Here is a 60,948-nt window from a genome sequence, read left to right on the forward strand (position 1 = left end):
ATTTAACATCTTTGTCAGCGACATGGACAATGGGATTGAGTGCACCCTCAGCGAGTTGGCCAATGAACACCAAGCTGTGTGGTGCAGTTGACATGCTAGAGGGAAGGGATGCCATCCAGAGGGACCTCGACAGGCTTGAGAAGTGGGCCTGTGCAAACCTCATGAAGTTCAACAAGGCCAAATACAGGGTCCTGCACATGGATTGGCACAATCCCAAGCACAAATACAGGCTGAGTGGAGAATGGATTGAGTGGAGCCCTGAGGAGAAGAACATGGGGGTGTTGGTTGATGAGAAGCTCAATATGATGTAGCAAAGCATGCTTGGATCCCTGGAGGCCAACCATATCCTGGGCTGCATCAAAAGCATGGCCAACAGGTCAAGAGAGGTGATTCTGCCCCTCTACTCAGCTCTTGTTAGACCCCACCTGGAATACCGTATTCAGCTCTGGGGCCCCCAACATAAGAAGGGCATGGACCAGTTGGAGCAGGTCCAGAGGAGGGCCACAAAAACGATGAAAGGGCTGGAGCACCTCTCTTATGAAGACAGGCTGAGAGAGTTGGGGTTGTTCAGCCTGGAGAAAAGAAGGTCCAGGGAGACCTTATGGCAGAGTTCCAGTATCCGAAGGGGGCCTACAAAAAAGCTGGAAAGGAACTTTTTACAAGGGCATGTTGCAATAGGACTGAGGGTAATAGCTTTAACCTTGAAGAGGGTAGATTTAGACTACATATAAAGAAGAAACTCTTCACTATGAGGGTGGTAGTGAGGCACTGGAACAGGTTACCCAGGGAAGTTGTGGTTGTCCCACCCTGGAAACGTTCAAGACCAGGCTGGATGGGGCTTTGAGCAACCTGCTCTAGTGGCAGGTCCCTGCCAATGGCAGGGGGTTTGGAACTAGATGATCTTTGAGGTCCCTTCCAACCCAAACCATTCTATGATATTTATGCAAGTTTTTCTACACACATGGAATAATCTTGAAAAATAGTTTTTACTAGTAAAACTGTACCATTGCTTGGCCCATCAAACTAAAGCAGTCTCACAGTTTTACTGATATGATTAAAAAAAAAAAGTCAATTCACATGATATGAGAAAAAAAAAAGAGTTAGCAGAGACTTCAGTCCAGTCGCCCATTTCAGATGGTCAATGATAACATCACATATAAATACAAAGATTTAAGAGGCCTCCAAATATTGTAATACTTTCTTCCATGCCACCCTTGAGTTCAGTTGCATATACTATCATGACCCTAAATAGCATTGCCACATCACTGTTTTAATACATCTCAAGCAGCTTTGCATTAGTATAACTGTGAAGGTAATTGCTTATCAAACTAGTGCTACGGATCCAAAATAGTTCCCAGTGTTGGAAGTCAATGATTCAGTTTTATGATCTCTTGGATGATTGCCATAAGATTTCATGCTTACGTTGCAAGTTTGAAAAGGCAAAAACAAATTTTAAAGCTGGAAAGCAAAGTCTTGATTCTTTCCCTTAAAAAAAAACAAGAGTCAGGGGAGATGCTTGGACACTGCCAGGGAATGTTGCTAGTACTTCCTCAGCAAGAAGACTGAAAATCCAGGATTTGACAACCAAAAGACACTTCTATGAAAGCCCAGCATGAGATCTATACTCTTTCTTACCACTTAAAGTGAGGAGTGGGAGTTATCCTCCTCCTTCTTCCTGGTCTGAGCCTCTCATGAAAGACCAATCACTGGAGCCAGTGGAACTGCATTCAGTGCAATACTAGCTTTTGTAATCTTTGATACAGTTCAATAGGAGTTATAATGCAGCTTGTTTTCATAAAGCAACAACAGAAAAATATTTTAAATGCTCCTAACTTCAGAAGTTCAGCATGTCAATGAATGGATATTTGCACCTAACAGATGGGACACAATATATTTTTCATGTTACGCTACCTCTGACCAATTAGACTTCAAGACACTTAAAACATTGACCATCTAACCTATGAGTCAATTTTTGATACCATTGTGATAATGTTTCATTTCCAAGATTAAAGTAATTTCATTTGAAATACTCAGACAAGTGACAGAAATTATATACTATATATTTCAAATCTAAAACCTCTTCTACAACAGAAGCTGAGTTTATTAGAATATTTATGCTCTAAACCATACTAAAACTGTTCCTACCATAATTACGCAAGTGTGATGCAAGGAAACCCCACATACTAACACAGACGCCAGTCACCACAGCAGCTGTTGCAAGGATAATTCCTGCCCTCTACAAGTAAGACATGGGCTGGTGATCCCATTTCCTTGCACATTAGCATAAAAAATAAAGCAAATATACCTAAAGCAAAAAGACACAATTACCTAATGACAGAAGGGAAAGAGCTCCTTGATTACACACAGAGACATCTGAGAAATAGTGTTTGCTCTTGTAGTTCCCCAAGAGCTACAGAGTTTTCCTAACTGCTTTCTACATGAAGTTCAGAAGTACATCTTTAAAGAAATGTTACTAACTTCTCCTACAAGTCAGCTTGTTAGAAAACAAAAAATATTTAAATAGTGAATTCTTTAATTACAAACACTATCCCCTCCCCCCCATCCCCTCCAGATCTTTCTCTCCTTGTTTTCTCACCTGTGTCTTATCAGATGGCACATAGATTATATGCCATAGGTATGTAACTGTCAAGTCATTTGAGGAAATCTTATGTACTTTTTCTAGGAGGTTGACTGTACTGTCCACTGGTGAGGCTTTTATAGCATCAACATTTGTGACACCCAATCAGCTAGTGAGCAAATGTTGCCACTGGTGTAGATTATTTACAAGTGGGTGAAGCATAGAGTTTACAACATTGATGTAGTTTTAGATTTGTTTTCAAGTTACAAAATTCATTCAGCCATAGTAGAATCAGCCCACAGTTTAAAATCTCAAAATAAAGTTAATCTTCTACAGTGCTCCACCATGTTTAGGGATTTAAATCTTCCATGTAAATAAAGCACAAGATTTGCTACTCTAGATAAAACTCTTCCACGATAAGCAAGTGGGAAGTACCCAATATTAGAGAAATGCAACATAGTGAATACAATGAAGTCATGGGTGGACAGTACAGGCAAACATTCTAATGGGCTAAAAATCTAGACTTAGTTACAACAGTATATAAGAGCTAAAATAAAGGCTGCTATACAATCCATAGCAAGCCAAACATTCTCTCATGTAACTAATCCACATCATATTTATTGTTGAGTATATTAACTGAAAATTGAATAATTCAAACAAGCTGATTTTTGGTGTTTGAATTTTGGAAGTCATATGATTTATTTACTATGCATTTGTTAAAGTATTTTTCATTCTATCCCTCAAAGGTATTAGCATAGAAATATTTCAAGAAAGAATTTAAAAGGCCTTTCTTATAGATGAAATGAAAAAGCTCCATCAACACAAGTATTTGACAAATAGAAATTAATGAACGATTATTTAACTTCATCACAAGTGTCAGAGGTTTAAAACAACAACGCTTAATTAAGATGATGTGTGCCCCAAGTCTTCTCCCAGGAAACTGGTGAATCACAGCAGATTTCCTTCATTGCCAAATATATTCACGGAATTATATGAACACCTGTTAAAAATATATGAATGACATGAAGTCTCCTGCTGTTAATTCAGATTGATTACTTGTTAAACATCATTAAATGAGGTGGGAGGGAGGTTGTTAACTCTTGTTTACATTAGGAGATATAAAATAATGGGTGGAAAGCAGTTATGGCATTTAAAGAGAGGCTGAGGTACTGTTTGAACAGCAAAGTTTATACAAGTGAGATGAAACACATAATATAACTGTAAGAAAACTAGTGTTTAACAGATTTCAGTGCCTGAATAATAATAAACCAGGCTTAGTGGACCCTTTGTTACTTCTGACAGGAGATAAATTATATTCTCCCATCATTGAGCAACGACTGCTTCTAAATCCTATTACTTCACTTCACTGCCTGTTTACAGAAACAAATGCATTACTAGACGAAACACACTCCTGAAAGTACATTGCATCTAATTAGAGAAATGTTTTCTACAAATTTTGCCTCCTGTATACAATGCCCTTCCTTTGAATCTCAGAGCCAGAAGGAATCTAGCCAACTGAAACTGAAAGAGCATAAACTTGAAATAATAGAGTCAGATGAGGTTTTTTGGTTTTGGTTTTTTTTTTTTTTTTTTTTTTTTTGGTAACCTTACCATGATTTTGCCTGTTAAATGAATAATTCTTTCTGGGCTAGACCTCACAAGCCTTCCAGGAAAACCCTAACTTCCTATCTTGGAACTGTTTACGCAGAAAGCTCTGAATCAGGAAATCCATTTTAGGAACACAGCTATTGTTACTGTAACTCCAACCTCTTGAAAGAGTGGCACCTCCACAAGTGAAATTAATATTACCTTTAACTGTTGAATTTTAGGCAGAGTGTTTTCCTGTCTTCTGGCCTAGTATTAGCAAAATTTGTTTGCCTTTCTTGAGAGTTAATCAACTTCTGGATTAGTAAAGCTTGACACTTTAATCTTATCTGCACATCTCTCACTGTTGTTCCTGCATTTTGGAATTAAACAGGTAGAGGGAGTTGGAAGGGAAGATAGCAAGATAGATAGCATCAAGAAATATCAAGAGGCAGATACCACAAGAGAGATTTTCCAGCTAGCAAAAGCACGCAGCTTCATGGATTGCAATAGAACTGTTCTGATTTAAACCAGTTGAGAATGGCCTTATAATTAAAATTGTATCCACTTAGAAAGCCAGTATTATGACTATTTCTCTTCTCTCACCATCTTTGTCCAAAATAAAAATGCTTTACAGTTACAAAAGGGGTTCACTTAAACATAATACCCTCAAACCACGACACATTTAATGTTTTTTGCTAAAAAGTGCTCTTCTCTTTGTCCCATAATTCAGGCAGTAACATCTGTATAATTAAACTAGAATGAAAACTGTCAACTGACTTTTCTGTGAAATACTGGACCAAAACGTTAAAAATCTCAAACCTGGGCAAAAGCTAATTTGTGACCTTATTGCACTTGTTGCTGGGGGAGAACTGACCGGAGAGACTCAATAACTCAGTAACTGAGTCCTCCCTAACAGGAAATTCATTAATCATCTTTCATTCCTCTCCCAACCCACCCCAGGTGAATGAATTAATTTATTCAGAGCTCATAAACCCTATGTTATGAAGTCTCAAAGCCAGTGAAGGGCAAGTTCCACATTGAGGAGCAAGAGCTGGAAGAGAAAATAGATGGTAGGTAAATGAATTTATACCACGTGCTTAGAGGAAATGAACAGTATCAGCTGCATATGCAAGATATACCTACGTCTACAGTGACAGCTTTCAAAAAAAACCTACCACCACAACTGAAGAAGGGAACAGATAAGGCTTAAGGAAGAAATGCAACTTCTAGAAGAGATCCAGAGTTTCAGAAACTACACTGTTTTCCAAAAGTAACTCAAACATCTACTTTTTTTAGTTACTTGGCAAGTTTTACCATTATTGTTTCTTGATTCCTGTTATATTTGGATAACTGTGTTTTCATAATACAGACTGAAACGCTGTAAGAATTTTATGATTAAAAGATTTTAAACTCAAAGAATTAATACTTCTATTTAGAAACCTTCCCACCCACCTCCATTTTTGTTGTGCATTAGTATTAAGCAAATGAAGATAAAAGCAACATAAACTATACAATTTAAAACTGGAACAAATTTTTTTGAAAAATTCCAGTAGTTTTATTACCGGCTTTAATTACTCAAAGTTGACTTTCTGATCACAAAATTATTGAATAAATTCACAAAATGAAAGGTTGATTAAGAATCCACAGCAAGAATTGTTGAACTAATCAGAGACCAATACCAGATCTATATATCATTTAAATACAGTTCAAATTCTCAATTACGAATTAAAAGAAGTTTTGAGTCACAGCTACTCTAAGATGTCAGGATGAGAAAGTGTCTCTTCCAACAGGTACAACATTCACAGACCTGCTAATGAAACCAACTGGATGCTATTTTAATCTCCATAGAAAGACGATTGTTAACAAGATGTGTCTTCAGGCTCAGGGGAAGAAAAACCAAAGACGAATGGTGCATAATTAAGCCCATTAGTTCAGAATTCCACGGCCATGATATTCTTTTGAACACCAATAACAAACTAACTAAACCTATTCACCCAAGTTTTTGATGTTTGTTTCAAAGCAGTATGTCACAACACTAGGTAGTATTTATTAAATCTCAACCTAAAATATCAATTACCGTGAGTTGCCATAGAGAGGGGAAATGCAACACAGGCATATTAAGCATAATAAGCCTGCTGAAATTTTTCCTTTTGTCATTTATTTTCAATCTGTAAGTACATCACCTTGTAAGAGGCTTGGGCGCTTTTTTTCTTCTTTAAAACTTGAAGCATTATTTTTTATTGCTTCATACTTATATCTGTGCAAAAAGTAAAAAACTTTTAATGCATAAACTTAGTATGTCCTTCTGTGGAATATCATTAATGAAAAGCCCATAATGCAGATTCCTGATAGATAGGAGTCTGAGCCATAACTGCCTCACTGCAATAGAAGGAATTTCACTAACTCAATCCACAGTGGAATTTGTCCCTCTGAATAAAGTCATGGTCACTTCAGGAAGCAAACCACTATCCAATTAACAGATGGTATTTGGACCTAGATTCTTCAAAGAGAAGTCTCAAGCTCTATTGTGAATTATTTTAATACTTTAACTTTTTACTCCCTATATTTTCTTCTTACAGTTATTACTGTATCCCGGAAAAACTACTGTTGGCTATAAAGTATTAGCTCTAATTGTTTTCATCTTTTTATTCACTGTACTGGAATCTCTTAAGAAATCACTCATGACTGTGCTCCAATATCATAGGTTTGCTTTATAAAAGAAAAAAAACCTACTTTGAATATCAAGCTAGGAAAAGGATAGTAGAATTTTGTAGTGTACATAAGTCCCCTCAGACACAGCTCCCTTATTCAAGAAGTGGGGAATATGATTTGAGTCTTAGCCCAAAGAGGGTTGAATTCAGGTCTCTCCCCTCCCAAGCTCTACGTAGGCTGGTATAGAGGATGTATGTTCCCAGCAGCAAGTGCTACTTATTTCTCTGGACAGTGAAGGAAAAGGGGGGAAGTCTCTTTCTCCTTCAGTAGATCTATAAATTGTGAGTCTGAAATAGATAATTGTAACCCCTTTCAGTTCAGACAAAGGTGACTAAAACCTGAAAAGATGCTTAGTTTATAGCATATCATGACAGTTTCCACGTCATTCAGTTAAGCAATCCTTGCTCAATGCATGGATTGTGATGTCTTTTTAACTGCCAAACATTTTACCCTATGTATATGAAGTCTAGGCATCAAACAGCTCTCAGTCTCCCTCCAGTCAGCTAAAAGTAAAGCGTCATAGCCCCTACACTTTACATACTCAAGGACAAGTTTTAAGATGCTCTTACAGTTTTACGTGGACACAATATTTTTTCATATTTTGAGAAAGGAATACAAATAAATTTATGGTTTAATATGGATGTTTTGAATGGTTATCAACATTGACAGCTAAAGAAGCTGTTTTCATCAAAATATAGAAGAGGGAATCAAATTTCAAATGCAGGTGAGCAAAACATTATTTACAATGGTTACATAAATATTTTGCAAGAGAAACAGACTAACAGAATCTCCTCTACTATCTAAATTCATAGTATATTTTCTATGGAAAACTTATTTATATGTAAAATGGGATGGAAATTGTTGCACCAAAGATCTAGTTATATTGCAAAGTTGCTAATATAAAATACAGGGAAACATGTCCCAGAGACACTTCATAGGTACTCCTGTTTACTTCACCTAAATATAGTCTTTTGATTGCTGATGCAAATTTTTGCCTTGTTTTTGTCGTGCTTTTCATAGACAGAAAAAAGATGTGGAAGCTAAGTGACTGAGTGAAAATAGTAGCCCTATTCAAAATAATAGAGAGGAAAACAAAGAAGGAAAAAAAAGTATTTTTCAAGTGAACATTTTTGTTCCTAGAATAAGGTTGTTTGCAAGAAGTTCTACATCTCTGGAAAAAGAAAATGGGACAAAGTTATCTACAACAATGGAGACTGAACCTAGATGTTCAATTTAAAATGACAGAGTATTTGAACTTATAGAAATTATTTCCAGAGAAAATAGTTGATCTAATGGTATTTCATGAAATAACAATGATAAAGATGTAATTCTCTTTATTGGAAATCATCTCAAAGTAAACTTCATAGGCTTGAATTCCCCATTATGCTTTGCGTATTATTTCAAATGAAGAATGCAATTGCATTATGAGCTCAGTAGATATAAATTAAACATATTGTTTCTGAGCATACTGCTATCCTCAGACAAGTCAACTATTACATATCACACAGTCAAAATAACATAAGATAGGAGAACTTGCTTGGACATTGTTGAAAAACCATGGCCTGAAAAGTTGTATTTTTTAAAATTGGTATTCAGTAGCATAGATTTTCTGACAGAAGTGCAATATAAAGATGGATTTTTGAGCAGAATTTCATATTTATTGAGTCTAACATGGCAGGATCCTCCTGGAAAGAATTTAAGTGTGAACTTACACATATAACTAATCCTAGTAAAATACTAAAACTTCTTCTGTATATCTCTAAGTTCCACAAAGCCTCCTAGCCATTTACAACATCCCTAATGAAAACAATGCCATCTACACTTCTGAAGGATTTTGGGTTTAGAATATTTATTTTCTAAGTGCTTTATAAATATGAAGGATATGCTCAGATAGTCCTTCTCCTAACCATTTGAGAGGGCAAAATGTCAGGCCTCTTTCTCTATTTCCTCATGTTCTGTATAGTTTTGTAAAATACTGCTGAATCATTATACCCTGTTTTACACTGCTGCTGCAGACTAGAGGTTTTACCACAGTAGGGGAAAAAAATGATGAAATCCATTCTCTCTACAATGAGAAGTGCTATAACACACACAGCTAGGGAAAAGCAAAACAGGAATTGACTGAAATGTATAATCCTCTTGAAGTGATTGCACTTGCTCAGCTTCACATAAGAATAAAACATAAAAATTATAAATTGAATGCAGTATCTAAAATATCACTTGTTTTATCACTCTTAGAAATACAGTAAAGGTTACAAATCTGCAAAGTAAAAAGTGAACCTCTCTTTTATTAATGACGATAAATCATTGTTCCATTTTAACTGTCACTTAATCAAATATTAACAGAAACAAAATCCCCCAAGAATTTCTACATTGAACAAAACCTCCCCTCCCTTTCACCCCCCTGTCCCCCAAGAAAAGGGAACTTCAGATGCACATCTGGGAGAAACAAGGCTGTTGAGAGCTCACAAGCCTGCAACAAGCCAGAGCAGAGGAGATATTTGCAGCTCATTCCACTATATTACCACCAGCTGGTAACACTGTTGCAGCCATCAAAGATCCTAAACTCAAACAGTCCATTTTTTCCCACTGTTGCAACACCACAGTCATCAGAATCCATGTAGCCATGAGGAACAAATTTGGAGATCATCAACATGGACTACTGAAACAGGTTCAGTCAATGAGAATAGTATAGAAATGCACAATTATGCACAGTTAGACCTTTTAAAGAGAAGGAACTATCCCACACAGACATTCAGATTTCTCTGCATAACAAACAATAAGAAAAGAAGTAACAGAAACCAAGCTACCTGGATCCAAAACAGGCCCACCTGAACTCTGTATCACAGCTGTAACATGCTAAAAAGAATCAATCACCACTGCTTTTCATCTCACCCTAGCAAGTATCAAACCACACAGCCTCTGAAATCTGCGATTGCGATCTAACAGACTTGTGGGAAATGGACAGCTCTGAGCACCAGCACAAAGTACCTGGGCTGGCACTCATTAAACCCAGCATGTATTTAAAAGATGCACAACTACCACACCCTCTTTGCCAGAACAATAAGTTGTCCCCTCATAAAATAACAATCAAAGCAATCAGAAAACACTGTGCTCTGATGGTCCTGACAGGTAAGAAATGGTATACCAACACCAATGAAAATTATAATAAAATAGAGGTACAGCACCCAGAAAGCACTAATCATGGTGTCCACTGCAATTTTTAGCCTTTCACAGTGCCCAAAACCAGAGAAATGCCATCACCTTCAGTAACAGAAATCATAATCACAAAGACATTATATTCCAATATGTGAAAAACTATCAGCTTCAATTTCCTGCACTTCTCATAACCATGTCACTGTAATAACATAGTTTGAACAAAAGCTTTGTTTATGACATAGGTTTAGCACTCATTACCAGATGATATGAAGTTTTTTACCCCTTTGAAATTATGCTCCTCCACACCAACATTGCTGCCACTGCACAGTTATAGTTAAATGTCTACTAAGCATTATCCTGTAACTCTCAGTGATTTTCTGAACTCAGAGGATGTAAAATACAGAATTCACGGAGTAGAATGCAAACTCATGCTTGGCCTTAACCACAAAAACTCTCTACTGTAAGTCAGAACTAAAGTTAGTTTGTCTCCCAGCATATAACATGGTCTATGTCAAAAAAAATGATAATGAAATGACAAAGGGCCTAATCTTAGTTTCACTGAAGTCAGTAGCAAAACTCCCATTGATTTCAATAAGAGCAAAAGCCAGTACTAGATCTCCAAAAATGGTTATTATTCTCTTCAGAGCACCATATGCATTTCCTATCAACCCCTTGCAGAAGGATGACGGTCTCTCAGCTTTCCAACAATATAGCCTTATAGAAAAGCATCTCAGACTGCCAGCACTAATCTAATGTCTATGACCACATGAGGAATACATTTTTACTTCAGCATATAATCCAAAGAAGAGAAAAGAATCAAGCCCTATGGAAGGAGAAAGAAGCATACCAGCAGAAAAGACTCAATAATGACCTTGCAGCTAACAAAAAAAAAGTCACTGCCATATTTTAAGGAAATCTTATACAAGCATCTATTCCCCTCTGCACAATGAACATCTAAGATTCACAGAATAATATTTGCTTTTGTATACACAAGCAGTTACTTAGATATTTAGCAGGAAATTGCTATTAGAAGTGACATAAGAAGAATTTCAATCAAATGGAAAACTATATTCTGAAAGTGATACAGGAATCCATTTTGATCCTCTCTGGGTTTAAAAAAAAAAATGTATGAGAGCACTCTGTTACACAGTTATACAGAAAGTTGTTTTAAGTACAAAAATTGCATGTGGCTTTTTTGGAATTGCAGAAGAAACAAATGCCACTGGCTTCTGAATAGAAAAAAGGCATTAAAAAGTAGTTGTGTAGTTTGTAGTTTTTTCATGAGAATTAACAAAGGTAACAAGACAGAACCGGCACTTTTCAAGTACCTTTCCCCTTCAAGTCATTTAGAAGCAGTCAGAATGAGCATAAGTATTTAATTAATAAACATAGTATAAAGGAAAGGCTAAAGATCATCTTCATATGCTAAGGCACTCTAGTCCTGACCACAGTATGCAGTTTGAAACCTATGCTATAGCAAATTCAATAAGAATCTACTAATTATGCCTCCCTCTTAAGTGAGCTGACAGCACACCTGGCAGTCCTTGCCAGAACAAGCTTCACGGAGAAAGCAATAGCACCTGATTCCCAGTGCACAGGCTGGAATTCAGTTAAAGTTGCCTTGCCTCCTACACAGTAAAGATCAACTACACCTCAGTAGTTACAGGTGCTACTTATTGGTCTGGTGATGAAGGCATTCTTCTAGGAAGACACACATGGGACCTAAAACTGGGCTTCCCAATTCAACAGTTGTTTGCGCAGAAATCAACAGAGCACAGAAGGATTACCACTCAAAATGGGAAGCTCTATTCAGATTGCCTGTCATTCCTTTCCTAGTGCAAGCATGTTCAAAATTCACCAATGAAACTGTAAAGAAATGCAACAGACATCCAGTTTTACATGCAACATTTTATACCACCTTTGGATCTGCACTTGGAAATAAGCACAAACAGGCAAGAGTTCAGTATCAAAAAAAAAGGGGAGCTACTGAAAAACAGACTTGAATCCATAGGACAAGAGACCATTGCTACCTGGCCACAGAGAGGCAATACAAACCCTTAACATATCTCCTTTGGAAAGAGAAAACATTAACACTTTAGTTACTGTTCAGCTAATTAATCCATGCTACTGACAGCGTTCATGAAAGTTTCTGCAGCAATATCACATATATGCATTTCCTACTTTTCTGTATCAATAAGAGATCATCACAGCACTTTGCTGAAACATCCTTCTGCACTGAGGTACTCTTAGCCTTGAGCCGTTGTATCTTTTACATGTTTCCTAACTTATATAATTGCAATATAGGTGCCCCTAGTTTTCTCTCTCTTTGCTGAACAAGACTGAAAAGATAAAATAGTTGCCCTTTCTTGAGCAGCTGCTTCACAGAACACCACAGGTAGAAAGATAACTTAATTCCATAAAATTTTTTTACAAGTGAATTACTAAAAAATCAAGTTTCTCCTCCAAATATGAAATATGGATATCAAATAAAGGGAATTCACAAGTAATTTGCAAGTACTGTATCGCCCTCTGCAGTCAATGTCTGAGTTCTGCAAATACATTCGCAAAATAAACATGTACACATTCCTCACGAAGATCAGTAGTAGGTCAATAATAAAACCTCTACAACTTGAAACCCAGCAGAAGTAACATTTTTGTGATATTGTCTTACTTGGAATCATAGGAACAAAATACAGAAACTTTTTAATTCTTCATATAAATGCTGTGCATATTAAAGGATGTGGAAACGTTATGTTTTGCTGCTGTTTCAGAAGGGGGCAGATTCCTCAATGATACTTCTGACATTTACTTTCTTGGAACTTGACAGAAATTTGCAATGCCCCATCTAAGAGTTTTTTCTGGTTACTTCTAATAAATATCCAAAATAAACCACATTTTTTAAAAGTTACATTAGCTGATCCACCAATGACGGAAAAGTATATTTTACAGTTCAGATATTGCACTACTTTAACACAACTTTTAACCTTAATAGGGCATTCTGCTGAGATTAGATATGTGTTTAACTTTACTCAAACCGTAAAAGTTCTTCACTGATTTAATTATGAGCAATTAAGAAGATTATTAATGTGAGCAGATTTTACACACATGATGAGGGCTCTGGATAGTAACATAACTTCAAACACCTGTTCAAGTAGATAGTAATGTAGCTTATAATACCTGATGGGACTACAAAAGCATACAGCACTGGGCTACTAGATTTCTGTAACGCAAATCACAAGCATCTAAATTAATAAAAGGTAGCAGGTTTTTCCTCTGTAATGTAACGTTTGTCCTTCACATTTTAACATTTGAATACTATTGCAAAGAGAAATTACTTACTTTATGGACAGCTGTCTCCTCAACACTGATAGAATCACATGGCAAAACTGTTTTCTATCAGAATCCCTTAATTCCAACTTAATTTAAATCTGCTTTTTTCCTTGGATCTGTGAATACAATTTTTTAAAGCAATAATCAGGTTTTACAAAGTTTTTCTCTCTTAAAAGAAAAAAGCTTTGTACAGCATGATATATCACCACTAAAATGCAGATTAAACTGCATTTACTACCACACGCAATGAAAGCAGTAAAGGTAAATTAGTACTACTTATTCCTTTTTCAGTCAAAATTAAGCTTTTGAAGATCCATTTTTCTGCTCTCAGCACGGGTCTGAAAGATTCTTGTACCACAAGCGCTCAGGCAGAGCACTAACAGCGCTTCATAGTTTGTGGGTCATGATGAAAGGAAACAAGCAGAGCATGAAAACCCCTTTAGAAAAAGGGGTAAGAGCTCGGGCAGCTTGCTGGGGTTTCCCACCCAGCAAACCCACCAGATCAGCTGGGCCGGGGTCAGCGAGGGCGGCAGGACGGCCCCCTCGAGGACGGTTTCCCTCGGGTCCCCCACAGCGACAGCCCCCTCAGCGAGCCGTTGAGGGGGGCTGGCGGGGGCGGCGGCCCCCTCAGCCATCGGGCCGTTCTCCCGGCCAGCCACTGGGGCTCAGCGTGGGGCGACGCGAAGGGGACACCCCGCAGTCAGGGCGGCTTCCCCCGGGGGGCGCGCGCGCGGCGCCGCCGCCAACGGTTTCAACGGCCGGCGTCAGCGCGCGGGACTCCGACAACAATTTACAACGGCCTCCATCAGCCCCACCTGTCCCGACAGAAAGCCCGCCGCCCTCCCACCCCTTCCGGCACCGCCCCGCCGGGCGTCCCCAGCAACGGCGGCTCGTTTACCTTGGCGACGCTCCGCCCCGCCGCGTCCCGCCGGCGGCAGCTGTTGCTGCGCGACGAGCGGAGCCGACGGCGGCTGAAGGGCCGTTTGGTGTCCCCAGCTCGGCCCGCACCCCCCGGCCCAGGCCGTGGGCGAGCCTGAACGATACCCTTACCAGCCTCTGCAGTCGGAACCGGGCCCAGCTTCCTGTGAAGACCAAGGGGTAAGGTAAGGGTCTGATCAGCCACCAGGACTGAGAAAGGGCATCCGTCAGCCACAAGCACCCGACCAAGACCCCTACCAAGCACAAGACCAAAGAGGAGGTGTTGGCCAGACCTGTGCACTAGGACAAGCACAGTATCAATCACAGACCCAAAATCAACACCTCTGTCATCCATGCGGAGCAGAACAAAGTCTTAGAAGCTACAGGTGCCAGAAAAAAACATCAGCCAGAGATACGCACTGGGACAAGACTCTCATCAGGCACAGGAGGCAGGGCACAGCATGTATCCATCATATACGCTAGGAGTGGACCCTTACCAAACACTGGAACCAAAAAGTGCCTACCCGACATACGCAGTAGGACAAGATCCCCATGAAGTCTATGAACGTGGGCATGGCCCCTATCAGCCACATGAACCAGGTTATGGTCTTTATCAGCCAGGACATAGTCCATATGATGATCAGATACCTGATCCCAAATCCCGAACGCTGGCAATTCAGAATGCAAAAGCCTATTTACTGAAGAGCAGCACAACGTCTGGCCTGAACTTGTAAGTCTGAAAAAGGGACACAATTGAAAGGGGTAGGAAGTATAAGTAGAGAGAAAAATAGGGTTGGTAAAAGGGCAAAGGGTTATGTTAAGAAAGGGAGGGATACCAGGGTGGTATATATAGAATGGAAGAATATGTTATAAATGCAATAGTTCATTGCTATATCATGCTTGTGTGTGTCTGACATCTTTCAGAATCAAAATTCCTAAGGGAATTTTGTATAGAGTTCAAAGGGAAACCGATTTGTTTAAGAGCAAGTTTAAATTCAGCTTCAGCTCCTGAGGCAGGTGTGGTATATACCAAAAATGGAAGATGGGACTACTCCTAAGTATATTATAATCAGGCTAGTTTCACGTCTAATTTCCCATGATGCTCTGTGATCCCCTTTCATCTAACTATGATTTCTCCAAAGATCGAGGTGATTAGCTTCTACTTTTGATATTAAAAACATATTATTCTAAGACTTTTGTATAATAGGCCAATAATACTTACATTTATATGACAGATATGACCATCTTGCCAATATGCTAACAAAGATACTGGATGAACAGCCCACAAATGCAGTAGACATAATAGAGAATATCAGCAAGGATGTGAAGTGGGCTCACTTTCAAAAAAAAATGGACACTCTTCGAGATGAACATGAGATTCTTCCAACATTTGAAGCTGCAGAAAAGCGTAAAGCTTTGTTCCTCAAGGCAAATGGAGAAGGAGATGAAGAACTAGAAGAAGAGATAGTGAGTTATTATCAGAGAAAAATAGCTATCATATATAACAGGGAATGGCTGGGAGGATGGCGGGAAGGGAAAGGAGGAAGGGAGTGTCCTCCTTGTGTTCTCCTTTGTACTATTGTCTTTCATGATCATATAAATAATTGCAACTACAGTACCATGTACCCTCGTCATAGTTGTGAAGAAGAAACCCCATCTGGTTACTTAGTTGGGATTTTTTCCTGTAGTTAATCTAATATTCTGAGCCTTTAAAATCACAGATGTTCTAGGGATGATTAAGAGAAAGTAAAGTTTACAATATCTCCCATATGCCAGTTCAGCATGGAATATTGCATCCAACTTTCTTTTCTTTACTTAAAAGTGACATTTCCTTACCTAAAGTAACCATAATTCTGGACACCAGTTTGAGAATATTGTGCACAGCTTTTACTGTAAAATAGAAAATGGAGAATTTCATGATCCTTCCAGCTCCAGCTGTGGTTGCAGTCTGTCCTCCAAAAAAGAAAAAAAATGGTTAAAATGAAGAACTACTAGAATTGAAAATCCACTTCTTAAAATAGGGTATTTTTCAGTATTCAGTTGCTTATATGCAGAAGCATTTGTACCCAATTAAAAAATTAAGAGAATTCTTATAATAACCAAGGGAAACTAATCAATGAGATGTTGATTTTCATATGAAGTTACCAGTATATATTCATATGAGTTGCCATTGCAGAATACAATTATTAACAACAGAAGAGACAGTCTTTCATCTTTTCCACAGCCTATTACTTATTTTACAGTAACAGTATACGATGATAAAAATGGGAAAAAGTAGGGTATTTTAGAAAGGAATTTGTAATTTTTCTATGAAAAAATTCTAGATCCTGTCTATCTTTCTTTGATATAAGAGACCTGGAAGGGCCAAAGAAATTCTATACAAAACTAGCACTACTTCTTCAAAATTCCCTACCCTGCTGTGCACAACTTTCAGTATTTTTGTGAGATATAATCACCTATGCCCATGAAATGAAAGAAGGGTGATAAAGTACATGGAAATACTTAATGAAACCTTCATTATTGGCCTAGTTCTGCTTCCATGGAAGCCAGCTGGAGTCTTACTATGGACTTCAGTAAGAGCAGGGGCCAGTATTTCAAAAAATGCACGGAGTTTTATGCCAAGCTTTTCAAAAGAACCACATTCACTCCAGAGAAATATTGCTGGTCTGGTGTCTAAATATACAGAATATGTATTATATTTTCCCCAAATGCATCTGCCACAAACACAAGGAAATACAGTGACACTGTTTGCAGGTATCAAGGCCTCTTACATAACTGACATGCCCTAGTACTGAAGACCTTTGTAGATCCTGTGTAAGAATTCTGACTTTCCTTATTTCGCAGTAATTAGGAGATTGAATTTTGAAATCCTGTATTCTAAAAGCTGTAGTTCTCTTCTTTACCCTTAAAATGGCATTTTTAATTTTTTAAATGATAGTGGAAGAGGTAGTGAATTAATGTCTGCAAAACACTTTGAGAGAATGAGTGGCACATCAGGAAAGTGAAGTATAACATTCAGTGGATAACATGTTTAATTTTTCAAATAGGTAATTATACTATTCTTCAGCTCTAACTCCGGATCTTCTTTCCCAGGGAGAGACCCCTCTACCTAATGTGATGGAAACAGCCTTCTATTTTGAACAGGCTGGAATTGGCTTGAGCAAAGATGAATCCTATCACATATTCCTTGCCCTTAAAAAACTAATTAGTGTTCAGCCAATCCAGACCTGTCGCTTCTGGGGCAAAATTTTGGGCCTGGAGATGAACTATATTATAGCTGAAGTACAGTACCATGAGGGAGAAGAGGAGGAGGAAACAGAAGAGGAAGCAGTTACTGAGGAAGGAGGGAAATGGGTGGGTGAGGTCGAAGACGAAGAAGAGGAGAAAGAAAAAGAAGATGAACCACCAAAGTCCACCTATAAGCCCCCACCTGTCATCCCAAAAGAAGAAAATGGGACTGGGGCTAATAAATATGTCTACTTTGTCTGTAATGAGCCAGGCAAACCCTGGGTGAAGTTGCCTCCAGTGACGCCAGCCCAGATTGTCTGTGCCAGGAAAATCAAGAAGTTCTTCACTGGGAGGCTGGATGCTCCTGTTGTGAGCTTTCCTCCTTTCCCTGGAAATGAGGCCAATTACCTGCGTGCACAGATAGCTCGGATCTCAGCAGGAACCCAGATCTCTCCCATTGGATTTTACCAGTTTGCAGAGGAAGAAGACGAAGAGGAGGAGGTGGAAGGAGGAAGAGATACATATGAAGAAAACCCCGATTTTCAGCCTCTTTCTGTGGCTGAAATGGTGGATTCTCTCTCCGCGTGGGTACACAACGTACAAAGTATTCTAAAGCAGGTACGTTCTGGCATAGCTTACGCAGACCTCAGGTACCAGTCACACTGTAGTACTTGTAGGGTTTCAGAATGTAAATGACACTCCTCACCTGCACATTTGAACTATTCGCCAGAAATAGCGTTGTACTGAAATATTTTTCTACAAAAAATATATTTGATATAGTATATATGTTGTACATACCTACATATAGGATATATTTTTATACATATATATGTATATATATTTAGGAAACTTCTAGGTTTAGTACTTTTTTCAATGGTGTGTTCTTCAGATCAAAACTTATCTTTAGATAACCGTATGGAGTTAGGCCTTGATAGATAACAATTCTGGTAATCTTTTATATTAGGTTTTCTCTTTTGAAGTCCTTAATTGACAAAAATGTTTCAAATTGTCTTTTCTTGGGTAGGATGCTAAAATACAGATATCTTATGATTGTATGCTAAATGGAACTTATTTGATGTTTTCTTCTGGTTTCTTCTGCAAAACATGCAAATGAAAAAGCTTAAAACCAAAATATTGTACATAAAATTGTAGCATAAAATATTTGTAATATCAGGCTAGTGCTGGAAAGAGGTACTAATAATGTGATGATCATTGCTGGATGACTTGACAGCCAGTCTACCAATTCAAGAACACTACTGTAAAATAACAGCAAATGGTAGGACATAAGGTTTAAAATTATTACCAACAAAACAATAGTTGTAAAAATAAAATCTATAAGCATTAGAATCTTAAGAACATTTTGTTATGTTCCTCTGACTGGTAGCTAAATAACAAGGCAGATTTTAAAAAGAACAGGCAAAGTCCACCAGTGGTAGCTTCTTAGTTCGCAGTAACTGGTAATCTATCAAGGATACAAACTGAACTGGCAAGGAACTGAAAACTACAAAATAACCAAAAGCTGATGACAGAGGTATGAGGTTATTCTGAAATAGTAAGCAGGGATGAGGGAGGAATGAGGGATATAGGGAACCCTCTGCCAAGAGGATACAATATTCTGAAAACAATATAACAATTATGGAATTAATTTTTTTTTCTTTCCTCCCTCTGTCCCTCCCTCCTTTAACTGTGTGTGCACTTGAGCCAATTGTTTTCACTGGCTTGCATTCTTTCAGTGATTGTTACGTGTACTTATTATTTTTCTGTAACAATTATAGGGCCGCTGTGTTTGGCTTAATCCTCTTCAAAAAACAGAGGAAGAAGAAGAAAATGAAGAAGAGGAGAAAGCAGAGGAGCCAGATGAACTACCGCAAGAACTACAGCAAGAAATAGGACCTCCTCTTCTCACTCCACTCTCTGAAGATGAAGGTATTCCCCATGCAATAAGAAGTTTTTCATAGAGAGCCACTAGGAACGCTGGCATTTAGGTAGCAAATATTTGAAGTTATAGGACTCTGGTTTTCCCCTGCAGGGTGAGCTCATTTTTTTACAAAATTGATCAAAAGCACAATGGTTAACAGTATTGACATTAAAATTGAAATAACTGTGTTTACTAGTTAACAATCTTGTTTAAAATAAAGGGAAAAAATACCTCAGACTTGTCAGGCTACTGCAAGTTCAAGACAGCTCACTACTTTAAATAAATTCAGCTATTTTTCCATCATCTTTTTAGACAAAAAAATCGTGTGTGCACATGTAAATAAATAAATATATATGTACACACATGCATAGATATACATACAAGAATTTAGATCCTGTAGCATATTATTGCAACAAATCATGGGAATATGAGAACTTGAATATTAGATTACATCAATAGTAAATTATTTTCCTACTTGCCATTCTTTGATCAAGTTGAAATATACCTATATAATTTATCTGTAAGTGATAAAAAGTCCTTGGCAAAAGAAACAGAGGTAAGTACTACTGAATTTCAGGAGCGTGATCTTGTCTGTACGTGGCTCTATTAGCATTCTGGTGCCACCTACCCATACATCCAAACCAGCTGTTTGAACACAGCGCCTACATTTATTGTTTCTGACTTCTGGCTTTTCTAACATGCAACTTACTATAACTACTGCTTGAATTCTGTGAAAATGGCTCAGTCTTAAATATTTTGTAGAGGCTTGTAAGTCAGTTTACTCATTGACCCAGTGTGTTTGGCTGCCTCCAGGAATTCAAAACATCCCTGCTTGGACAGCTCAGCCTTCTACAAACTTGATCCCGCAATATGCTGTTGCAGTTCTCCAGTCTAACCGATGGCCTGGAGCATATGCCTTTGCATCTGGCAAGTGAGTAGCCAGTTGACATGGTTACAACACAGACTGTATGTGCTAAACACAGACACTTGTCTAATGAAGTCAAAGCTGCTTTATTATTAATTCATTATATTAATTCATTAAGTCTAACTATTCTGGAGACTGATGGGTAAGGCCACTTAAATGTACACAGCAACAGTAAATATGTATTTAAGACTGAAAAAGAATAATCACTGGAAAGGCTAATATAAAGTTAATCGATGTAAACGTCCAGTTAGTATTTGTCAGAAATGGCACTACGTTACCAATGTGGGGTTGGAGGCGTACTGCAATACAGTGCAGTGACAGAGCACAGCCTTCATCATTTTAGCATTTGGAGATTTTTAAGTGGAACATATATTAATCAAAGGTTAGAACAGTTAAAAAGAGGTGTCGTCTTTTAAATATGTCTGTTATTGGATATCTGCACCACAGTGACCTTTTGCAGAGTAAGGAATCCTGACAACACCTCCGCTGATGTTTTGTTGGGGGGAAGAATGTGTGATCCTCTCGCTTTTCTTTCTCAGGAAATTTGATAACATCTACTTTGGCTGGGGTCACAAATACAGCCCAGAGAACCACACTCCTGCACTGCCTCCACCAGTGCAAGCAGAATACCCCAGCGGGCCAGAAATCACCGAGACGAGAGACCCCACTGTGGAGGAGGAACTGGCTTTCAAGGCAGCCAGGGAAGAGGCCTTAGCTACGGCTGAGGAAGAGGAAGATGAGGAAGGCGCTGAGGAGGATGAAGAGGAGGATGATTAAAATTCGGGGGGAGAAACATATTTCAAGCGTTTAAACATGAACAGTATTTTCATAAATTTGTCATTAATTAGCTGATCTTAAAAGAAACCCATCTTTTGATGTCCGTAGGCTGCTCTCCACACCTGCCTCCCTTCCTCTCCTCACCGCCCCTACAGAGCCCATCGCGCTGGCGCCAAGGCGGCGTTGCGTCACCGGCTGATGCCACCACGAACCAGCCTTTTTTCAGAAGAGGCGGCAAAAAGTCTGCGTCTCCTTCCTCAAATAATACGGCTTTCAACGAACTGCCTACCAACCACCACGCGTTCGCCCCGTTTTTCTAACCGGCACTTCAATGCCTATGTAAATTTTACTTAAACAACAAACAAACAAATAAACGTAATTGCAGAACAGTGTCACTTTCAGGTGTGAAAGCATACGATTAAATTCGGTAGCCACAGTCACCGGCCGAGAGCACTGACACGGCGCCGCCGCCGGCCGCTTTCCCGCGCCGCCCGCAACCGCCCCCCTCACGGCGCCGCAGCCCCGGCCGCCACCACCGGAGGACTCGCGACAGACGGGGGGGTGTCGCGAGAGAGGGCCGGGGCTGTTCGGCCATCTGTCCCTCGCTACGCGCTCCCTGCTCCCCCCCGTCAGCTGTTGGCGAGTGGTACGCTCCGCCGTGGCGTCTGCCCTGCGCGGGCCAATAGGAAGCGGCCCGGGGGGAAGTTCAAACTGCGGTGGCGGTTGGGTCGCTGCGTTGCTCTCCTGGGTGTGGGCGAGAAAGGAGCGAGCGCTCTCTCTCTCTCTCACGGGTGGCGTGCGCCCAACGGCCGCGGGGATGGCGGACGAGGGGGCCGTGACCGTCTGCGTGCGTGTGCGGCCGCTCATCGCCAGGTGAGGCTCCCTCCGGGCGGGAGGGCCGCACCCGAGCCCCTGGCCGGAGGGGAGGCTGCAGTGCTGCCCGCGGCCTTGGGGCCCACTCGGCTTCCCTGGATGTTGCTGTGCCCCTCCGTCACCTTCAGCGGGGGCGTCGCTACCGCCCTACGAAGAGGGGGAGGTGGGGGCATCAACGCGGCGTCCCTCCCCGTGGAGGAAGGAGAGAGCCGGGAGAAACGGGACTGGCGAGGGCCCAGGGAAGAGAGAGGCTCTCGCGGTAAGGGGGTAGGCCTGCGTGATAGGAGCAGAGCCCTAACCCAGTAAGGTTAACAGGATATCTCTTCTTTTAGAGAAAATGCTCTCGAAGATAAAGTGCCACTCCACTGGAAAAGTGAAAATAATACTATTTCTGAAGTTAATGGTACAAAAGTCTTCAGTTATGGTAAGAATATGAAGACAACTATTTTATTTTGATGCTTGCAGGGACCTTCGCTACTGTACTACTTGGATATATCAACTAAAATTAACGACCTTAGCTTTTTGCAACTTCTGTGAACTTTTTTTCCAACTTCATAATTTTGAAGGAGTGCCGTTGGGGCACACAGGATTTCAGTTTTGGTTGGGAATGAGAATGTGCTTTTGAAGTCAGCTTCCTGATGAATGTTCTGAATCATGCTGTACAGTGGTTTTGGAATTTGAATTGACTAGGTTGGAAAGGACCTTTAAGATCATCAAGTCTAACCATCAGTCTAACACTGCTAAAACCACCACTAAACCATGTCCCTAAGTACCACATCTACCTGTCTTTTAAATACCTTCAGTGACGAAGATTCCATCGCTTCCCTTGCCAGACTATTCCAATGCTTGATAACCCCATGAGCTGGATTCTTTTCATAGGAATTCCAGTTCCAAATGGACTAGACTAGGGCTAGTCCAGAGTATTTAGGGAAAAGGGGGTAGGGGAACCCAAACCCACAATGGAAAAGTTCCTAGTGTGGATGTTAGATCCTTATAACTAACTGCCTGACTTTGAGTCTCTTCCTACTGATCCACTCTACTTGTTAATATGAATTATTAACTATAAAGATTTTTCCCAAATTATAGATTCAGTGAAAACATGCTTCGAGCTAGGAGTTTAACAAGTAGCTTATCTTGTCAGGCTTACAATCCTCATAGATAAACTAGCCATAACTGTTTTTAGGATTAAATGGGATGAATATTTAACTGTGTCCATTGTTCTTAGGTTTTTTTGACTTGTCTGTTCATCATATCTTTCTTGGTTTAATTCTTTTTTATAAAAGAAAAGCCTGCATTAGTAGTGTTATAATTAATTACGTTTTATGTTTGAATTATCCTACATACAATTGGATATGAAGTCAGCAATACTGACTAACATGACAGGTTGGTTTTGACTTGCAATACAATAGATTCACATTCTTTATTTTAATTATTTTTTTTTAAGATCGTGTCTTTCACTCGAGTGACAACACTCAGCAGTTATATGAAGGTGTAGCTGTTCCAATTATACAGTCAGCTGTGCAAGGTTATAATGGTAAGTTTTAAAACTGTGTTTAAATCCTGTTTTTAATGTACTGCATAAGTAACTAGTAAAATGTAACCATCTTTCTAGGCACAATTTTTGCTTATGGACAGACTGCTTCAGGGAAGACATACACAATGATGGGAAATGAAGATTCTGTGGGCATTATCCCTAAGGCAGTTCAACATGTTTTCAAAGTTATTTGTGAGGTGAGAGACTCCGTTAAATTGAAGTGACTGAAAGAGCTAGTAATACTTGTGATGGTTACATAAAAGTTAATTTTAGCATCATTATGAATGAAATGAATTTATATTTGACCATATGTTGCAGTCGCTTTGCTAGGCTTACAAATATGAGTGGTTTAAAAAAAAATATAATGGGACTCTACTAGTTGGAATTAAATTAGGACAAAACGGAGGGAGGTTGTTAGACTTGCAAATTTTTTACTTGTTTATGAATATAAATAGATGCTCACTCATTAATGTGGTAGATAAAATAGTAAAATAAAGACAAAGCTTCACATTACCTTAAAACTTTAAAAAATTAACAGTATGGAAGACTTTTTTAGTGGGAAGAATATGACACTAAACTTACTTATTTCAGGCTTTGAAAAGAATCATAGGCTAATTGCTCAATGCTAATAGGAAGTAAGGAGAAGGTGTAAGTTAAAACAGTGATTTCCAAAATATCATCTGCAGAGCACTTGCTTCTGCCTTGAGGATTTCAGGTAATTGTTTTCAGTTATGTGGAATGGTCACTGCTCCTTTGAGGAGGTGCAGAGTACCTTAGGGGGCCTATAACACTAACTAAAGCCAAGAAAACTTTCCATGGTGCCGTAGCCCTTGGGTCTATTGCGCAGCCTTTCCTCACACCAGTATTCTCTCCCAGGGAGGCAGGGGAAGAAGCAGCAGCAGCAAAGTAAATCTAAGCAAGCAGAGAGAAAAGACTAGGTACACAGGGAGGAACGAATCTAAGCGGGAGGAAATTGGATGTGGAAAGGGCATTTAAGTGGGATAATTACTGTCATGCTTCTGTAGGGCAGTTACCTTACTTTTATAACCTCCTGAAAGTGATATACCATTAATACAGCTAGAAGGAGGTGGGATAGAAGAAAAATTATTCTCTATTGGTAGATGCTAATGTGAAAAGAGGATGGGGGGAGAGAAAACTGTGGAATGATATCCAAACATATACCTTTAAGTTAAGGTTAAAGCCTTGCATTAAAAGGCGTTCATGGGTTAGTCTTATTTTTTTGTTTTTTCTCTTTTTTTTCTTTCCCCTTTGAACATTAGATTCCAGAGAGAGAATTCTTGCTAAGGGTTTCTTACATGGAAATCTACAATGAAACTATTACAGATTTGCTTTGTGATATCAGGAAAAAGAAGCCTCTGGGAATTCGTGAGGATGTTAATGTAAGTGGATGTTATGTAGTGTAAGTATTGTATCTGTTTGAAGTAGGATAATTTGTTTGGTTTTTTAATTAAAAAAAAAACCTTCAGAGGTATCTAGTTGAAAACTCTTCAGTGTCAAATTGGGTAATTTTTATCTTCATAATTAGCAGAAGGACACTTGATGTGGTTGAATAACACCAGTGAAGTTGGACTTCCTGTTGCTGGTTTATCTTTATGAATGTTGTAAAAGTAGACTTAATCCCTTAAATTATCCAGGATACTATATTTTATTTAACTTTGACAATGAATACTTGGGAATTGTCTAGTTAATAAAACATCTACAAACATGATACTAAGCCTCTAGCTCAATGTGTTAGAAGTCTTCAACAGATATGCAGAGTTACTTCAATACCATCTTCATATCCACAAAGTAGATATACTTTCCTTCTACTGTAATCATAGAATAACCATCAGAATACAACTATTCAGTAAGATGATCAGTAGGGAAAAATAAATCTATATAAATACCATCTTCAGTTTCTTTATATTAAGCTTTGTAGCAAATAATAAGAATTATTGGTCTGGATTTTGTGGTTGGTTGTTTGGTTTTTTTTTGATGCCCTAAATAATCAATGCTTTTGGAACTTGGTAAGAAGGGAGACTTACCAGTTGTATAATTATGGCCTTATGACATTTACTGAGAAATAACTCTTACATTCCCTCAGAAAATGTTCAGAAGGATATTTCTCTTACCAGTTTTATTTTTAGGAAACTTTCTAGTTCTCTGTGGTTTGATTCCTGTACCTTTAGGCTACTGTTCTGATAAAGGTCTCAACTTTGCCCATTCCTTGTATTCAGCGTAAAAAGACATTCAACTGGTGTCGCTTCCTTTTAAGAAGGAAGCAAACTGCAATAAATACCATAATTGCGGGCAATGTTAATGTAATGTATTAAGTGATTTTTAGAGTTAAGTAAAACTTATTACTGTTTTTGTTCTTAAGAGGAATACGTATGTAGAAGATCTGATTGAAGAGGTGGTGGTTTCTCCAGAACAAGTTATGGAATGGATTAGAAAAGGAGAAAGTAAGTTGTTTAACCAATATCAGCTGATAGCTTATAAAAGCATTGATGTATGGGGTATATCTAGAATCATGGGGTATTTCTTTGAGATTATATTCAGAAATTGGTGTTTTTCAGGTAGCTTTTAAAATTGTGCTTTTTGTCTGTTAACTCCAGTTTATCAGAACATAAACAGAAGTATTCTAATATTACTTTTTGACAGAAAATCGCCATTATGGAGAAACAAAAATGAATGAACACAGCAGCCGTTCTCACACTATCTTCAGAATGGTAAAAACTTTTTCACTATTAGGAGGATTTTAATTATTTTCAAAGTGACAAAAGCTTTATTGCACCCTCCTCTTCTAGATCATTGAAAGCAGAGAACGAAGTGACCCTGCAAATGCAAACTGTGATGGAGCAGTGATGGTATCCCACTTGGTAAGCTGTACTCCAAGAAGTTATTAAATAAGCATTTAAGTAGTGAATTTACTGTTACCGCTTGTTTGAAAGAATGTTACTTTATAATGACAATACAAGCATACTTTGTTGTTAGCTTCTAGCAGACATTTCTTAAGCAGAAATCATGTTGCTGATCATCTGTATAGAGTGAGACTCCTGGGGCGTATCTTCCCACGAAAGGGAATTCTGACATGGGAGTACTTCCTAGTAATCCATGCTGAACTGAGGACTGTTAGGCCCTTCTCAGGAGCATAAGGGGCTATTGTCAGGATGTTCATGCATTTTCTTAAACGCAGCTTCCCCTACAATTGTTCCTGACCACTGACAAGCCCAGTGAAATAACTTGTGAAGGCTTCTCTTGTCCTCAAATTTTCTTGTTGTTACAAGAACACATGGCCTACAGCTGCAATGGCCAGAAGATTTTTATTTTTTTTAAAGTAACCCCACTTAGCATCTCTTTGGTGGTTTATTAGTATATGAAATATCCTAAGCTGGGGGGAATACACTGCTGATCTCTAGGGGAGTGTTTTGGTTTCTGAAGCCTTCTCTGTACAGCCTTTCCTTGATTCTCAGAAAAGAATCCAAATCAACTGGAGGAATGAAATCAATATGAACGCATTCAAGCTTGCTAACATCTGCATGAGCACTCTTATTCAGAACTGGGAATAGCATGAAGTCAATCACATGCATTGTGAAAAGAGCTTTTTGTTACGTCTTCATGTGGAAAAAGCTCTGGGATCTGAAAGTAAACACTGCTCATGCAGTATCTGAGCAAACTACTGCCCACTTTTTCTTTTCCTCACTATATCTTATGGGATCTATTCTTACACCACCCCCCACCCTCTGACCTGCCTCTGTTCCAACTGACTTTATAGTAATCCCTACTAAGAGCAGGGGGAGAGAGGTTTTTTGGCTTTCTTGTTATGTTGCTGCTTGTTGGAGTTAGTACAGGATTTTACCCTTCTGAAACAGAAACCAATTAAAGTGAGGGCTACTTGCTCAGGCAAATCATTATGGGATGCTATAAAGTTCTAGTTGACTTTGAACCAGATTCAGAGTGAAGCTTTCCCCCTGGTATTTAATTTCTTCATTTCCTTGTGATACAATGACAGGCAAGGAGAGACATACAGCTGATGCAGGACAGGGTGCTAAATAATCTCATCTGGGTTCTCCTTCTCATGAAAGATTGGACCAGATGATGTGATTCTGTGAAGCTTCCTATGGCTTGAATCTGTAGTTAACACTTCTGTATTAAGAAACTGTGTTTATCTTTTTGTTACTGAGGATAGGGGGAATTGCAATCCAAGTTTGAAGTACTGTTCAGAGTGATATTAATGGAGTTCACACAAACTTATTTCATGTCTGTGAAATGGTTGGTATGTGTGTAGTAGCTATGGATTACTTCCAATAATGACAGACCTCGTCTTTTTTCTAAGTGTAAATTTAGTTGATGAAATTCTTATCAGAGATTTAGAATTAAGAGGATCTAAAGTGAAATTGCTTCAGAACTAACCTGTGAAATATTTAATTAATTTGCAGAACTTGGTAGATCTGGCAGGCAGTGAAAGAGCTAGTCAAACAGGATCTGAAGGTAAGTGTTAAATGAGGCTCTCCTGATGACTGCTTCTGATAATTAACCCTTATGAGAGACTACGATAGAAAGGAAATTATTTGATCTATGTGGTATTGTGTTAATTATCGTTTATAAATAATCTCTCTTCCTTTTGGTAAGGCAGGATCTACTCAGGAAAATACTGAAAATTCTGTAAAGTGCAAACAACTTGATACTAATATGGCTTTTCTAGAATAGCAGGTTCAGCAACAGTCATGCACCGAACTAATAGAATGGAGACGAATAACTAAAGATTCACCTGTGGTAAAAAAAAAGTCATTAGAAGCTTGTATGGACTCATACGTAAAGGTGAAGAGTGAACAGAAGGCTCATTCTCTAGCTAAGAGGAAGCTCAGTTGTTAACAACGACAGCATGAAGCTGCACAAAAATGCCTTTAACTTAAAAAAAAAAAGTGATCTGAGAGGAACACGAGTTAATATTCTCTGTTACAAGGAACAACTAACCCAAAAGTTTTATCTAAGGCTTTTTTGTTCTACTTACACATGTAAATATGGGCATTTACAAAATTTAAACAGGAAACAATACTTACTAGATTATTAATGTCTGTTTGTGATAGATTATTATCTTATTTTGATGCATTTCAGCTATTATAAAGGATTTGATACTGGCTGCTGATGAGGCATAGTGCATTGTGGCACTTGAGATTTAACTTTGGATAATCCCTCTGAGCATAACATAGCACAAAAGCTTGACAGGTTGAAATTGTATCTTAATGGGTTTTTTTACATTAAAAAAAAAAATTACTGTGTGATACTTAGGTGTCCGACTGAAAGAAGGCTGCAATATAAACCGGAGCTTGTTCATTCTGGGTCAAGTTATCAAAAAACTTTGTGATGACCCTTCTGGGTAAGCACTTGTGTTTGTATACCTGTTTTAAGATAAATCACTAATAAACTAAGAAATTAAAATCCTTTGTATATAATCCTATTTTATGTAGGTAACTCTTTCAAATAACCTATTACATCTAGAAAAGGTATTTACCGTGTTTTTTTCTATTAAAAATGAATTATATTTTTTTCTTCCATCTTTTCCATCAGCTTCATAAATTACAGAGACAGCAAGCTGACTCGAATTCTGCAGAACTCCCTTGGAGGAAATGCAAAGACAGTTATTATTTGTACAATTACTCCTGTTTCCTTTGATGAAACACTCAGTACTCTTCAGGTAAGACTTCTCACCTGTTTCCAAGCATTATTGAATCAATGCTTCATTGTGGACAGGGTGGAGGGGTGCAAAACATAATCTGCTGGATCCATAGTCACTTGAATCTTCTAAGGGTCCTCTGTGGACTTGAAACTTGAAATATTTGTTTTGCACACAGCATCTTTTCCCGATTGTTATCTTGTACTAGCTCCTTCTCCAGCCTTGCAGGCAGGAGATAACCTGTGTTTTCTTATTTGACTCTTCCAAACGCAGAACTAAAGTCTTTGCTAACACAAGATGTTAGACAGGTCCTACACGAAAGAAGGGTAATTGAACTGTTCATGAACTGTATTCTTTAGGTAGAATTGTCTTCCTTTTTGGTGATCTTTTGAGCTTTTTATTAAATAAAAAAATAACTTGGTATATTTTAGCTTAAATATTAGGCTTTACTTTTTAGGTATAAATATCAAGCAAAGAAAACTTACCTTTTCAAAGCTTAGCGTACATGAAAAATAAGCAAATATAAACATTTGTGTCTTTGTTGATCTTTGTCTAATAAACTGTCCTTTTAATTCTGTTGGGAAATATGAGACAGAATAAGTCTTTTGATAACTTGTTCTCTAACTGTTGCTCATGAGAGAATATTCTTCTAGTTTGCCAATACAGCCAAAAGAATGAAGAATACTCCAAAAGTCAATGAAGTACTTGATGATGATGCCCTCCTGAAGAGATATCGCAAAGAAATTCTGGATTTGAAAAAGCAGCTGGAGGAGGTACATAATAAGCTTATTCAAATTAGTCTATCCTTAGGACTGATAGCTATTTGGAAACATTCTGTTTTAAATCAAAACCAGTTAACTTTAAACAGTTTACCTACACCTCCAAATTTATGTCTGTCATTTCTATTGAGAGCATAGAAATTGAAAAGGTGCTGTGAAAGTTAGAACAACTGATGATAGTCAACATAGCTGTGTGAAAGCTAACACTGAATGAAATCAACTAACAAATTGCTTGCTTTCTGTAGGTTAATATATTTAGGAAAGAGAAATTTTTCATACCTTATGGCACACTTTAATATTGCCACAGGTCGAAAGGAATAATTAGTTGAAATATAAGAAATTATTGAATGTCAGTTAAAGATTCCAACTTAATTCATATTTTCCCCTCTTACTGGTGTTTAACTTCGGTTTGAGTTGCAAGAAGTTGCAACTGCATAAGATCACTGGCAAAACTTATGTCATGTATAGGCAGAAGATACATTTAGAAAATGAACAATAGTAACTTCCTACCAAACAGTGTAGTCTCTCTCTCCTGTGTTCATCTTTCTCCAGAAATCTGTGGAGTTGGGAACAACCTTGCAAGTCCTGTTAGAGCACAGATCATAAAAGATAAAGCACAGGAAAATCACCATTCTGAACATACTGTTTTGATTAATTAAAGCATCAAAATATACTTTATTTTTCCTTGCAAATAAAAAAAAATCGTAGGAAAAGTTTAAGGGAAAATAACTGACCCCTTAATTTTAAAGAGAATAATTTGCAGTATAAACTTGTACCTAGAAGTGTTTGCCATCTTCTGAGGTAGTAGGTAGTGAAGAAAGTACTTAAGTACAGAAGAGTTTGGGAAAAATCCCATGTGAACTTTGAAGTGCTCTAAAGTATTTTAAGATTATGATAAAGTTGTCAAAAAACTTGCAACTGTAATGCAGTTAACTTTACAACAGAATAAATTTTCAGTACTTCAAATTTCAAGAGACCACATGCATTAAGAGTAGCTTGGTGTTATTTGACAACTGAATTATAGTTCTCAAAGAGCTTCTGGCACCATGGGAAGGTCATCTTAAACTACGTTACAGTTAAGAGTGCTTTTATTTTTTTTTTGTCCCTAGAAAGTTGTGAGGCTTTATTGTTTTAAGGGAGTTTTGAGCCCTTTAAATGCTATGTCTACAGGTAAATTGTAGACTAAATTGTCAGTTTCATAATTGTTAAAGATTAAATACAGCTCCTCCAGACTTAAAAGAATATATGTGTGTAGCTGTTTTTAAATATTGGTAATTGTGTATCTTCTGTAGAAGTAGTTTGTGCTCTTAAAATGTCAGTTTGATTAATATTGTTCTTATGGAAGGTGTCTTCGAAGACTCAAATTCACGCAATGGAAAAAGACCAATTGGCCCAGCTGTTGGAAGAAAAAAATTCTCTTCAAAAAGTACAGGAAGACAGGATACGGAATTTAACAGAGATGCTGGTGACTTCTGCCTCCTTTTCCTCAAAACAGAATGCTAAAGTAAGCACGTGTTCTAGATATTATTTGTTAACTCTGAAATACTTTGCAAAAGGTAATATTAAATTCACAGGGTTATACTGATAGTGAAACATAAGGCAATCTTCACATAATTCTTGTTTTTAAAGGGGTAACTTTTAAAATAATTGCTGAGTGAGTATCAATTCAATGTTGCCTTGCAGTGAACAGACTGCAAAGACTTTTGCTTTCAGATTGTTACGCTGTAGTTTAATTTTGAAGAAACTGCAAAACGCTGTCTAGTTTAGCTGCTAGTACTGCTATAGAACTAGCCTAATGCAAATTCTACTCTCTTCTTAGTGCTTTGATTGTATCATTCTTTCTGTAAATACTTTTTTAAAGGCCAGGAGAAGAAGAAGAGTTACTTGGGCTCCTGGTAAAATAAACCAGGCAAATGTGAGCTATTTTGAAGACTTTGAAAAACCAGAGCTGACTAAAACAAAAAAAATGAAAATGTCTCTGTCGGCACTACCAGACATAGAGGAGTGTAAGTATCTTCGGGGAAAAACTGAGGAAACAAAGCAGCTTTGAAATGAGAAATAATCCCTTTTTAATAAATCCAAGTTAAAAAGCAAGTCAATTTGCGAACACTTAGTTGGCCTTGTACTACTCAAATTATGCTCCATGAATCCAGTTTTGAAAGAGTTACCTATAGCCCATAAGCAAACTTCATTTGTCTGCCAGCAAAGAATGCTGCCTGGAAGGGAACTGGTTTTAGCACAGTAATACTGGTAGTTCCTATGCTGGAAGTAAGGTTCATTTTATTTCAAAAAGTGGGAGCAAGAGTCTTACTCTATCACAGGTGAAATAACGTGTAGCAAATTCCTGTTGGATAACTGTGTAAGCATTACTTAGTTTCCCAAGGGGAGTAAGTTGACTCTCTGAAAGCATAAATTAAAGAGGGAAGAAAAAGAAAAAGAAAAACCCCATATGTCCCTGTACACACTTTCCAAGGAAATCACTATTTTTATTTTTTTTCTCTTCTGAATATTGAGCCTTTAATTTGTTAAAACCAAAGGTTAGAGCTGTGGGGTAAAGGGCAGGGTCTACCAATACTTCTGTCACGCAGTCTACCCTAACCCCTAGTTTTTTGTAAAAGTAGCCGAAGTTATTCTTAACACAAAGTATCCATCCAAACAGTGTTCTCCCCCCAAAAATGAGAGGTAAGGAAGGGAGTATGTGTGTGAAATTCCAAAATCCTCAACAAGAATAGAGAAGTCATTACTCAAAGATCAGATGGAGATACAGAGAAATTCAAGGACTTACTAGAGGAGTGAGAAAGTTGAACTGAAGACAAGAGAATAATTGGACAGTATTGTTGCTGAATTCCATCTTCATACGGCCTTATGACCCATCTTCCTGTCAAGCTTTTCTGCTTGTATGTGGATTGAGAGGGGTTTTCTTCCTGTACATAAGGGGCAGGCTGAGGCTTCTTTCTTTCAACCTTGCAGGATACTGTTGAATCGTTCTTTTCTTGTAACTTAAACACTTCTCCTAGTCTGTAATGAAGTATACATTCTGGATTTGGTTTGGTATTCATTAACTTATGATAAGGTGATCAGCATAAGTATAGGGACTGGACTTCAGTGGGTTTTTTTTCCTTCCATAAGAGAAAATGAGATTCATAAGTCCTACTCAGTGTGCTACATCTTTGCCATTGAATGACTGTTTCCAATGTGATAAAATTCTTTGGTAAGAAAATAATTCTTGATGTCCAGTTTAAAAATGTACTGCTACTCCATATTTCTTAATACTTTTTTTTTCAGCTCTGTTAGAGAATTCTGGACATGACAGCCAATGTCTGATGGTTCCTGATCAAATTTCAGATGCAGAATGGACTCCTGGACCTAACATGAATTGGGTAACATAATCTACTTTGGCTGTCTAAAACAGTGCATATACATCATGTGCTTCCCCGTAAGATCACCCTTACTCTTCTCCAGAACACCAATATTCTTCTTTATGTCCGAAGAATTATTATAACTGGTTAGAAAGTAAGTCATCTCTGAAGGTACCATCTAGTCTTTGTCACCTCTGAAGTTGTGGGGTGGTTCTATGATTCTATGGTTTTGCAGCAAGTGATCCAGTAAGCTTTGGTGTTTCAACAGGACAGGCAACAAGGAATATAATACTAAACTTGTTTGATCTTGTAACTCAGTTAACTGAGAGCAATTCTTTTTCTAGACTCAGAAAGACTTTGAAGAATCTGTGCAACTCTGTGAAGCGTTAGCATTAGAAAAGGTAAGTCTATTGTGTAGCTTCTAGAAATAAGACTGACGTTCCAACAACAACTTCTAAAGCTTTTTGTGCTGCTTCTTCAGGATATTGCTGTAAATGAGGTCAATGTCCTGCAAGAAAACTTTAATAATCTAGTATTGGAAAATGAGCGGTTGAAATTAGAAATAAATGAAATGAAGGAGAAACTGAAAGAAAAAACAGAAATGGATGAATTTGAAGCACTGGAAAAACAAACACAAAAAGATCATGAGGTAAGATGCATTGAATAAATACAGAGAGATAAGAATTCTTTATGCTTAATGTTTTCTAGAGTTTATTCAGTGTACATATGCTTGGATGTTGATTCACAAACAGAAGGTGTTATAAGCTGTGTTCAGTAACCAAATGAATGAACCCAGGATTTAAACTGGACTTACTCAGAGTGTAAAATTCAGACTTAAATTTTTGGAGAGCCACATACTGAAGTCTGGTTAGACATATACTTGTGTGTATATATATATCAAAATACTATTTTTTTAATATATGCATGAATTATCCGGATTTCACTCCAGAATTCTGCAAGAGTTGTTTTGCTATGTAAATTACATTTTTGGAACTGTTTTGAAGTTAAAGTATGGTTGCTAAACTACATTTCACATACTTGTGCAAAACATCTTGGTTTACATTCCAAGATAGCTCTGGCTTTCAGTATTGTATCGAACTATGTGAGCATTAACTTTTAACATATTATTTAACTATAACGTCTGTGCAAAACTAATGTTGTATTTTGTGCCAGAAAGTCAGAAAAGCTAAACCTACCTACTGAGTAACTTATGGTACAGAAAATGCTGACTTTCAGTTCTCTTCAACTCTTTGTGCTGTTACTGGAGATATACCTTGTTTGTTCAAATGTTTTATGCTCTGATTCTGTAACCTAAAATATGTATTATTTGTATTAGGTTCTAGCTGCCCAAGGGCTATAGACCATGAAATAAGTCACAGAGCAAAAAACCACTCAAATAAAAAAAAAAATTAAAAAAGATCCAAACAAAACACCAAAACCAACAACTTGAGGTATTGAGACATGGATGTATTATTCCATTTCATTCCTGATACCTTCTCTGCAGATTACTTGTATGTGCTAGCCTGTTTAATATCCTCTAACCATGAAACTAAGGTTGAAGCTGAAGTTACATCCTTTTGCATTGTTGTTTCAGGTTACAATTTAACAAGATTACCTCTTATTTCCATTGTGTTCCCTACAAAGACTTATGGATCTTAAACAAAATGGATCCCTAATAAATTATGATTTAGCTTGTATTTAAGATTCTTTTTATAGAAGACCCTTTGTATGCTACACAAATTGTGCTATGTTCCTTATCAGCCAGCATTTAACAAATCCTCAGTTACAGTTTTCTCTGCAAAGCTTTTGTATATCTAATAACAGATGCAATGTTCTAAAGTAGCTTCTATTACAAGAATTGTTTTTTGAATGACTCATGTTTTTGGATATGTATCTGAAGACAGTCCGTAAAACGTAAGCATTTGTTGATACCCATGTAGCAGATCAATTACAGCAATACTGAAAGGTCACATACCTCACTGAATACACTAGTTGAAATACAGCAACTTAAATCACCACAGATATATACATGTAAACTCTATTATTCTGAATAATGACACTAAATGACTTCTGACCAGTAGTATTGTACTGTATCTTCTTCAACCATCCTCTGATTTTAAGATTACAGATTGGGTTTTCTTCAAGCTATACTCCTAACTATATAGAAATACTTATAGGAGAGTGCTTGTTTTAAAGCTTTTCAGTGATCTTAAAGTTACAGATTGGATTCCTACATTGGATACCTCCTTACCCATGTTTGTGGCTATACAGAAATATTTGTAGATGAGTGCCTGTTGTAAAGCTTTTCTAACAAAGACTAAAAAAGTGGTTTTCTATCTAGTTTTCTGCTTGTGCTTCCTTTCAGAGGATGCCACCGAATGTGTTCATGGCTTGCTTTACCGCAACTTTGGCACCTTCTCATGAGATTTAATCTCATAGAGTAAATCATAAATGTGTGCACTGTGTCTTAAAAAGCTGCTTAACATGACTAGAATTTGAAGTGTCGTATCTGTACAACTTCTGCATTAGTTGCCTCGATCACATAGCCCTTGATTCTCAAGCTGTTGCAGATTAAATTGCACTAGAATCCTTTCTAATTATGGGGAAGCTAAAACAGAGCTTTGCATCTCATCTATCCTTTTGAAAGAATATGTAGCAACTTGCTTTGTAGCTGTTTAAATACATACACGTGTATATATGGTTTGCCCACTAATAGAAAACACAATACAAGATAGACCTTGCTTATTTTCATGGTGTTGGCAACTAAAACTACTGGTGTGGGTGCTTTCTAACATCTGCTGCAATTTTGCTTCAATTTGCTCCACAGGAACAACTAATGCATGAAATTACCAACTTAAAGAATCTAGTTTCAAATGCTGAAGTGTACAATGAGGAACTTGAGGTGAGCCTGTCCATGAATTTACATGCAATAAGACTGGTATGAAATGTGCTTGGTTTGTTTATCTTGAAATACTGTATCTGCTGAGGACAACCTACGCATCACTGGCTCTGGTTAGTCTTACCAGCTATAAGAACAATATGTCTAAAACCCGTGAACACTTCAGATGTACAAGCAGGTTTTTGTTAAATCTTTTACCTGAAAAAACAAACTGGGTACTAGAATCTTCCTTCTCCCTTTTTTCCTCCAACTTTTAGGCAGAAATTAGGTCCAAACTGGAACAGCTGAAAGAGAAAGAGAACAAAATAAAGGTATTACAGAATCGTGTGGAAGAATTACAGAAAGCAGCAGCGGAAAAAAAGGACACGTATTTTTCAGTGGTAAGTTTGAGTTTTCTACAGGGTTGAGAGGTGGTTTTGGTTTTGTTGGAGGTGGGTTAAATTCAGGTATAACCTTGGTATAATTGAAATCTGCTTCCATACAAATGTTAGGAAAATTTCATTACAAAGCATAAAATGCTAATTACTATATTATCATACATCAGTACTCTGGTGAAATAAGGCTATGGGAAATACTGCTGTTTATCCCATCTCTCAAATGAGCCTGCTACTGTTCCTTTTAAAGTAAATTTACCAAGTTTTCTGAGACTGTATTTTCATTTAACCACATAGTAGTGAGCACATTTGCTTTATTATGGCTATATTTATTTATTTATTTGAGTATTTACCTGTCTCTTTCAGGGAGATTCTGATAAGCTAATTGAGGAAATTCAGCAGCTGAATAAATCCCTCTTAGATAGTGAAACAATAGCCTTGGATGCCAAAAAAGAATCTGCTTTTCTCAGAACCGAAAATTTGGAGCTGAAGGAGAAGATGGCAAGTACTTGTTAAATTGGATTTATAGCTGTACAAAATGCTGTTAAGAGCCTATCTGCTACCAGGCTAGTGAAGAAGGCAATCAATAAAGACTGGTAGAGTATGTGGAGAAAGCTAATGACACCTGCTCCAAGTAATGTTCTTATTATGGATTTCATGGAAAATGGGTTTTCATGAGAAAGGTAAAAAGAAAATAGAGGCTGCTTCTACAGGAGTGGGTGGTTAGTTTTAGGTTTGCCTAAAGAAGAGAAAGAGCAAATGAACAGTCTTTAAGGAGTTACTAGGACATAAGACTCCAAACCTAATTTTACGAGAGAACAAAAGAGAATAAGAGATGTGAATTCAGAAGTGGGATGGAGCTTACTCCTTCAAAGCTCAAAGTAAAGAGAAAACAGTAGAAGCATTATGGCCCTGTCCTCTAAGGTAAGGTATGTTTTGTTATAGGACTGATAGGAATGTAGTTATTAAATTGTGGCTTATTGTCCCATATTTATCAAGCCAAAGCAGTTCAGTGACAACAGGAAATGCGACAGATGCAATATTTAAATGTTAAGCAACTAGACTTCTATTTTGTGTGTAAATTGGATGTTATTTTGTTTTCCTAAAGAATGAACTCTTAAATAATTACAAGCAAATGCAAAAGGATGTTCAACTCTATCAAAGCCAAATAGAAGCAGGAAAAGCCAGTTACAAAAAAATGCAAGCTGATCTGCAGAAAGAGTTGCAGTCTGCATTTCAAGAAAACACAAGGCTAACCTCAATGATGGAGGGTAAAGTTCCAAAAGGTACTGTTTCAAGTGATGCTTTTTCCCCTCCTCCTCTCCTTCCTCTTCCCCATAATGGTGAGGGAATAGGGAGGACTTTGGCTCTTGTTTTCTCAAATACTTGGACCTTCTGTCAGTGTAAAATACTAGAGTATCTGGTACTGCTGGCACATCGTAACTGCTTCGTCACTTTCTTGAAGTGTTTGGAAAACTGCAGCTTACAGAATGTTTTGTATTTTGTGCAAAGGTAGTTGAATTCATGAAGGCTGTCAGGGAGAATCTAAATTAAACTGGATGTCAGCTTAAGAAGTGATGACCAAATTCAGACCAGTAGTTTCATCTTTTAATTGTTGGCCACTGTTCTAGAATTATACTGATATGGCATCCAGAATGCATTATAAGTCTGCGTAATTTAAAACATGCTTTTCTCTCACACTCTCATTAATCTAAACTTGTTAATTCTCTAGATCTGCTCTCTCTTGTGGAGCTGGAAAAAAAGGCAAGTGACTTAAAAGGAGAACTAGAAAAAGCATTGAGAGAGAATGCAGTTTTACAAAAACAAGTAAACGAGCTGTCAGAACTTCAGTCTCTATCAAACACTGTTGAGGTACAGCAGAAAGAGGTAAACAAACAAAAAAAATCTAACCCTTTCTCCTTGTTTTTGTGTTGTACTTGATCAGTAACATAATAATGGAGGCCTACTGCATGTGAACTTCTAAAGCCAAAAGTTGTCTTGAATCAAATAATCTGAGATTTTACAACTAAGTTCATTAAATTATTGTTCCTCGGGTATTTAATATTTGCACAAAGGAATAAATTTCAGATCACGTTTTGTCACAGTCTACTATAACTAATCAGGAATTTCTAGTCCAACACTTACCTGCCTATTTGTTATGATCACCATTGATATAACTGTGTGTACGTATAATGGCGCTTGATCCTGGTTTACTGTTCTAAAACTGAATTTTTGTCTAAATGGGCAAAGAGAAAACTTCAAGACCTCTTAGCAGAAATGATGCTTGAGAAGTGTGAGATTTAACTGGAATTAATTCTGGAATTCTGGAAAACTTGTAAGAAAACTTTTCTGTTTCCTGGCAGATCAGGGCTTAGTGTAGACTGATTTTGCTATTAATGTGTTTTAAAGGGTTTGTTTACAAACGATTTCTAGGTTTCTTTATCCTTAAATACCTGCTACTAAGTATATGCAGTGAAAATTATCCAGGGCAAATAATCTCACAAACTGATTAATGCTTTGCAGAAAGTTCCAAACCCTTCTAGTGGTCTACTTCCACTAATAAACAAAATGTAATTAGATGTTGACAGCTTGGTAAACTCTGTGTCATGAAGAAAGTGTTGATACATCTAAATATTCAGTTTAGGAGTTATAGTTAGGAGTATCCGTCCAGTCCTAGCTCAAACATAGAAAAAAGGAAGTATTTAAAGAACATCTAAAGTTAAGAGGAGAGGTTTCAAGGTTTTGGGACTCATCTGTCTTGTTTCTCTTTGAAGGATTGTTTACTAGACAGCTCTTTCCCAACAAGACAAAACCCAATGTACTGTGTAGTGTGTTTGTCTAGACTTTATTTCCCATGTCTGCATATGAACATGTTTTTATTATGCAACTATGACAAATACTGATTCAGAAAGTGCTATTAAAATTGCTTTTCTGTTGGCAGATTCTTGAAAAATGTGAGGAGCTACGCTTATTAAAACTGGAAAGAGAAAAGCTGCTTTCTGAAGCTGCTGATAATGAAGTTAGACTTAAACATATGACTGAAGAAATTGGAAAATCAAAAGATGATCTAGCAGATGCACAACTTAAATATGTCAAGTCTGATCAGGAATATGTGTCACTTAAACAGCTCCATGAAGAACTAGAGCAAAAATATGTAGCTGTGTCAGAAAACAATGAACAAATGAAGCTCCAAGTAGATATTCTATCTAAAGAAGCACAAGAGTCTAAAACGATTTTGGATGAAGTGAAATTAGAGGTCAGTGTCAGCTTGCTCCTTTTTACAGATAAGATACAAGGAAATCATTCATATTAGTCAAAAAAAAAAAAGAAACTCTTTTGGCGAGTGGTCTTTAAATTTATGAATAACACTATCTAGCATGAGTGCATATTACTTGTTCTATGCCAGGTGTATAACGTTGCAGGATTACACAGCTCAACTGTCTCTTTCTTCATGGACAAAGAAATGTGTATGTTATTCTAGGTTATACGTTTTCCTTCTGTTCTTGACCTTCCAAGTCGTCTTTTCTCATTCTTAAGTTATATCTTTAGTATGCAAATATGACTATGCAAATATGCATGCTATGACTCTATCTAAAGTCATAAAAACAAAGTTTCCTCATCTGGAGTCTGTTTAGAACAGAAGATCTTTTGAAACCAAAGATAATCACTGCATAAATTGGTGATTAGAAAGGAAAAACACTTTAAAAGGGAACTAAAAATGCACGCTTTTGACAAGGATTTTGGCACTGATATGGCTGTCATATTCCAGCTATGCATTTGATAACTCCTAATTTGATAATTTCTAATCTATGCTACAGTTTCATGTGTGGTGTTATGTTTTAGTAAGACTTTTGCTGGTAAGGAGAAACTGCAGGAAGGTTTCATAAACAAATGCTTACTTAATGTGGGCAAGAATATAAGCAGTGACTTAAAGCAAAATGATGAACATCCTATTCTTTTGTTGAAAGCTAGCATCTCTTGCCCTTTATGAGCTAATACAAGAGTCTGTGAGAACATGTACACACTATCCAGTTCTGAATTACAATGAAAGTGTCTGGCCTTTTTCTTTACAAACTAAAGCTCTCTAGCAAAATGAAAGAACTGGAAGAGAAGACAGCAGAGCACAGACAACTTCTTCAGGTAAGAGAAGATTTTATTCAGACTCAGCAGAAGTTAAATGAAATGGAGCAATTAAAAGAGCAAGAAAAGATTATGGAGTCGAGATTGGAGGCCAAGGATTCAGAGATTCAGGCAGTTCTTCAGCAGCTTACTGAATGTCATGAAGAAATAAAAACTCTAACCCAGGAAAGAGATGACCTGAAGCAAAAAGAGGAGTCTCTTCAAGCTGAGACAGACCAACTCAAAGAGGATATAAAGGACACTGTTTCAATGGTAGGAAATCTACCTTTATAGAAATGGATCATACATATTAAGTGGATGAGTGTAAGCACACTTAAAAACTATATTGAAATATATAGGGGAGTGGGGTTTTGTGTGTGGTGGTGTTTTTGTTTGCTTTTTTTTTAATCAAGGAGTGCTTACTAATGTTGCAAAATACTCAAACTTTCTTTTGTGTATTTCTTTTACTCTTCTTCCAAAGAACATTTTGGCACATGAAGAATTGAGAAATACGCAGAGTTCTCTCAAGCAATCCCAGGACACTGTTAAGAAGTTGGAAAAAAATATTTCTGAAAAAGAATCTCAGATTCTGAGTGTTGAAGAGGCACTAGGGAAAACCATTAAAGAGCTCGAAATACAGGTAAAACGTTATGTAATAATTCAAAATAAAAATGCTTTTAATGTGTTTTCCAACACTGAGAACAAGCTTTCTTAGTCTGCTTATAGTCTCTTCTGCTTTTGCTAAGAAGATTTCTAGGTCTCTGGTAAAAAGCAGGCAAGAAAGTAGTACTGCCTGATCCAAGCCTTTACCAGTTGCTGATCTATTTCTGTAGAGCTTCAAGCTGCAATGTGCACTCTAATAAACCTTTGCTTAACTAGTGTGCCCCATAGTTGCCACCTAGTGCCACCACTCAAACTGACAAAGGGAAGAAGAGCTAAGGGTTCCCTAGGGGTAGAAATGAGGATAGTGTTTTATAACACTCAGTCCCAATGAGAAATGTAGCACACGGTTGTAAACGGCAGCTCAGTTCCCAATGTACAGCACTGAGTTTTGCGCCTCTGTGTTCAACAACTGATGAAGAAGGGTGCTGAGAATATTGTATCTTCCACAGTTGCTTCAGTGGCACAGTTTCTCTGGGGGGAGAATCTGTTGTGAGAGATTGGATTTTTCTTGAAGAGTATCAACTTCCAGACGCACTAACTCAATGGTTGTCAATTCAGCATTTGCATGTTTTGGAACAGATGCATAAAAAAAGATAATCCAACATGTGTTTCTTACTTGCCTTCTTCCTCTCAGAGTTTTTCTAAATAAAAATTTGGCCAATATTGCAGAAGAGACTGTTAAAATGTTAGCGCTTAAAACAAAACAGGTGACAAAGGCCAAAGACTCAGTTCTGGAACTTTTCTACTTTGGTTACAGTGGTTTGATGTTAAAAATACTGTAGCAGAGTGAATCAAACAACTTTTTAATTTAATTTTAGTTTTGAATTGATAGAAATACTGTCTCTGCACGCTTTTTTATAGATATCACAAATGACAGAAGAAATAAAAATCATCACATCAGAGAGAGACCAGCTTGCTGAAGAAAAATCAGAAAATAACTGTAAAGAAAGTGATCAGCTTCAGGCACTAAAGGAACAAATCTTTCTTCTTACACAAGAGAACAATTCATTGCAGGATAAGTTGGACAGTTTACATCCGAAAAAAGAAGAGTATGAGGAAGGAACTTCGGTAATTATGCTAATGCTGTTATGGAAAGCATGCTTATTTAAACTTTCTCTTGAGTGGAAATAATTTGCAAAACAAACTGGAGAAAAGGGTCCTGCTACTTGACTACAGACCATTAAACACCAGGATTATTATTGTTTGCTTGAAATATATTCCACCCATATTGTTGTATATGGGCAATTAGTAGTAGGATATGACAAACATTTTTTCCTGTAAATAGAATTTTAACTTGATACAGGATGGTGATGTTCAGAATTGATCTGCACAGAGATACAGTTCTATAAGTAGTTGAAGCTAAAACTTCTTCATCTGGAAAGAGTGGTTCTGCTTCTTCAAAGCATAGATAGAACTGGCTTTTTTCCTTGACACCTTATAGTAAGGGACACTGCAGCCAACATTTTCCATAAAGGGACATACTGATTGCATGTGTGTTATGTGTATATATACAAACTGTGTGTATATATATACACTTTGAAAAAAGTAAAGTATGTGTAATATTTTAATATTTATGGGAGAGTTAACAAACTGCCAAGGAAATAACTGCATCTACACCATATTTATCTACTGTGGAGGCTACAAATATGGATAAACTCTGTGTTTTGTACGGTGTTTTTTTGTTGTTAGGTTTTTTGTTTGGGTGGGGTTTTTTACCTCCTTAGGCTTAAACTTATGGCCATGAAATTTGACTTTCGGTAACTTCTTGCAGAAGTCCTCACTCCAAATTTTACTCTTACATGTTTTTTACTTCAAGAAACTTGAACTGCATATTGAGTTCAGTCAAATCTTACTATTCTGAAAAAAAATACGAATAACTCTAAAACATTGCTTCTGTTTGTTTTATATAATCAACCTGTCAATGACCAGATATGTTTCTCTTAAAGCTGCTTCCCCAAATGTGTTGACTTCTATCTCTATATAAAATAGATACCACAGATTCAAGAAAAATCCATTGAGCAAGAACTACTTCTTCTGAAAGAAGAGCTGAGCCAGGCACAAAGGAAATTGCATGAAATGGAGGAAGTGAAGGCCAATGAATGTCAAAGAGAATCTGAAAAAATGGAGAGAATGGATTCTATTCCAAAAATGCATGACTATCAGGATGTGAGCACTCTGACAGAAAGAGAAGATGATAATCTTAAAATGCAACTGGAAAATCTCCAAAATGAGAGAGACCAGCTAAGAGAAACTATACAGGAGACAATTAGCATGGTAAGAAAAATAGTCCTATTCCTTTAGGATAAAAGCTTTAGTAAATTTCTGTCTTAACCTTTGGAAGTGTTGTTCGGGCTTTAATGTACTTTCTGTGTTGTGTCCAAAGAATTCAGAGATGCAAGAAGAGTTGAAAAGTGCTCATAACTCTCTCAGACAACATCAGGAGACTATTGTGGAGCTGAGAGGAAGTATTTCAGAGAAAGAAAATCAACTCTTGAAAGCACAAGAGGCATTGAAGGAAAAAACAGATGAACTGCAGCAGAAGGTCAGATGCAGTATTGTCAAGTAAACTAAAAATTCTGTCAGGATTGGCAACCCATGTCCTCTGCAGAGTTCAGTTTGTAAGGGTTCAGTAAATGTAATAATGAAACATAATTAAAAGTTTTTTCAAATCTTTCCCCACCCCACCATACTACTTCTCAAAAGAATTCCGTAGAAACAGAGGCAGTGAAAAGATGATCAAATGCAATTTGACCTGCAAGTTACAACCCTTACTGTTATAACTAAGCATGCCTTAGTGCTGGATGATGGAATATTATTTGGAATCAATACTGCTCCTTGACCTCAATGCATTTTTCAAGTCTTAAAATTTTTAAAATTCTCATAATATGTCTTTTAGCTGTGTAACTCTGAAGATACATGATCAACTAAAAGGCAGTTTAGCTGCTGTTTTAACTTGCTGCACTACTATAAATTTCTTATCTACCTATCATTTTCATGTCTGAAGCTATTGCAACTTTTAGGCTTGATTTTAACAAGCATTAATATCTTCTATCTGCTGTGGATACAGCAATGAAGTAACTTTAATGGAATTATAATGGCCTATAGGTTTTGAAACATTCACTTTTGTCTAGCAATCAGACAGAAGCACTGGAATTTTATTGACTTTTAAGCAAAATTGTTACATCCTCCTTTACTTACTTCTTTGCTGCTATGCAGCAAAGTAATGGAGGTGTCTTTTGTAAAATAATTCAGTTATAACAACCTATATGTACAGATAGTGCTTGTGAAATATGATCCAATAACACTTTTAAATCAGAACCTGATTACTGGGATAACAAAATTTAATGAATTGGAATGTTACTGGTCTCTTTCCAAACTATCAAACTACTTCTACCTAGTAGAGAGATAATTAGAAATATAAGACTGGCTCTTATTTGTTCTTTCCAGCTCGCTGAAGTAACTGAAAACCTGACTCGTGTGTCTTCTGAATATGGCAAGCTACTGGCAGAAAAAGAACAAATTGAAAGAACAATGAATGAGACTATCTCTCAGCAGCTTGAGAAAATCACTTTACTTAATCAGGAGAAAGACAAGCTACGGCAGATGGTAGAGACTTGTAAAGCAGAAAGAGATCAGTTACAAGCTGACTGTCAGGAAAGCAAGGAGAGAGTATGTATAAAATCTCTTAAATAATTGTTTTAAAGGCAGGTTGCATCACTCCAAATTATTTTGGTCGTGAAGCTTTCTGCTATTCAGTATCTCTTGCTCTCCCTTCACTTCTTCATAGCAGCAGTAAACTAAAAACTCAGTTTACTAATCCAGTCTGGATTTTGGAATTTGTCTTAGTTTTTCTTCCCCCTATTGCCTTCCTGCCCCTCTGGTCACTGTGTTGCTCTGGGTTTAGGCACAGTTGCCTGCCACCTGCTGGACAAACACTCCAAGTTCCTGTTACATCTTTCATCTACAGTCTCTCTGCGTTTAGCACTGAGCAGTAGAGGTAATCCAGGTTTACTGATCCCGAAGGGCTTAATTCTCCTGCTACTCAGCTCATTCTGGATTGATGAAGAGAAAGCTTGACCTAGAAAAGAAACTGATCAGCTATCCTATTTCTCCTTCCTGATGTCTTATTTCCTGGCACATCAGTGACTTCAGCATTCCAAGTATTTGCATGAAAAATATGCTTATGTTGACACGCTGTTTCAGACAAACTTGTTCTGATAACATAGTTAATAAAAACCAGGCTGGTAACTCCTAAAGTCAAAAGGAAGACTGGTAAGAATTTTTCGTAAGAGAAGCTCTGCAAATTATAAAAGCTTTCATAGGAATTTTAGCAAACCTCAGGTACAACAACTGATCTCTTTTTAAGTATGTATAGACCAACCAATTTAAAAACTAAGATCATCAAACTAGGATTATCAAATCTTTAATTTTATATTTACATTTTGCTACTAAACAATTAGACAAATTGTTTATGTAACTGGTGTCAGTTGCCACAAGAATAAGAGTATCTTTCATGTTGGGGTGTTTTAGTTGGGTTTTTTAATAGTCATTTACATAATCTGTTCCCCACACAATATTTTTCCCTTTCCTCTTTACTTTTACCTTCTTTCCATCTCCTCCCCCCTTTTTTGCTGCCCTCCTGCCCTTTCCCTGCCAAAGACTATGTCTAAAGACTGTCTTCCTTTGGAGTTCTTAAACTAGGCATGGGGGAATGACAACTGAGGCTTTTTATAAAGTAAAAAACTGATTACTCTGGTAGTTCTTTCCTAGACATTGAAATGCTTTGACTTATCATTTTTAACCCCTAACAAGCAAGACTTAGTCATACTGACTGAACATCCATGTAATATCTTGTTCTCTAGTCCTTAAAAGTTCTGACAGAAATGGAAAATCTACAGGAAGAACTAAACCATTATAAAGAGCAAGCTGACATCCATAAGAACATGTTAGCAAATGGCGAAGAGAAATTGCGAAACACTGAAGAAAAACTAAATGAAGAAATAAACAAACTGAAAGAAAAGGCAAGTACAGTAATAAAAACTCAGAGATAATATAGATGATGTCCCCTTGAGTCATTAGAATAACAGGTATTTACCATGATCATTTGTGCTGTTTTATTGGCCTAATAGATGGTGTCATGGTAATACAGTTTAGAAGCAGAAGAGGAGTTTCTGCTAATAGGTCTGTGTTGATTGTGTACTTTAAAAATATTTTTTAATAGGTAGTCAAGTTGAATGAGGACTTAAATTTGGTAACTAAGGAAAGGCACCAGCTGCTGGAAGAACTAAAAAGGACTGAGAGTGAAAGCAGTAAACTTCCACAGCTGCAGAAACAGCATGATTTGTTAGCACAGGAGAGAGATCAGCTCCAGGAAGTGCTGGAAGGTATTCGAGCTGAAAAGAACAAACTGGAGATTAACCTACAGGAGAGTGTTGATAAGGTACTTTACCATTGATTAAAGTATAATAACTGTAAATGCTTGGTAGAGGAAGATGGCTAATTCTTGAAGCTGTCTTGAAAAATATCTTACAAGTATGTGTATTATGTACCCAGACTGAAAATACTGACTTATGTCTTGTAGAATGGTATCTAAAAATGTATGTAAATTCTTTCAAAAACATTATCTGAGGCTGTATTAAGAATAAATGAGGAACCAGAAAATACATGGGTTTCATTACCAAAACACTTAACAGGTATTTTTTAATGAGTTTGAAATGGTATGTTTCCGAAGTTTTGAAACTAAAGCTGACAAATATTGACACTTCTATTTCTCTTCTGGATGAGACATATCTTCACAACAGTGAAGACAAGTGAATTGGGTAAGATCCATTGAGCAGCAGTCCTTGTTCAGATATTGAGTAATCACTTCAAAAATCTGTAGTTAACTCAAATCTGTGGTGGGAGCAGAATCTTCTTACTCTTCCGATATCTTCCAGTTCACCTGTCTTTGAGTATCAGTTGTCTGCTGTAAAACTTCAACTTCACTGTAAATTCAGAGGTTTAGTGAAAGGAATGCTAGTTCTATAACTTATCAAATATAATTTAACAGCACTCTGACAATCAGTCCAACTCATAAAATTATGTCAAGTAATAATTTCTAGATAGTACTTGATGTGAACCCTACGTAAATTACATCTCTCCTTTGTGTTACTCATCTGCGTAAACAGGGATCGTGGAAAGTATGTCCAAACATGTTTGTAGCATACTTAGTCTAATTCTTTACTAAGGATTTATCAATGTGCTAGTTGGCAGGCCTTGCCTGGTGAAAGGAGAAACTTTCAAAGACAAAACTTGAAATTTCTTGTACTCAAACTAAAGCAGGTTTTTTTTCTGTGTCAAGTATTTTGATTCCTATGAAGTATTGAATGGCCTGGTGCATGAGGGGTAGATTCACGGGCTGTCTCCCAACTTATTTTTTTATTTGTTGCTCTATTTTTTTACTCCAGATTCTTGAAACTGAAAAGGAACTGAAGAGGCAACAAGAACTCCTCAGCAATGAGAAGGTCAAAGCTGAAGAAAGGGAAGATCATTTGTTAAAGGTTCAGAGGCAGTCAGAGATTTTGGAGGACAGCCTAACAAACAAGGTGAGGAAGTTTGCTTTTAGTAGCTATTCCGCAATTCTGTCTTCTGATGTCTTATCGCTGATGAGCTAAATTTTTGCTCAAGACAAATCCTATTTGATTTTTAATTCTCAGAATGTAATTTTTATGGGTGCTAAACAGCATGAACATGGGCAAAGGATTTTGTACAAGTTTCTTCAGTGATGTTTAGAAGTAGCACCCTCAACTTGTCTCAGCCTCATAACCAGCTGGGTTGGTCACTCCAGAGGAAGGGACACTGATTTATCCAGTGTGTGCAGGTTTAACATAAGTCATAAATGTCCATGTGCTTATTCAGACTTTAAAAGGCACTGCGTAGACAGTGTGAACCTAATGGGTTTGGAATCCTTGGTGTTCTACAGACTTTCAAACTGTATCTGTTATTTGGAAAGTCTTGCACTTAGCTCTTGCCAACTCAGCCTTTTTGCAGTTTTCACTGCTTCACTTTTCACCTGTCAAACTCCTCCTTTGTCTGTAGATCGAAGAGTATAATCAAGGATTGCTTCAGATTTGCAAATGTGTTACTGTTCTATTCATTAGAGGAGACACAAAGACAATTCCATTGCCCATCTCTTATGCTAATCTTCTATTTCTTTTCATTTTCTTGTGGATGTATGTTGACTGCCTTTTTGTTTGTTTCCTCTTGCTTTACTGAAGACCAAAGTTGACTAAAGTGGAGTTCTCTGGGTGTAATGCTATTCCTCTTCCTTTTAATTTCTGTTTCTGAGTGATTAGAACACCAAAATTGTTTTTTAAACTTGTCTTGCTGTTAGTGTGAATTTTAGTTATTGGAAATTGTTTTTTGTATTTGACAAAACTGATTTGAATACTTCCATAGGGGAGTATACAGGCCAGGACCAAGTCATAATTCTTGTTTTTTCTCCACTATTTATTATAGATTCAACAGTTAACTGAGGCGCTAAATAGTGTATCATGTGAAAAAGACCAGTTATTGGCTGAAAGAACTAGTCACTCTTTCCAACTTAAAGAACAAATTTCATCAATTAATCGAGAAAAAGAGGAGCTACAACAACTTCTCCAGGATGTCAGGTCTGAGCGGGACCAGCTCAAGACAGAATTGCAAAAAAATTCCGAGATGGTTGGTGTTGCAAGTTGCATACTTAAGTTATTCGTCACTTTTATTCTTGAATGGTACTTAAATTATGTATGCTTTTTTTAGTGTGTTGAAGCAAATGCAAAACTGGAAAGTGCTCTAGACCAACTGAAGCAGAGAAGCTTGAGTGATATGTCCATTCAGGTGAATGCACCGGATAATGCTGAGCAGATGGTTGATGAAAGCCTAAAGGAAAAAACCTTGAAAATTAAGGTAAATCTACTTCTCTGCTTATTTTAAGCATGCGTGCAAAACCTTAATACCACTTGTTCTGGAGCATAAACCTTGCTTCTGTGTACAATTCATAAAGTTGTTTGCACATCTTGCTAAGATGCCATGGGATCAGTTGATTTGCTGTTCAGTGGCCATGCATCCAGTTCTAAGAAAGTTAAATGGAACCTCTCAGTTGAGACATCTCATTTGATTTCATTCTGTCCAGCCACCTCAATGAAAATAACTAGCACTTCACCATTTTGTTCTTGCAAAATCCCACCCAGATACTCCCTTCCATTACTCCCCATCAAAACCAAATTGGTTTCCAATAAATTATTTTCATTAAATAGTTTCTCTCCTCAAAATAGGAAGCTCCTGTAATTCCTCAGAGCTTTTCTTAATTAGTTATCCTGAGTATACTTTCTCACATATGTGAGAAAGTACTACTAACCTACTGAAAGCCTAAATAAACCAAGACTTGTCAATATGTATGAAACACTTTAAAGAGTATCATTGTACTGCAGTCTGAACACCTATGCATCAGATTTGGGCATCAGTGTATTTGTGCTAGAAAAGCTCTGATCTTCAGTCCAACTAAAGCTTCTTCAGGTAACACCAGAAGTGGTAAGGGACCAAATTCCAAAAATCAGTTACATGTAGCTTTCTCCATTCACACTGTCTTTCTATCCTACATCAGCAGTAGGGAGCTAATAAGGAGGGAAGTAAATAACATCAATTGATCCCTTTTAATGGTTCTCACCCCTCCTGACTCTTGTAATAGGTAAGATGTTGTCTGCCTATTTCTTATGCAACTTTCTCAAGTATCTTTTACTTGGTGCTGTTGGACACAGGCAATATGTTAGCTCCCCCTGGACATGGGGGAGAACTAGTTTTTACTGTGCAGTGAAGAGTTAAACTGGTGAATCCTGGTTTGTTTGGTTTTTTTTTAACTAAGAACCAAAGATAGAAGCAGTATGCCTAGGAATTTTTATACTTATTTTAAAATGTATAACCTAGCTTCATATGTGATACTTGAGTTGCAGTTTACTGGGAGTGCCCTGAAGCCTATTGCATTTCTCAGACAGCTCTCTGCTTGATCACCTCTTTATGGCAGAGCGCTAGGAACAATCTCACGATTCCTTTCTTCCAACAAAGGACAAAAGAGATCAACTTGGGAGCCCATCCTGAGGGCAGCCCAGCTGGCAAACTTGTGAATAGGCAACAATTTCATTTCAGACCTGATCTACAGGTCTCGATGTGGCTAGGCAATCCAAATCATGAAAGTAATTTGGGCCTGTAAAATATGTTTTTCTGTACAATGAAGAAATTCTCTGCTTTTGTGCCTGACTTTGCATTTTTGTCATATCGCTGTGGCAAGTCAGAACTGAGGACTTAATCCTGTTAACTTTTCTGTTGTAAAACCCATACATACTGTAGGGGTTAGTCCTGGGGTCTGATGGTTTATTTTAAGCTTCTGTTTAGAGCTAATCACTGTTTTCCGTATTGTGACCTGAATGAGTTTTTCACTTGCATTTAGGAGCTTCTTGAGAAATTCCCAAATATGGGGAAGAGGTATGAATGTCTCTCTATGGTGTCTCTTAATCTGAAAAATGAATTGAATCGTCAGAAAGCACTGATAGCTCCGATATTGACTGAGCTTTCATCAGAACAGAGTAAACAAGTCAAAAGACTTCAAACTGAAAACGAGAAAATAAACAGTCATCTCCAGAGTTTATTGAACAAACTGAAGGTACTAACTTAAAATGCTGAGTATGTGTATGCTTCATGTTGCTTTGGTTTTAGTAAGCTCTCAATATTAACAGCTAGGATTCTGTGTACTCTAACTTTGATTTTTTGAGAGTGCATATCTTGTGGAAAACAAATTGATAGTAAATGCTTTACAACTCTGGAAAACTGGAACCTACTTAGTTAAGTTAATCAACCTTAGTTTTTGATTGTAGTTCAGCTGCTTTGCACAGTATTATTTCACTAATATTAATCCACTTTAAGTGGGAAATTACTCCATAAATCAAATTGTGGGCCCATAAGTGTGTATTTTATTGTGGGGGAAGGAGACAAGCAAGATGCCTTGGAGATGCGTGTTTATTCTGCAAAACTACCCCAGGAGTTTGATATAGCCTTGCAGACCTTCCCCAATGTGTAGTTCAGTGGAGAAGCTGAATTATCAGAAACTAAGAAATTATAAGAAAAAAAGTTAAAGGTGACTGAGAGACAATTCCTGTTACCATATTGTTCACTGTACTTTTGCATAAAGTTTGTTTCTGTTTCTTTACTTACCATGAAATGTTAAGGTGTTGGTTTTTTTTTTTGTTGTTTGTGGGGGGAGGGCATGCCTGGGGAGAGGGCAAGGTTCATGGCTGGTATGCAAAAATACTGGATATGATCTTGGGAGTCAGTTGTCTCTATACATATCCTTTACTAAAAAGTTTAACAAGTATTCTAAAAAGCTTTATTTCATAACCTCACTTTGGGTTTTTAGATTTTGATATTTTTCATTTTTTCCAGAGATGATTTTCCATAGGTGCCTTTCAACTTTTATGGTCAAAGATGTTTAAAATTTAAGCAGTGATCTCAGCATGGTGATATTTTTCTTGTAGATCATCTGCACCTTTCACGAGTCTAAAAGAAAATAAATGCAACAAAGAATACTTTTCAAAGTCTAGATTCATAGAAGGCTATCTAGAGCCTTTTAGAATTTTTGGCCTTTTTAGGAGTCTACAAAAAATAGCATAATTTAGAAATGCAGACCCAGCTAGAAGTCTTATATACAACTGCTATACAGCACGTGTGAACTGAATTTTCTTAGTCTTGTTTTAGTTGTTCTGGACACCTATGGACCAGGAGGGTGGATAGATTGAATTATAAAATATGGAGTTTTAGCTGGATGCAGGGTACCATTTTAAAGCATACTCACTAATATATCCTGTGCTTCTACAATAGTTTCTGTTCAGTCGTGTTTGCTTGAAGAAAAGAGAATATCATACTACTGTTAACAAGTATGCAATGGAATCGCTTGAGGAAATGAGAAAACAAGGTCAGCTACGAGCTCAGATTCAGTGTCTCAGGAAGACTTATTTGAACCAGAATGAAACATCTTCTCCAGAGTTAAACATCTGTGAAGTGCTGCAGAGTTTGCACTTGGATGCAGAGGTAGCATTTGAAACAATTTTCAGACAGAAAGATTTGCATATTTTAAAAGCATGGGGTAATGTGGTGGTGCTAATCTAATGGCATTGCTTTTATCTGTCAAGACTTCTCTTAAGAGTGGTAAAAACTTGTATTTTCATGCTACTAATTCTATAATATGAAGATTCTGTTTTATAAGGTGGCTCAGAGTGAAATTATCAGGTTATAAAATAGTGGGAATGTTATGTCCTCACTTGCCCTGCAAAATATGTGCTGCCTGATACCAAGGTGACTTTTAAAACAATGAGATAAACTTTTACTAACGTGCATTTATTTTTTTTCCTCCTTTCCCCTTCCCACCTGCCACAGGAATGTAGATTGTCTCCTCACTTTCACAATAATGTGTAGCTTGAGTATAGCAAAATTCCTTTTGTACAATAACTGGATGCTAAAACAGACTTCCTGCAAATATTGATATCTAAGAGGGCAAAATGTGTGCTTAGATATGTAGTTATCAAAGCAATATTTAAACTTGAATTCCCTCTCCTTTAAAGAGTATTCTCAAAGATGTGTCAGAAATGGAAAGCGAACTTCTCAGCATAGAGGTGGAGTTACAGCAGGAAGAAAGTGCTAGAAAAGAAACAGCACAGTTCTGGGAAGCTTGTTCGGGAGCTCTCTGTGATGCAGAGGAACTTAAAGAACAGTTAAAGAAAGATAACGAAAGGCTTTTGCAAGTCATTAACTTCTGGACTCCTAAAGTAAAGGTAAAGTTAAACCTTCTTTAATAAGAAACGTGTTTTGTGTAAGCGCGCTCTAAATTCCTATAATCTGATTGAAAGCAAAACACAAAGGCTATTTAAAGATTATTTGTTATTATCAGCATTTACGATGTTTATACTTAACTGTAAGATGTAGGAATACTTAGAAGATTTTTAAAGACTTCTTTCCTTGTGCATCCAAACTTGGAAACTTGCTTTGTAAAAGGCTTTCTTGGCAATAAAAAGGGGTAGGGGGAGTGGGGTGTTTGTGTCTTTATTAGACTGAATTCTGGAAGCCATAGGTTCAAAATTGTTATATAGCTTTGCTTGCAGAACTTGATACAGTCACTTTCTCCAGGCTTTGTGCCCTCAGGATTGTCTGCTCTTTTCAAGCCAACTTTATCAAAACAACTGTAGCCATTTTTAAAACTTATTTGTAATTTATATTTTCACACCTTTTCTAATTTCAGAAAGTCAAGTTATTCTAGAGGTGGTTCAGCCTTCCTTTCTCTTTTTCTTTGCTGCTTCTTACCTCTTGCCTCCCCTGGGAAAAAAAGACCAAATGTTTTACAGGGTTAAGTGCACCATGAACAGGATTTCATGAGATTTCATCTCTCCAATTAAATGTATTGAACACTTCTATGCAAACAGGTCATGGGAGGGAATCCACCACCTTCTGATTAGTTGTTAGGAGAACAAGGGTGTCCTGTAAGTTGCTGGTCTGTTCACACTACTGTTCCTTCGACTAGCATTGCTCTGAGTTATGAAGAGCTCATCGCCCTACTTCCCCCAGTGTTGTGACTCAGTTCTGTCAAGTGTAGCCTATTTTAAAGTTTCATCTGTAGAGTCAATAGCCAATCCTGACTTCTTCAGGATTTCCCAATGTTGGCAGGCTTTTTGGAAGAATTCCCTGACTGACTTATTATATGGATCAAAGCTTTTACCAAACAAACAAAAATAAATCTAGTATAATATTGTCATTTCCTGACAAGTGCGAAGTTTTTCTTTATCTGACATGTTAACCGTCTGGGTTTCTAGAATACTCCAATGTGTATGTTTTCTCTTATATGGTTTCACTTACTTTAGTCAATGAATACATTCTAGCCAAAACTGTGAATGGGTGTGTTTCTTTCTGTTACTGACATACAAGAAATCTTTCCAATATAGTTCCTTTTGTTTCTGTAATGTTAGTGTGTGTTTGAGTTAATGTAAGTAAGTACTGGTAAACTGGTAATCTCTTGTGCCCCTTCCTGCCTCCCCCTCTTTTGGAAATAAAAGCAGACTTTTGAGTATTAGTGATTCTGTTTCTGATAGCAAGCATCTTCAATGGGGATACTGAAACAAGAATGTGAAATTAATATAGGCCAACGTACTTCTTGCTTCTTTGCTTACCTTATTTCTAGCTGATTCAAAAAATATTTAAAGTTTATGACACTACTTACTTTCAGATACTCCTTCAACTTTCTTCAGAGCTGGATGCCAGAACTACCAATTACTGTAAAAATGCCGATGTTGAATCGAAACAGAGAAAAGAGAAAAGTGGAGAGTTGCTTCAGGAGCTAAACTCTCTTAAAGAGCAACTGGTTCCTGGCAGCTCTGCCAGTCTTGCATTAGAAGAAGAAAATTACAGGCTTCATAACAAATTAAAGGCTGCAGAACAAGATATAAAGGTACCATTTTTTGTTCCTAAAGAGAACTTTTGATGCTTGTTTTCTAAGTGAGAGTACTTCAAACTGAAAAGGAAATAAAGATTGATGGCAACTGTAAATCTGTGCTACACAATCCACTGGCCCAGAGCACACTTTATTTTTTGTAAGTTTTTTTTATTTTCAAAGTGAAAGTTTGCGCTCTTGCCTGTAATGTGATTATTGTAATTGCTCTGTTTTCTGTACACAAATAGATATCACTTTAGAAATCCATATGAAATGCTCCCATTTGGTCTTGAAGTATTGATTTTAATAGCGTGATACTCTTGATGCTTCCTTTAAGCATATGGTATTCCCTATGTGAAACTGGAAGCTGGAGAAGAATTCTGTCTTTAATCCTATGAACTGAGGATTCATTTTCTCTCTGTCCTGTTTTTTGATGTCACAGTTACCCTTGTTCAAAGCACTTCTTTTTCTTAGACTCGAGCATTCCAGAATACTCAAAGGTGACACAAAACAGTGGCATAGATGACAAGAATTACCATAGGGCCCATAGTGTTGAAATTTTTTTGTGTGGTTTGGGTTTTTTGGTTGTTTTTATTAAGAATATGACCGTGTGCTGTTACTGTTACCTCTTGGCATAGCTACTCATAACTGATTGACATATCTCATAGGCTATGGAAGTAAAAATTCAGAAGCTGGAAAATGTAATAAATGAAGTAGGAAAAAACGTCAAAGAGAAAGATGACAGGATAAACATGTTACAAGCACAGATAAGAGTGAAAGCAGAGACAAGTGAGCTCACCCAACTGCAAGATAAACTGAATGAGACAGAGAAGTGCCTCAGAACTGCCTTAACAGAGAATCAGAGTCTCCAGGTATGAGCAAAATACTTTACTCTTCTCATTCTTCTCTGATCTCAGAGAGTGCAAGCATGTTTGAGAACAGCTGTAGATGAAACTGAACTCTCTAAAGTCAATTTATTGTTCTGTATGGCATTCTTAGAGTAAAACACTTCGCTCGCCTGTTTAGCATGCAATTTCACATTCTATCAATGCAGCCTTCAGGGACAAAATTTAGAATCCAAGTTACGATATTAGAAGTTAAAATTATCACTTGTACGTGATGCATTTATGAAACATACTAAAAAAATTCAAATTTTGAAACTGAAGCATGAGCTGGTTTTCTATGTAATGTATTTGCATGCTAGTCCAGAATTCCCAGGCTTATATCTGCAAGCAAGTCAGCAAAAGTTGCTAAAATACAATTGCATGTAATATAATACAGTTGGGATACCTACTAATACCATAGTGCTAGTTGGTAATGTGGGCATTCTTACTCCAAAATAACTTCTGCTCCCAGTCTTGTTCTACAAAATCTAGCAGATCATAGTAAAGATATAAAGTAAGCAACCCTTAAAGTCATTGTTAAGTAACGACCCTTTCTTCATACTAGATCTTTTATTTTATTTTCAGGCAAAATTAGATAAAGGTGCTGAGTTGTATAAAGAACAAATTGATCATCTTAAAACACAATTGGTAAAATATGATATGGAAAGAATGAAACAATCCAACTCTTTTGATATGCAGTAAGTTCAAATTTGACCTTCTAACAATTTTCAACTACTTAGCTTCTATTTTGCCTATTTAATTCTGCCTATTTTTTTCCACAGAGTAAGAAGTGAGCATTCAGCTTTAGGTGTCCTAGGTTTTTATTGTGGCTAGATTCTAGAGAAAATAAAAACCATATGCATCTCAGGCTGATTACAAAACTCCTTCCCAATACACCCACCAAAATTTCTCAACCAACCCATGTTCGGCCATAAATGGAAATAACTGTTCTGCCAAAAGAAGGTGGGGGGAAAGCAGTAATTGAAATCGCTTTCTGGTTCACTGGAGAGAAGAGATACACAGAGAATAATTCTAGTCCAACTTTTGGTTTTCTGCACTTTACCTAAAATCTAACTGACAATCACGTTTATGTAGTTTTACCTATATAACTTGGGTATGTTTATATTTGATAGCTCATTTGGAAATCAAACTAGCTGTCCTGCAACTGTAATAACTATTAAACTGAGGATTTCTTTTTTTCTTCCTCTCTTCCTGCCCAATATAGACTTGCTAATTATAAGGCTCTTGCAGAACACAAAGAACAACAGTTAAGAAAGCTCAAAGAAGAACTTAGAAGAGCACAGCAGGACCAAGACATTACTGGTAAACTCAAGATTAATATATGGGACTCTTTTATGCTAAACATTCAGTTTTAACGTTATATGGTTAAAGTCCAGATTGAGATGCAGGCCTTTTACCTCAAAGGGTATGAGGAGGATTGGGTGTTTCGGAAGATGAAATGGAAAGTAAAATACACTAGCTGTGCGTACACTACATTTGAATCACAGTAGTTCTTGTGTTTATTTCTCCAGCCATATTTGCACTTGTGGCTGGGTAACCTGCAGTTGTAGCAGCTCATGTTGCCATTTTTTCCTTGCCTGACTTTGCATATGAATAGTTAATTCTAATCATAATTATGACATGCCTGAAACTATAACTATTTAACTCTAAATGGCCCAGTGAAGACTCTTAAGTTTCTTAATATCTCCCTGCCAGTGTGAATACTGGGAGGTGTGTTTGGGGGGTGGGGGGAGAAGAATAACTGTTGTAATGGCACTTGTAACCTAGTAAGGTCTTGCATATAAGCCCATAGGAATGAATAGGCTAAAAACTATATTGACTTGGTTTTAAGCATTGTCCAAATAACGCACACATCTGTACAAAACTGTTTCCTACCAGTGCTGAAAAAAGAAGTTCCTCAGCAATCCCAAATCCCCCTTACTTGTGGTGGTGGCAGTGGTATTGTGCAGAGCACACAAATACTTGTTCTAAAATCTGAACAAGCTAAGCTACAAAAAGAGAACTTGCACCTGAAGAAACAAAATGACCTTCTACAAAGGTAAGTTCAAAGCTGATCAGCAACATGTCAAATCATTTGTTGCTCTTTAACTATGTATGTCATTATAGTTTCTTTCTGGGAGACCTATAGAAATGAGTAATTATTAATTCTAGATTTTCATGATTCTTTCTCATAAAAAACATTTTTTAAAGCTTTTGATTTATTGTTTACATATATCTATGACTTTTGAAACTGAAAATGCTTTCTCTCATAAGAATTTATTAAATGATAGAAGATATATTGAAATTGTATGTTGGAAGGAATTTTAGCTTAAAAAACTAAAAAAAAAAAAAGTAAAAAAATTGGGCCTCTGAAAGCAAGGTACATAGATAGGGCCCTGCATTGCTGTGTCTGTGGTATGTTGTCTGAAGATACAGGAAATGTCTGTTGTCAGGAAGCTTTCCTTATTAAAAGGAACCACTTTAAATTCTCCTTAATTAAATTCTGGGTGTTCTTTCTCTTATCAGTAATGAGCTCCAACTGAAAGAGGAACTTAGAAAATGGAAAGAAAGGGCACTAAAATGGAAAGAACGATCCTCAAGAGAAATCACTCAAGATACAGTACCAAGGTCTCCAAGGAAGATGGTGTCGTGTTCCCTTAAAGAGCAAACTCCTTCACCCTCCAAGGAACCCATTTCTCAGGAAATTGTGGCTCAGAACATACCAAAGCCACTGACTCGTACAACAAATTTCTTTGATATTTCCAGCTTGGATATACTAACAGGTACGTAATGCAGTGGTGTTGTCCTGTAAAGATTTTGAGAGGCAAAATATAAGGGGTGGTCTGTGAGTTGAGGGTAAGTGCTCTGTACTTTCTATATGCAGACCTGAAACTTCCACAATAACACAATTTACTTGAATGGTTAGTCAGCTGACTGTTAAAGGGCTGACCAGCTACAGCCATGAAGCTTATATATGCTCCACAGACCCTAGAAACTTAAATGAGTCCTTCATCACCTGAAGATTATAAAAGCTTTTTTTTCTTTTGCTGCAGTGGAAGTGTTGATGACTTTAAAAAGTGAATTAGCAGAGTATCATTACTAGAGAGGTGATGCTCTAAAATGTTTGGCTTTTTAACTTTACATTGGTTAAGCACAGACTTTTGGCAAAACTATTAAAAGTTAACTGCTGGTTAACTCTTTTTCTAAACTTCTTTAAGTTGGTAGACTTTAGTTTTTGACGTTGAGTCTGCCTGGCTCCAGCTGTTTGTATAACTTCTACTCCTCGGCCCTACTCAGGATTTCTTATACCTGGCCTAGTTACTTCTGGGGAAGTCTCCTAGCAATCTACACTGGCATATTAGTGCAGCTGCCCTCATCGCACTTGCTTATAAAAACTTCCAGAAGGCCCCCGGCAGACACGTTGAAGAGTTAACCAGTTTTCAAGTTATTAATGGCAGCCTTCTGAAAGAATATGACTCATTGCTGTTTCTTGTGATGGCCAATTTGGTAATAGCACAGACTTCCTTGCAACACAAAGCTCCTGAGAGGCAACCTTTGATAGCTGACATTTAAAACGCTAGTCAAGATTAAATTGCTGTATTCCTACTGCTTGTCTAACTGGAAAAGTTTAAGTGTTACTTTAGTGTTCCTGTCTTCTGTATAGATACACAACCTGCAGGAGCAGAGCCCACAGAAGAACAACTTAAGCGCTGGTTTGGAACTTCAGAGAGAGATAAAGCCCCTGATTGCATCACCCAATGAAGGTGCTCTGCTGTAAGCTGACTTTGCAGTGGCTACAGCCAGAAGCTGCATACACAAAAGATAATTGCTTCAGATCAGGAGCCATCAGCCTCTTCCACAAATTGTGGGAAGAGTTTGGGTGGCATGTAAATCCCTTGCTGTCTTGGAGTTGCTACTTCCCACAATTGGAAAAGCTGGAATACAAGAACAAAAATGGAAAAGCAGTCATGTTGCCCACAACCTGCTGATCTGGTGATGTTCTACTTTGGTGGGGGGTTTTTTTGGATGGCAAAGAAAAGCCAATGTATTGAAGAAAAAATGGAAACAGGATTGGATTGCAAACTAATCTACTGTGAAACTTCTCAAACTTAAACTTTTTATTCTATCGTTCCTAAAACAGCCCTCTTCTGAATGGTTGATATTTGTATGTTCCGAGTGCTGTTGAGTTGGAAAGAACTATATTTGTTTCTCAGCATATGGTTTTTATACCACAGTTTTCTCAATAGTAAGCAAGGGACCTGACACTTTCTGCTACTCTATTGAATTGAAAATAATTGAATTGAAAATGAACTGGACGATCAGGGCTGCAAGACTATTTTACTAGCCTGCTTATTTGCATTGTGAGACCTATTTTTTTTCTCTTTTGTATAAGAAGGTTTGTTTTGACAATAAACTTTAATGTGCTAAATATTTAAAGATATTTTTGCTGGTTGTTTCACTTCTGTTATGATTTAAGGATGTTGATTACGGTGTCTAAAGACTGTGTCCTATAGTAATCTCACCACTTCCTTCATTATTATGTTTCTTGTCTGTGTTCTCTATAATTTCTGGCAATAATTACTTTGTGCAGAATTTTACTGTTGCACAAGTCTGTGTCATTGATGTGTTTAATTCTTCTTTCTAATGGAATCTTTCTCTGTCAGGAGATGTTTGAAGTCGAAAAGATGAAGTCTCCTCTGTTTCTTCCCCGCATGCTCTCCACTGCCAATTAAATAGAAACTTGGCACTCAAAACCTGAGATCAACTCTTAATTAAATCGTCATGAGACAAGGAGGTCGTACCTAACAAAGATACCTTGCATTGAAAGCGTTATCCCTATTTTATAGGTATAAAGCTCTAAATGAGCTCTCAAGTACTCTGTTTTGGGTTACCCAAACTGGTAAGCAAATAGTTACATTGACCTATTCCTGGACATTCAGCAGTTACTGGATTTGGAAGAGTCAATCAAGGATCATTTACCTGATGAAGGTACTTCAGAGATCACAGAATCACAGGGTTTGGAAGGGACCCTTGGAACTCATCTACTCCACCTTCCCTGTCAAATCAGGTTCACCTAGAGCAGGTTGGACAGGAACGCATCCAGGCAGGTTTTGAATATCTCCAGAGAAGGAGACTTCACAACCTCTCTGGCCAGCCTGTCCCAGTGCTCTG

The 60,948-nt window shown here is 37.3% G+C and overlaps 2 protein-coding genes across 4 annotated transcripts; both read left to right on the plus strand.

Moving 5' to 3' along the window:
* Nucleotides 1-14,141: 14,141 nt before the first annotated feature.
* Nucleotides 14,142-21,532, plus strand: LOC141744123 (radial spoke head protein 4 homolog A-like). 2 transcript variants are annotated; one of them, XM_074589442.1, is made up of 6 exons: nucleotides 14,142-15,014; nucleotides 15,520-15,751; nucleotides 17,378-18,130; nucleotides 19,288-19,438; nucleotides 20,244-20,361; nucleotides 20,895-21,526. In XM_074589442.1, exons 1-6 carry the CDS (start codon nucleotides 14,746-14,748, stop codon nucleotides 21,130-21,132), a joined length of 1,761 nt encoding a protein of 586 aa, XP_074445543.1. In that variant the 5' UTR covers nucleotides 14,142-14,745; the 3' UTR covers nucleotides 21,133-21,526. The 2 variants fall into 2 exon arrangements, with proteins under 2 accessions (XP_074445543.1, XP_074445544.1); XM_074589443.1 differs by having other exon boundaries at nucleotides 14,313-14,469; nucleotides 20,895-21,532.
* Nucleotides 21,533-21,884: 352 nt separating this feature from the next.
* Nucleotides 21,885-60,217, plus strand: CENPE (centromere protein E). Of its 2 annotated transcripts, none has more exons than XM_074589444.1 (44): nucleotides 21,885-22,005; nucleotides 22,338-22,429; nucleotides 23,450-23,539; nucleotides 23,618-23,736; nucleotides 24,820-24,939; nucleotides 25,920-26,001; nucleotides 26,201-26,268; nucleotides 26,347-26,418; nucleotides 27,979-28,030; nucleotides 28,832-28,919; nucleotides 29,111-29,237; nucleotides 29,870-29,989; nucleotides 31,341-31,499; nucleotides 31,857-32,001; nucleotides 33,281-33,375; nucleotides 33,699-33,755; nucleotides 33,836-34,003; nucleotides 36,182-36,256; nucleotides 36,511-36,633; nucleotides 36,994-37,128; nucleotides 37,736-37,913; nucleotides 38,360-38,514; nucleotides 39,569-39,883; nucleotides 40,708-41,019; nucleotides 41,228-41,386; nucleotides 42,271-42,477; nucleotides 43,399-43,683; nucleotides 43,793-43,951; nucleotides 44,857-45,078; nucleotides 46,272-46,434; nucleotides 46,635-46,849; nucleotides 47,856-47,993; nucleotides 48,907-49,107; nucleotides 49,189-49,335; nucleotides 50,873-51,085; nucleotides 52,297-52,506; nucleotides 53,037-53,246; nucleotides 54,689-54,910; nucleotides 55,561-55,764; nucleotides 56,362-56,474; nucleotides 57,002-57,099; nucleotides 57,676-57,835; nucleotides 58,303-58,559; nucleotides 59,441-60,217. In XM_074589444.1, the coding sequence occupies exons 1-44, from the start codon at nucleotides 21,950-21,952 to the stop codon at nucleotides 59,536-59,538; spliced, it is 6,684 nt and encodes a 2,227-aa protein (XP_074445545.1). In that variant the 5' UTR covers nucleotides 21,885-21,949; the 3' UTR covers nucleotides 59,539-60,217. The 2 variants fall into 2 exon arrangements, with proteins under 2 accessions (XP_074445545.1, XP_074445546.1); XM_074589445.1 differs by having other exon boundaries at nucleotides 46,272-46,430; nucleotides 46,631-46,849.
* Nucleotides 60,218-60,948: the final 731 nt, after the last annotated feature.

Source organism: Larus michahellis, chromosome 5, assembly GCF_964199755.1.
Source record: "Larus michahellis chromosome 5, bLarMic1.1, whole genome shotgun sequence".
Classification (NCBI taxonomy): Eukaryota; Metazoa; Chordata; class Aves; order Charadriiformes; family Laridae; genus Larus; species Larus michahellis.

Coding starts and splice junctions, on each gene's coding strand:
- LOC141744123 (XM_074589442.1), top strand. CDS start 14,746: ATGTATCCATCATATACGCTAGGAGTGGACCCTTACCAAACACTGGAA. Junction 15,015..15,519: donor ACAACGTCTGGCCTGAACTT/GTAAGTCTGAAA, acceptor TTTATATGACAG/ATATGACCATCTTGCCAATA. Junction 20,362..20,894: donor TATGCCTTTGCATCTGGCAA/GTGAGTAGCCAG, acceptor TTTCTTTCTCAG/GAAATTTGATAACATCTACT.
- CENPE (XM_074589444.1), top strand. CDS start 21,950: ATGGCGGACGAGGGGGCCGTGACCGTCTGCGTGCGTGTGCGGCCGCTC. Junction 29,990..31,340: donor TGAAAAAGCAGCTGGAGGAG/GTACATAATAAG, acceptor TTCTTATGGAAG/GTGTCTTCGAAGACTCAAAT. Junction 33,756..33,835: donor AAGCGTTAGCATTAGAAAAG/GTAAGTCTATTG, acceptor CTGCTTCTTCAG/GATATTGCTGTAAATGAGGT.